Consider the following 71,677-nt stretch of genomic DNA (forward strand, 5'->3'; position numbering starts at 1 on the left):
GGTGTTTCATAAATTTTTTTATCAACAAATTTTGCTAGAATTTAACAAAAATAAATAACTTGATAAAACATAATATAAGAGGAAGTTTGTTCACATTTAGTCATTGAACTTTTTTGGAGGAAAACAAATTTTCGATTTTGATTACATTTAGTCACTATTTTTTTTCATTATCTATTTGCTACTGTACTATTGAAATTGTTCATATTTTACCCTTATGACCGGTAACGGGTATAATGTGAACAGATTAAATTGTTCAGTGACAAATAGATAAAGAAAAAAGGTTTAGTGACTAAATGTTAAAAAAATAGAAAGTTTATTACCCTTTCAAGTCATTATCCCAAAAGTTTTCTTGTTTTTTCTTTAAAAAAAAACTTGAAATAGCATATGGCTAAGGGCCACCTGCGAATTCCTAGATTATACCTATGACTTCCTCTCTTTTTTTATGTCCATTATCGCAACCAAATGCTACAAATTGCACCTAGAAGGTACAAAATCGCAAATGTCATATGCGATTTGAGTTAGGGATGAACAAAGGATCCGAACTGGCTGGAACCGGCCCGGGAACTGAACTTGGTAGAAAATAGGAACCAAACTGGATTGTCGGTTCTCTGGTTCCGACCGATTCTTGTCGTGTCTTCAAATGTTGGAACCGGTCCTCGAAAAATAGCATCATATGGTTCCGGTATTTGCCGGTTCTACTGGTTCCAAAAATCTACAAGAATATCGTCCCGGTCCCGACCCGACCGAGTCCATCGGGTTTCAGTTCCAGTTTGAGTGGTTGATTTCGAAAAAAATGTTAATTTTTTGCTATTTTTTGAAAAACTATTAAAATATGTTGTTACATGTTGAAAATTGACTGAAATATAGTTTTTGTTTCTAGAAGTGAAATGTATACAAAATCGAATTTATACTGATACGTACATAAAAAATAGAGTAAGTTTTTTTTAAATTAAAAAAAATGATGTGTTATTTTTATACCACTAGTTTTAAATTTATAAAAACCTATGGAATCTCAACTAGTTTTAAAACATAAATAGGCAATGTACCTAATCATGGAGTAATATAGTTAAAGGTAGGAAAGTATAAGATAAGAAAGGGTGTCAAACTTTAGGAGAACGAGTATGATTTGATTCAAATAAATAAGCTAATAATTACACTAAAGACATAAAAGTAAATAAAGGGTTTTGTTGTTTAAAATAACTAATTTCTTTAAACACTAAGTTAAGCAAACAATCTCTAGAAGGAAATCATGCTCATCCCTTGAACCTCTATGACACAAATATTTTTTAAATTAGAAATCCTTTAACCATTTAAACAAAGATCTAAACATTTTCAAGAACAACTAGAACAAAAATAGAGCTCCATATTCATAAAAATGATTTCAGATTTGTGTGTGTTTGTGTGCATGTTAGATTAGAAATTGTATATGTGTGTTAGATTTGCATGGATGAACTTGCTTTTTAGATTTGCATGTCTGTACGTATTAGATGAACACGAACCTATATTTCGAAAACCCTATATATGTAATGGATGAACTCCTTTTTACAAATTAATGGGTGTGTGTAAGAGGAACACAAACCCACATCTACTACGGCTGGTGGGTTTCTTAAGATAGCAATGAAGTGAGGCTTTTGCAGGAGAGATAAAGAAATAGAGCATGATGGTTGGTTGCTTTCTTTTAACAACTTTAAAAAAACACAAGAATGATATTTAAAGAAACATAGATGTTGTTCATCATTTTTCCAAAATAGTTGGTTTTCACTTTTCGTTGGAAAAATAATGTTTCGTCAGAGAACCAGAGTCTTGACATAACTAACAAGAACACTGAAAACCAGTTAAACCCACAACAACCAGTCATAAGGATTAATTATGTATAATATAACAAGTTTAATCAAATGTGTACAAAACAAAAATATCTTACCCTTTTAAGTTATTTTCCCTAAGTTTTATAATTAATTTATTTATAAACAACTAATAGTCTGTTTGATTTACCTTTTTTTAGTTCAGTAAGAGGTTACCTCTTACTCGGTCCAATAAGAGTGTTTGATATCAACATATTTGTAACATTCCATTTAAAATAAAATAAGTAAATAAATAAATAAGCCCTAAAACCATGAGGTGTTCTTTTATATTTTTATATTTATATATTTTTATATTTTGTATTTTTATTTATATTTTTTTATGTTGGCCCCAAATCCATAATAAATTATTAGAGTATTAGCGCAAGGAGTAAAATGTTAGTAATTCTGGAAATCATGGGTTAAAGTGTAACATCCAGACTAGTTATATATAGATTTTTGGATGTTGGGGGCTGTTTGGTAATTTTTGGACTTGAATTGAAAGGATATTTAGAATCAGTGGCTATAGAGTAAATTGCGGACTTAATTTGGAAAAGATTGGTAGGGGAGGGACTGAAATTGGAATTTCGGCATAAGTTTGAATGGATACGGGTTAAGACCCGTCACCCTCCTCTTGTTCCTTTATATTAAACGCATCCTCCATACCTTAACCCTAAGTCATTCTTCCAGCCACCACCACTTCCTTAACGCCGCCTTGAATCGCTGAGCAAACCGCTGCTAAACTCGCCACCAAACTAGCCAAGGACGATGTCGTGGTCATTGTTGTTGTCATCCTCGATTACAATTATTCTTTTCCATTTCCTTACGTTGATGCATCATCGTCCGTTAGCGCAACTGTTACCTTTTCGTCGTCCCTCCGGGCAGTTGTTCTCCTCCGACGGTGAGGTTGCTGCTATGTTTGTATGTGTGTGTGTTGCTGTTGTAAAACCCTCCTCTATTCTCTATTTCTTCTCTAAGATGCCAACCCTTCGTCCGACCATTGCCATCATGCGACTGTCGCCCTATCGATCTTCGACCACCGCCTACCACTACGAGGGTGGTTGTGTCGTGTGTGTTTTTTAATGTGGGTGTGTGTATGTGTGCATGTTATAGTGTATGTCATCGTGTGGGTGTTTGTTGGCCGAAAAACAATGGGAAAACCCACCATGGCAGCCGACCATGGTGGTTGTCGCCGTTCTGTCGTCACTGGGCACTACCTTGGGTGGTTGTGTGCATATGTGTGTATAAGATGAATGATTTATGTATATCGGGATGCTTTGATAATATTTTGGTTTAAAAATTATAAACCACTACCATTAAAAATGGTGGCTGCCGCCTCCTGCCACCATGGACCGCTGCCGACCACCATTACACGAGGTGGCAGTGGGTGGTGCCCGACTTAATAAATATTTGGCACGAGTTTGAGGTTAGAAACTATAACTAGGGTTTAAAAAACCCTAATTTCAAGAGAAACCCTTCTTTTGGAGTTTTTTCGGGATCCGTGTTAAAATTGTTAAGTGGACTTTAAATAGTACTAATAATGCCCTACAATTAACTTAATGCAATATTAGATTTAATGTATTAAGTCCTTAAGGGGTTTAGTGTGGAACACTAACCCTAGTTATGATTTTATGTGGAAAACCCTAGAACGGGAAGCTCTATTTGGACAATGATCGGGCGCGTATTTGGCTATTGATTGGATAATTATTATTATACCCGAGAATGATTAAGTCAAACATTAATCAGTCCTACCCTTAGGTGATTAAGTACTTAATGGTTTAAGTGTTCTTACTTAACCCTAATCGTTATTTTATGTGAAACCCAAATCGTCATTTCATGTGAGGTGGTCACTGTTGCAAGTGACTATGACTTGTGATCAGGTATTGACTCAAGTATCTTCCTGTAGGTGATTGGAAGTGAGTTGAAGCTGGAAGAGTTCTTCATGGCTACAGTGGTTACCTATGTGCATATTGAGGTGAGTTTCGCCTCACTGTATCCACGGGTCGAATGCACCAATGTCAGCCCACTAGTTTTGGTTATCTGTTAGTAGAGGGATGCCTTATTGATCTATTAGATCCGAGTTCTGGTGTAACACCCTATTTACTAAATAAATAAATAAAATTAATGGATGAGTAGTAGCCCTAAAATCCATAATATTTATCGGGGTCTTGGTTTCGGGAAGTCGAATGACATGATTTAGAGTTTCGGGGGTTAAAGTGTAAATCCAAGACTTATTGTGTAAACATTTTAGAAGACAGGGGGTATCTGGTATCATTTGGAGCTAAGTTGAAAATGTTTTATAGAGGACGGACTGTTAGGTAAATTTCATATTGGATTTGAAAGGAATTTCCGAGGTCAAGGTAGCAAGGCTAAATTTAGGCCTTGGTTTGAAAGAAAAAGAGAAAGGGAGGACTGAAATTGGCATATGGCGCACAAGTTTAATAAGAATACGAGACTTGAACTCGGTGGCACCTTCCTTCCCATTTAAAGCCATCACTACCCTAACCATACTTGTCTCTCCAGCTACCACCCTCACTTTCGGCGCCGCTAACTCCTCCGTTAATGCCACCGTTGATCGTCACAGCTCCCCTCCGACGAAGGCAAGTCAACTACACGATAACCGGGGGTGTCCGTTGCCACCACAATTCTACTATCATTCTATCTCCCTATCACTGTTGTTGTTCGTAAGTCAGAGATGCGACTTCTTTTCTTCCCCATCTTGCGGCGCTACGTCTCAGCAAACCACCGCCGCTTCGGAGCTCAACCCATACCAGTTGTCCGATGCCACCCATATGGTTGTTGTTATCCGCTCCGGTCAACACTCACCGCTCTGAGGGAGGCTATGGTGTGCATCTCGACGTGTGAATCACATGTATGTGTGCTCTACTCTATTATTGTTCATGTGGGCATGTTTGTTTGGCTTGAAAACCGAGAACAACCACCATGGGCCATGGCAGCCGACCATGATGGTTGTCGCCGTGTATAACCATTCTGCCACCACTAGCCGCCATGTGGTGGTGGGTGTGTGTGATATTTAGTGATTATGTACATGTGTTTTAATGAGTAAGGGGTTTTTTGGCCGGAATTCATGAGAAAAGCTATTGTCACCACCGTGAGGTGGTGGTTGCCACCATCGGCCACCACAAGGGTGGCTGTGTGTGTTTAGCTTAGTATGTGTTTATTTTGGGATTAAAGCTTCGTAAAATTTAATTAGAAAGTAGAATAATGGAAAGAAACCCATAACCACCACCATGAGGTGGTGGTTGCTGCCACCGGCCGCCGTGTTGGGTGGGGGTGTGCTTAGTTTGTGTTTGGATTGCTTTTAGGATGCTTGGACTCGATTGGACTAGAACCCTAACCACCGCTGCCATGAGCCGTTGTTGACCACCACTATGCGAGGTAGTAGTGGGTGGTGCCCGACTAGAGAAACCCTCATGGGCCTAGTGAAACCCTAATGGTCCTAATCAAACCCTAATTAATCCAAAGACTTAGTTTTGGATCTATTGGGTTATGAGTGGGTTGGAAACCCTAATTTTAAAATTATGGGCTTGGACTTAAGCGGGACCCGCACTGGAATTATTTATTAGATTGATAATGTTAATTAATAATCATTTGCAAATTAACCTAAGGCAATATTGGACATAATAGATTAAGTCCTTAATGGGTTAAGTAAGAAACACTTAACCTTAATCGTTATTTTATTTGAAAACCCTAATTTCACTTGGGCCTTAAGTTGGGCCTTTCCATTGGGCATTGGTGATCGGGCCAATAATGGGCCATTCAAGAACAATCATATGGTCTAGAATAATTGGATGGGCTTTAGGGTAAGGCCCATATGAGGGGTTAGGCCAAATCTGGATATTAGGCTATAGGTGGGCCATAATTGGGCCTTCATGATTATGAGATATTGGGCCATTAGAAATTCCAAATGTTTAGACTGGACTGAATGGTTGTGCCTCAAAATAAGACGATGTAAAGGTTTGGGCCCAATTTGGAAAATTGGGCCATATGTTGGGCTTTGATTTATAGTTTAACTTTTGGGCCTTTGGTTTGATCCTTAGGCTTGAATTAAGCTAAGATATGGGTAAAGTAGCCTTTTACCCCAAGCATGGGTTTATGGATGTGTGTTGGAACCCAATTGTTAATTGGTTATTGTTTGATGTTGGCAGTTCGGAAATCTATCAACCAGCAGCTGGTGTTGCATCTGCAGGACTTCAGCAGTGCCAGGTGAGTCTGTAACGCCCGCAGATCCGGGCTAGTCAATTTAGAGGCAATAGGGGTCGAAAATGACTTTTCGACAAAAGATTATAAATAATCTTAACCAAGTTTTAGAATGTGTCACAAGGTTTCCGTACATATAAAGAACGCCGAAATCCGAGTTATAACGAAGAAGTTATGGCCCGCCGAAGTTTTACGGCAAAACCGGCACGACACCGGAAGACGTAAATAGTGAATTTACGATAGAAGACTTTTTAGCCTTAGAAATCTAAACAAAAGTCGTAGAATATGTTAAACTAAGAGCGTCGATAAAAAGAACGCCCAAATCTGACTTCGTATGAGGAAGTTATGATTTTTCTAAGATTCGGCTTAGCAGTGTACAGCCCGAAACTCGAATTTTAGTTCGAGCGGTTTTTGGCTTACGTGAAATAAATGAGAGTTGAAGATCTCATTAATAGGAACTCAACGGTAAAAAGACAGACGAAAACGGAGTCCGTATGAAGGAGTTACGAATTCTTCGCGGTCATTTAACAGTCTAAACGCCTCGTACTATTAAATTTAAGATCGGTCGAGAATTAGCCGACGGAGTCAAAATGAAAGTTGTAGATATTATTTTTACCTACGCGTGGATATAAAGAACGTCAAAAACGGAGGTCGTATGTGAAAGTTACGGATTTTAGAAGTCGGAAGTGTGTTGTGCGAAAATGGGTGATGTGGCACAATCTTGGCCATTGCTTTCTCCCCAAGTCTTGCCACTAGATGGTGACATGTGGCACCAAGTTCAGCCATTTTCACCCTATAAATACCACCTCTCCCACCCTCATTTTCTTCACACCTTTCCCATTCTTTCTTCTCTTTACTCTCTCTCTAGAACCTCTCTCTAGCCCCGAAATCCCCCGAAAAGCCTAGGGAACCTCCCTAGCACGAGGCGGAAGCCCCGGAGTGCTCGACGGCTCCGAGAAGAAGAGCTTTTCGGCTCGGAAACGCTGCTCCAAGCAAAGCCTGGTTTTCTATAAAACCCGCTGTAAGTGAGCTACGTCTACGCTATTTTTAATATAGTTTTTATTTAATTATATTAACGTTATTAAGAACATATAATAAATACTTGGGCTATTATTATGGGTTATATAAGTATTTTTTTAACGCTTATATAATAGTAATAATAGCTAGACTATTAATTAGTCTCGGCGAATAATAGACTAAAATCTATTGGTGATAATACTAGGTTTCGTCGAAGGAAATTATTTTAAAGTAAACGAAGCGTTGTCCGAGTACCGAGTCACCACCTTCTCAGGTGAGTGCATAGTCCCTTTCATGAACATGATTTTAATACAAGTATTGATTGAAGTATTAATTATATGTTTATGTGCGAGTTAATTGATGTTGCTTGAAATTCGTGTTAAAGAACATACCTGATTATATTTGATAATTTAGGATAAAGAGTAGACCTAAATTAAATATGAGGAATATTGGGTAGTATATTCTTACGAGTACAAGTGAGTTAAACTCAGAGAATAGAAGTTAGTATATGTCACTTATCCGGGAGTATGGATTAGACATAGTCATTGTCCCTAGTCCGAGAATATGGATTAGGCATAATCATTCGTCGTTAATCCGAGAGTATGGATTAGTTATTGTCCCTAGTCCGAGAGTATGGATTAGGCATAATCATTCATCTTTAATCCGAGAGTATGGATTAGTCATTCTTCCCTAGTCCGAGAGTATGGATTTGGTAAATTCGTTCATTTCTGATCCGAGAGTATGGATAGCCTCGTTGTGAGGATCGACGGGGTGGGATAAGAGTTGTTTATATATATGTATGGTGAAATTGTATATTTTGTGAATTTTAAACTATATATATGGTATAACATTGTGGGATTGAAATCCCTATGTGCTCACCAGGTTTCCCAACCTGACCCACTCAGTTTATTTACATCACAGGTGGCGATATGAAGTGACATTACACTGAGAGATTTAAAAAGATGTAGATCACTAGTGTAAATAATTGTAAGTTCTGTTTATGCTTATGTTTCTATATTAACGATGACATCCCAAACGTTTTAAGATGAATAAAAATACGTTTCTTCGAAAATGTTTTAATAACGTATTTATCGTGTTTTTCTGGGAATAAATTCCGCAACCTTTTTATAAAATGAAGTACTCTGATTTTTATAAAGCATAAACAAAATCGGTCTTTTCTGGCCGTGATTTTGGGGATGTCACAGAGTCTCCTAACCATACCAATGGGTCGAAGGCACCAAGTCCGACCCATTTTGTATCATGTGGTACACTAGTTGATGCAGTGATACGTGGTATGCTAGTTGGTTATATGCTATATGTTATGTTGTTTGTTTATGACTTTATGTGATATTTGCACGAAAGATAATGTGGGGAGCCCATGGCTTTTCAGGTAAAGAGCATGGGGGAGCCCATGGCTTTCCAACAGGGAGAAACTATTGGGGGGCATGGTACTTATGTGTAAGACCATGTAAGGGAGCCCATGGCATCCTTATACAAGGATATATGGTAGAGATAGCTTTTATAGCTAATGTTATGTGGTATAGATAGCTTGTATAGCTAATATGATATGCGGTATGTGGTAGAGATAGATTTTACAACTAATGTGATATGTGTTATGTGGTAGAGATAGCTTTTATAGCTAATATGATATGTGGATTGTGTGTGGGGTATGCTCTGGGGAACTCACTAAGCTTTGTGCTTACGCATTACAATTTTGGTTTATGGTATCATCGATTTGGAAAAGAAGAGCTTGGATTTATCACAGTGCACACACCTATGATTTTCGCAATGAATGATTTTGGGATAAACTCTGATAAATGTTTACTTAATGATGATTTGAAATGTTTGAAATAAATGATATCAATGTTTTAGCTATATTAAAAATGAAATTTTTACTCCTGATTTTTGGGTCGTTACATCTGGTATCAAGTATGCTTCTACGTTTTAGTGATCTGTTAGATCTGTGTTATGGTATCGAGTATGCTGCTATGTTGTAGTGATCTGTTAGATTTGTCTCCTGGTATTGAGTATGTTGCTTTGCTGTAATAATCTATAGGACTGTATGTATATGTGCTTGTTGGTTATCATCCATGGAGTGCCCTTAGGGATTGTTTGTGGTCATGTAGGATAGCCTGAGAACTCTTGGTCTAGACTATCCTGTCTGTTACTTGTTTGGTTGTGGCTCTATAGTAGGAAAAATGTTCGGGTGGCTATCTCACATCTGGTTACTTATGGTTACGCGTTCTATGGAGGTTAGCTGGTATCAAGGTTGTATCAAGGTTGTATGATGTGAGAGGACCAGTAGGCGGTAGTGAGTTGTATGATTGTTGTTTTGCTTGTATTATGTGCCTACTTGATCCTGTTTGTTTATATGTCGACATATTGTGTTTGGTTTGGGTTGAGGCAGTCATGCTTTGTGCGGTAGGCCAATATACTTGATGTGGACCGACTGTAATTCGTAGGAACGGAGGCTCGGGTGGAGTAGTTTGGGTTGAGGCTGACCAATGTAGACTGAAGGCCAAAAGACATAGGGAGTCCTGGATAGAATGTAGGCCGATGAGGCGTTCCAGTTATGCTGAAGGTTCTGTGAGCGTTCCAAATAGTCTGTAGGCCGGTGCAGCATTCCAGTCAGGCTGAAGGCTCTGTATGCATGTTGTTTGTTATGATGTTTATGTGGTGGTATTTTGGGGGAAAACTCGCTAAACTTTATACTTACCCGGTTGTTTATTGTTTCAGGTATCATTAGTGATTGCGCGAAGGAAAATGAGGGACTGTATACACCCATCAGCAATTTTGAAGATTCCACATTTCCTATAATACTCTGACGTTAATAAATGTAATTATAAATAAATGATTTTCTTAAATAATGGATTAATAAATTGGGAATTTTACCTTAATAAAAATGAAAAATTTTGTTATGAAAATGGGACGTTACAATATGAGGCCTCTTACTCGGTCCTTAAGTCTCATATCGAGTCCATGAAAAAAAAAAATACAATGATTGAGACTTTACCCGCATTCACTCTTCTCCTCCTTCTATCCCTAATCACGATTCCTTCCTTTCTCATTGCACATACATGATTTCTTCCATTACCACTTTTATTATTCTACTCATTTGGTTTGGAATCCTTTTATTCTCATTGCCTTTTGTTCTTCATTACTAGTTTTAGGTTTTATTGTCCATCGTGTTCCTATATTCCTATATCTTCCTATATGATTTTGAATATTGATCGATTCTAATTTTCATATACGATTTCATGTTTCTTGTCCGTGTATAAGGATGGACTGAAACCCATTAGTTTTTTCCTGGATTAAACATGTTTGATAATACCTTTTTATAGGATTATTTTTTCAATAGATGATTGCAATGAACGTAATTTATGATGTTCGGAAGTGTATTTCGATGATATGAAGTTTCCAGACTCATGCTTTGTTGGTTGACTCAAGGTAGATTATGGATTTGTAATGTCAAATTGAAGCTCCAATGAACTATTTCTATCTTAGTCAAATTCATTTCACGATGCTCATGTTTTGATTAGTTGATATTCATTTTAGTTTTGATGATGGTAATCCATGAACTGGGTTTTGGTGTCCATGAACTGTATCTTTTAGCTCAATAGGAGTCTTTATCAGATACATGTTGGCAAGGGTGTGTCTTTATAAATATTAAACCCAAATATAAAATGTATAATCAAATTTCTAGTATCGATCAAATATATCTTATTCACATGAGTTGATTTCAGGGAGCCAATAAACAAGAAGGTGCCCAAGTACAACCTACTTCTACATCCAAGTATTGATTTGTAGACCTGGTTTTATCTCATCATGTATTTAGGATTTCATTTGTATATTATCATAATGAACTAGTAAATGCATTTCTTTCAATCATATTTTTTGTAAAATTTAGATATGTTTTTGGGAAAACCCAAAGTTTATTTGATTATTTTTGCTTTTAGTTGAGTAAAATTTGAATTCGTTTCAAGCAACAAAGTTTATTTTTTTAACGGGAGAAAGAGTATTGGAAAAATAGCAATCAAGTTTCAAAATTTTGGAACATATATCTCTGTTTGTATGTTAATAGTAACATAGTTCCAAACCATTTTACATATTAATTTAAAATAACTATAATATAGTTACATAAAAGAAGGATAAATTTGTCATATTTAACATTTAACAGATTCAGTCAAAGCCCTTACTTCAAACCAAACCAAGTAAGGATCTTGGGCTCTGCGCAAGTGAGATATAACTCAGTCACCTAACAAACAATTTTATAATAAAATACATAAACGTTTAAAACAAAGTAAAATATATTACATTGTAGTTGTAGACTTTCTATTATACAATATAATTACTAAAGTTTTAACAAGAGTGTTTACACTTTAACCTAACAAGATGTTAAGCCCTTTTCATCGCTTCCAATTTCATGTCGTGGCAACAAGTATCGGAATTCATAAACATACGGCTGAATCTCTATCATTTTAGCCGGACTGGATTTTGTTTCACCATTCAAACACTCCATTATCAACCTTTTCAGCGACCCTGTCCCTGACTGCGGCAATTCGCTATAAATCCATTCCAGAAGCGACTCCATATCATCCGCAAAATCCTTTATATGCCATTGCAGAAGCTTCGGTATCATAATCATCTTCTTCTTGCTTACAACCCCCACCGAAGCTTCTAGATACTCCACCCTCGCTCTTGCCAATTCGTTCACTATATCCTCCGCCGTATAAACCCTAAGCTGCAAATTACAGTATCATCACCCTCCTCATCAACACATACTAATTAGTAATTACATACCAACCACTGACTTATGTTCTTAGTTCTTACCGCCGGCGAAGACCAGGTCCCTCTGCAAAGACCGAAGCTCACATTGGGTTCCGGGAACCCCAGTCCGTACGTCTGTCGGAGTAACATTTCCCTCTCGTCTGCTGGACCCTTGTAGGATTATTATTATTATTATTATTATAACAAAGTCATGGCAGATTTATTGTATCTTTCAAGTTGTTAAGCTGTTCAATTCGCTTGTGTTAATTTTTGAATGTGAAACTTACATGACCGGAGCTGGATGGATACCGGAGAATGAAGTGTTCGATTCCCAATGCATTTACCACAATGCCACCGACGTTGATTACTGCCTGAATCATATAATATCAATTTAGGATTTCTATCATGAATCTTCTAATTAACATATTTATCAGATGTACCTTGTTCATAAGAACCAGTAGTTTCTCCTGTGTTGAGGGCAATCCATGTTGAAGAAACGCCTGCAACAAATATATATTACATAGATCTTAAATCATGATCTCCAATTTTATATGCTGTGCATTTCAACTGAATTGTTTTATTGAGTTGTCTTCTTACAGTACATGCATTATGCAGGCGTTATATATGTTGATCCAGAAAGCTAACTTCTGCTTGTATGTCAGCAGATTCAGTTCCACACTGCAGAGTTTCTGCATCAAAACTCTAAAAAAAAAGGTAAGTTAGATATTTCATATTTCATAAGCGTATGTATCTTCAGAAGCCTCTAGAATTAATTACCTGAGTTTTCCGACTTCTATGGAGCATTCAGAAATGCGAGTATGGTCCAAGGTGTTACGTGTGATTTGGGTGAAAGTTTTGTAAGGACCGATGTCTCTGATTGTGTAATCGGAATCAAGTAATGTGGCATAAGGATCGAGATTTGAAGCGTTATTGTTGAAGAAGAAGGTCGGTGGTGTACAAGTACAATTGAAGGTTGTTTTAGAGATGAAGCTTTTTGAATTCATACATGAGATATGCTTTGGTACAATATCCGGTCCTTCTTCACTGTCCATCAATGGCTGATTCAGTTCCAGAAATATCCCTATTAAACACTTGATGAGATCTTCCGACAACTTGTTTGGATTATTAGTGATATCGTCTGTTCGCAAAACCGAAAGTTGAAGTTTAGCATGTTTGATGTCAACAGAAGAACCATGGAAGGATCTTCTCTGTTTAACTAGTGGAAAGTTTTTCTTTGAGTCATAATCTTGTAGTTCATAACTCATGAATTTGGCCCGATTTTGTTGTCTTCGAAGTGTGTGCTTTCGTGGTCGGTGGTGGTGGTTGTGTGATTGTGGATGGAGTTCTCTCAGCTGCCGGAACTCCCATTCCCTGGTTTCTTTTTTCTCCATGTACAAACTCAGGTTCAACTTGTTCACTTTCCTCTCCAGCCACATGATTTCTTCTTCCACTGTAGCAAGTTCAGTCAACAGTTCTTTTATCTGCAACCAAACAGTATTTTTATTATTTTTTTGTGAAAAATTGGTAACATGGTTGAAAAGAGGAATCAAATAAAGTGATTTTTTAATCTACCTTAAAGGGAAGGTGTGTAGAGAAACAAGGGTGAATAGGGCCATCTAATGCATACTGCAATGTTTTGCTCAGTTTCAGTTCATCTTCTAATTCTGCTTCAAGTTGATCAACCTTTTCACCATGGAAACAACCGATAAGTACATATATATGGAGTTTTAAAATTTTAATCTAACATTTGATCTGAATCGATTCAAATTAACCAGAGGAAATAGTGTAATCAAACAACAATCAATTTCGATTTTCATGATCATTACATTTGATCCAATTCAAATTAACTAGGCGAAATACAGAGGAAGGCGATCGTAATCAAACAAATATCAATCCGTTTTATTGTTTTTCATAACCGTTTCATTTGATTCATTTCAAATTAAGTAGATGAAAATATGAAGGAATACAGCTGTAATCAAACACCATTCAGTCTGGTTTTCACAACCATTTCAAACTATGATATTCGACTTGGTCTGTATCAATTAGACGATGACATTTAGAGAAAACAGAAAGAAAAAAAAGTTACCTCTTTCTGAAGTTGCATTGTTTTTTGCTTCTCACGAGTCTCCTGCATGATGAGTTCTTCAAATTTCATTCTATGAAATGTAGGAGATACAGAGAGAGATGATATGGGAGGTGTGATTTCGAGGGGATTGTATGGATCTATAATATAGGTACAGTTGCATGTTGACTACTCAGTGTCGAATATTTTAATAGTTTAATTACGTCAAAGCATCGCTTTCCATCTAATTTTGATTGTTTTCAAGTTACTGAAGTAGAATGGTGAATGGTGAATTGTGAACGTGAACTTAAGGAAGCAGGAGGTGGCGGTGGTTATGGTGGTGGTGGGGAGATGAAACCCGTGAAATGAAAAGGATAAAGTCATAAAACCTTCTTCTTCTCTCACCCACTTGATTTCTGTTATGTGAAAGAACTTTTTGGCATGGGTTTTTGGCCCGTGATACATGTCATATTGTCATTTGAATTTTGCTTTTCGGAAATTTGTCTTTTTCATTTTCTGAAATTATACTTATTACATTTCCAAACTCAATGAGCAAGTTGTTTCCAAACTTTTTAAAAGCCAAGTCACATATATAATAAGGATGTGACACAAGTTGTATCTTTTCCATTAATGGATGTATGGTGTTGGTGTTAATGAAATGTTTTTTTTTCTTTTGAATACAATGTTCAACCTATAATTAACCTTCAATCAACTTGATTGAAGCTGTTCTTGTGACTCGAATCATTCATGGATTGTTGTTGTAAGCAAATGCATCTTTAACCACCTCCTGGGTAGGACTCACTACACACCACTCCATATGTAACCCGAGTTCGACTCCTAACGCTATGTTTGGCGGACTAGCTGAAAAGCTAGCTGATGGCTGAAAAGCTAGCTGTTAAATAAAAAGCTAGCTGATAGCTGAAAAGCTAGCTCATAAAAAATAACGTTTGGTAAAACTAGCTGAAAAGCTAGCTGAAATATATAAAATTACATAAAAGGACATGTAAGAATATATGTTTCTATAATTAATTAAGGGGTATATTTGGAAAATTTTAAAAAAGCTCCTAAAAAGTTAGTCTAAGTAGCTTTCAAAAAGCTAGCTTAAGCTACTTTTTGACTTACCAAACACGACAACATAAAAAAACTCGAAAAATAAGCTAGCTTATCAGCTAGCTGTGGCGCGCCAAACACAGCCTAAGGTTTCAAACATGGGTGACTATGAGTTTGAGTTGTGGCATAGTTTTGAATTGGACTACTTAGCACATCTCATATGCAGAGACCCTTCCCTCATATCCTCTCAAATCATATGTTAGTGTGTGACTTCAAATTTGGTGATCTGAAGTATAACTCGATTACTGTACCTAGAACGAAGTGAAGAAACCATTCGAATGGTGATTTTGAAGGGATAAGTGTTTGTAGTATATGAACTCAACCAAATAGTTTTTAGGGTTTTTATGGTTATCGGTATGTGTAACTTGGTTTTCCAATGTATCACTTTCATAATAGTCGAGTAATAAAAAAGGTTTCATGGTTACTAACTTACTGTCCATGGACGTAGGTCACAGCCACCGAACCACATTAATTTGTTGTGTCATTTTATTATCTTTATTTGATTGCTTGCACCGTAAATGGTTTAAGAGCGAATGTTATTTGAGTAACTTGGACATACATGCTTTATATAATGACAATCATAGTGATTTAAGCTTGACAAAGAATCCAGTCTATCACATGAGAACAGGGCCGGTTCCAACAGATAAGAGGCCCAGGGCAAAAAGAAAGAAATGGCCCCTTCAAATTCCAATAATTTAAAGTAAAATATCAAAATTCATATATAAATTGAGAAAAGAGATGAAAAACTTACAATTGAGGTTCATTAAACTTTGAAAGAAGCTACTTGTTCCAACTTCGGTATTTTTATTCAATTATGCAGCTGATGTTATAAATATGAAACTGCACAAAGTTATAAAAAAAATATTTGTGTGAGTTTTTTCTAGATGTAAAATCACTAATAAAAGTATAAACTAATAATCAACGTTATCCAATATATCTTTCTCAAGAAGTAACATAACCAAACCGTATAATATAAATCAATGATTAAAAAAATTATTATATATTCAAAGGATACAAAAAAAAAAAAAAAAAAAATGAAAACACATGATTGTTGACATTAGACGAATGACGATATTGTTCGGTTTTTTATTCATCCTCGAGCATTTTAAGAAAAAATTTCCTTTAATGTGCTTTTACTTTTCAAAACCACATATAAATATACCAAACAATTTCATTATAATATTGAACAAAGCCTGATGTTTTTCAACTATATTTAAACCTTAAATTTGACAAAGGATGTTGTTAATTTGCTAAATAAATAAAGTATTCTTTTGTTTCTTCAAATATTTGATGCGCAAAGACTAAAGTACAAACTAAAACACATGTTTACAAGCATTCCGTCAACAAAAAAAAAAGTACTTCATTTGGTTTCAACTTTTAAACACAAGCCAACAAAAAAAATGAACATGAAACCCACTGTCATTGCACACTAGACCATTAACATCTAAAAATCAGAAAATCAAATCTAAAAACAATTATTGAATACTTCATTTGGTTTCAGCTTTTAAACACAAAATCAAAATATAAAAATCAATTAAACGTTAATGAATACCTTAATAGATTAGTCATGAATTCCAATAAACTCATATGATTAAATCACTAACATAGACTCGAGAGAGATTAGAGAATCGAGAAGAAAAAGAATTGATTGAGTTAATATTTGAAAAATGGGCTAAAGCGATTGTATAGGAAACAAAATAAGATTTCATGTTTTTTATTGGTGGCTATTTCTAAAGTCTCGTCATCTTCTTATTTATTTGCCTCATTATTCTTTTTCTTAATTTCATTTATGTTTTATTGGTTGAAAAAAAATTATATAATTAGAACTAATCTCAAATTTTGATAATCCCAAAACATAAGAAAATTAAACGTGAAACAGTTTCGAACCCTTGCCACTAAAAAAGGCATCAAATAAAGCACCTCTAATTTGACTACGTGACCAACTAAGCTAAAAGGAACATTTGTAAAACAAAGAGTATTATTTTATATATATTAAATATGTATAAAAACCGTATTACCCGTAAATTTGGGGCCCCAAGCTTTCGTGAGGCCCTGGGCAAATGCCCAGCTTGCCCTTGCTCTAAGCCGGCCCTACATGAGAAGACGAATCATATGATGTTAGGCTGAATTTCAATCTTTTTGTTCTTGCTGAAGATGGGTTCTCTATTGAAAAGATAGGTAGAACTTGACATATATGCTAACAAAGGCATTACCAACGGAGTAGTTCGAACATTGTTTTAGACTAGATGAAAGTTCAGAGAAGATAAATCCCTCCAAGACAAACGACAACAAACCATCTATATCTTTGAGCATAGTCAACAAACCATCTATATCTTTGAGCATAGTCAACAAACCTTCCTTTACAAAATAGTCCAGAAATATGAGCGTTATTATCGTATTTATGTAAAACCTTAATTATATACAAATTATGTTAATATTAATATCTTAAAATATAGTTATTTTGGACATATAATTTGCTTATTAGATAAAATCTTTAGATATTGTAAGAAAATATTTATTTGTTTGTTCGATGGAGAGAAGATTGGTTATGTATGTATGTGGAGGGCAGCATTTGGTGATCACGAGGTAAAACGCAAAGGAAAAGACGACAGGAATGATAGTCTCCGGTTGGCCTAAAATATATACTATAAAAGAAAAGAAAAATCACGTCTGAGTAAAAATCGCCATCCGTGGGACTCGAACCCACGACCACGTGGTTAAAAGCCACGCGCTCTACCAACTGAGCTAGAACGGCTGATGTTTAGTATGATCATATAGTATTTAAATCATAATCGGAACGTCAAGGCGTCAAAATCAAAATTGAGTAGGTTTCTAGTTGATTATAAAGTATTAAACTTGTAATATATACTTTAAAAAGGGAATATGACTTATCGAGGTAATTAACTTTTCGGTATGTTCACATCTGGGTAACTATCTTTTTTTTGTACATATCTAGGTAACAAACTTTTTGGAAGTGTTCACATATGACCATTATGACCTGCTATAGCAGGTTAAATCCTAGATGTGAACGCTTTTAATAAGTTTGTTACCTAGATGTGTACAAATTAAATAGTTACCCAAATATGAACAAAACGAAAAGTAAAAATTAAATTACATGAATGGTCCCTGTGGTTTGGGGGAATTTGTGGTTTTGGTCGCTAACTTATTTTTTTTAACTTAAATGGGCCTTACTGTTTATTTTTGTTGCGCGTTTGGTCCCCGTCTTACCTAAAAATGCTATTGTGCCCTTATTAATTTATTTTTTTTAATTAATTTTCTTATCTATGTATTTATTTTTTACATATTTAAAAAAATTAATATACCACACATATTTGTATCTCTTCGGATGATCCCTACCATTTATTTTTTAATTAATTTAATTTTTTAACTCGGATAGTCTCTACTATTTATTTTTATTACGAACTTACTTCTCTATCTTACTTAAAAAGACTATTGTGTATTTATTATTATTTTTTTAATTAATTTTCTTGTTTATGTACTTATGCTTTATATGTTTAAGAAAAATTAGTAGACCCCACATATCTGTATCTCTTCTAGTGATATCGACGTCTTCATCATCACTTCTTTTTCGGTCCTTCAACTCCGTCGAATCAACACCACAACCCACTAAAGATGAAGAGACAGTAGGTTATGGTGTTGGTTCGCCAGAGTTGAAGTACCAAAAAAAAAAGGACGGTGAAAACGTCGATGTTACTAAAGATGGAAAAGAAATAGAAGATGGGGAGGATCAGAGATGAGATGGTGAATGGTAAGATTCAAATTAAATTTCTCAAATGTGGTTTCAGGTTTACGGTGATGAGATACATATATGTGGGGTATATTAAGTTTTTATAAAAAATAAATACATAAATAAGAAAATTAATTAAAAAAATTAATAAGGAAAAAATAGTATTTTTAGATAAGACAGAGACCAAACGCGTAACAAAAATAAATAGTAGTGATCATCCGAGTTAAAAAAAATAAATTAATTAAAAATAAACAGTAGGGATCATCCAAGGAGATACAAATATGTGTGGTTTATTGATTTTTTTAAATATGTAAAAAATAAATACATAGATAAGAAAATTAATTAAAAAAATAAATTAATAAGGGTACAATAGTATTTTTAGGTAAGATGGGGACCAAACGCGCAACAAAAATAAACAATAGGGACCATTTAAGTTAAAAAAATAAGTTAGCGACCAAAACCACAAATTCCCCCAAACCACAGGGACCATTCATGTAATTTAATTTTTAATTTTCGTTTTGTTCATATTTGGGTAATTATTTTTTTTTGTTCACATCTAGGATTTAACCTGCTATAGCAGGTCATAATGGTCATATGTGAACACTTCCAAAAAGTTTGTTACCTAGATATGTACAAGAAAAAGATAGTTACCCAGATGTGAACATACCGAAAAGTTAATTACCTTGATAAGTCATATTCCCCTTTAAAAACTAAAGTATGTTTCACAATGTAATATTTACTTTACATATAATTGTAATATAATGTATCGTGGTGAGATATGTATATTATACAAGTTGATTAAAACAAAATGTTAAATACGAAGAAGTATACGAGAAGTTAATTTGATTTTGAAATTTGAAATAAGTGAAAATTATGAGGAAAAAATTTTAAAAATTAAAAATTAACATTGCAAAAAATGAATAAATCGAATTTGAAATATGAATGTTTAAACTGTTAAATACGAATGTTTAAACTGTAATATATATATATATATATATATATATATATATATATATATATATATATATATATATATATAATTTAGGAAAACTAACTTAATGATATATTGGAAAATAAAAAATGAATTAATTGACAAATGAAAAATAAATATCTTAAAATTATAACAAAATGATATGTGGTTAATTCAATGGAAAAAGAAAATGTACCGAAATGTATATTTATTTATTAGTAAAGATTTTTCTTTATCAAATAGAAAAAACCAATTTGTTCTTAATGAAACTCATATGAAGTTTCTTGCTACATAAACCAATAAGTTTTAAGCTTGTAATATAAAGTGGTCCCTTTTTAAAAAAATAGAAAGTCTAGTGTTAAATCAAATTTCAAATATGATGTGTATAATGTATGGCTATACTATATCAATCCTTGACCTTTAGGCTATTTTGAAATAAAAATGTACACATGTGTACATACTTAATATTCCAATGTGTTGTCTTTTTCACAAGCTTATTTTCATTTGGTGGATATTGTTGTAAGATTAAAATCATTATTTTAAAAAATTATATTAAATGTTATAAATATTTCACTCTTAAAGCAACCAAATACAACTTACATTTCAAGCATCGGATATGTTGTAAGATTAAAATCAATTTCATAAAATGGATTTCAAAATATGTTTGATTTTGTGCCAATTTAGTATTCACCATTGTAAAACAATTTCACATTTTATTTTATTTTCGCAAAACAATTTCTCAAAATAGTAATATTTTTTTAAAAGCGGATTTGATGAAGTTTAATGGCTTCTACTATGTGCGGCACTACATTCAAAAGGTTATCCTAAACATGCAATTCCGATGACCCCGCTAGTTAAACATGACAAACCCAAAAGAATGACATTCAAAAATTAGGTTTCGATAAAGTCGGTTACTATATCCAAGTTTAGTATTTAAGTTTAAGTTTTTAGAGACTTTTCACATAACATATTTTCCGATTTTTCTAAAGTATTCAATGTTGGTTTTGCTAAGGTTTTTGCTTTTGTGGAGTTTGTTGAAGATGCTCTAAAACCTAAATTTTGCATGACAATGATGCAACTTTGTTGAATGTATTGAATTTGTCTGTGTTGCTTCAAGCATATATACTACATTCCATTTATATGCAACATTTTTGTACTACTATAGCATTATTATTATTTTATGTGAATTTCGAAATTACCATCTATTGGAGAATTATCAGATGGTTATAAGGACTCTTATTTAGACAGAAATATTTCCTAACTATTAGGGGATTTAGAATTTGATTAAGACATTTTGTAGGTTTTATATGAAGACATTTTGTACCATATGGTTTTTATGTTTCGGGTTTCCATTCAAATCGTCTTGTGTTCTTCGTGAGTTGATTATTTGTGTTCCAACATTCTTAGTTTATAACAATTTTGTGAATTGATTATTTGTTTTACAAACATTCTTTGTTTATAACAATTTCGTTGATAATTCTGAAAAAAATAGTTATTCGATAACATCTTTAGTTTTGTTATTTTAGAGCACCCACATCAGTGCTTTCAAGTGAATTGCAAATGGCTACATAAACCATATATGATAGACAAAACTGCACAAATGGTCTCCGTGGTATGTCGAAAATTGTCACTTTGATCCAAAACGGTTTGGACTAGCACCAGAGGTCCAAAGTTTTCATTTTGTTGTTTGTTTGGTCCAATTTGTTTTGATATTTTTCAAAATGACTGATTTGCCCCTGTTAATATGATTTTTTTTCTTATCTGTTTTTCTGATTTAAAAAAATAAAAAATAAAAATAAAAATTAAACAAATCTCTCTCTCTCTCTCTCTCTCTCTCTCTCTCTCTCTCTCTCTCTCTCTCTCTCTCTCTCTCTCTCTCTCTCTCTCTCTCTCTCTCCACCCAACATTCTTCCCCTTTAATCTATCATCATTTCCCTTTAATCTGCAGTCCAACATCACCACTCTTGAAACAAACTCTGACCGTCGGCCAACAACATCACCAATAATCACCGATACCAAATCTAATAACACTAAATCAAAAGGAAACCTTAAACTTGGAATTAAAAGCAAACCAAAATCAAACTTGAATCAAACATAGAAAATAAAAATAGATCGAATGAAATTCAGATTCCAACCATCACTTAACACCACAAAAAATAACAATCTAAACCGGAAAAAGAAACCTAAACCATTTTTCTAAGAAATTGCATCAATTCTCAAATAAAAAACTTGATTTCAGTCCTCAATTTCAACCTGTATCAAACCGGGAAAAGAAATCAATACCTTGTATATAAAAAACCTTCATAAAACCCAAAAGTCCTGATTTCAAATGAAAAAAAAAAACCCTGAAAAGGCCTACATGAAATAAAAAAAATCACATTACTAACTGGAGATTAGGGTGACGGTAGTGTATCACAGAGAATGTTGGAATCGTTTTTTGCAAGAGAGAAATACATGGGTTGTGCAATCATGAACAAATGTTGGATTGTCGGTGGATTTGCACATGGTGGGAAACATATACGAACAACCACCACCACTCGAAAAAGACGGTGGTTGAGGGAGAAGGAGACATGACAAACAAATCCGCTCCAAATCGACCCCGTTCCCCGTCGATCTTGTACATGGCAAACTCCAAATGTTGTCTGAAACCGGAATCTACCACCGCCATCGTCTTCTTCGCCACTGGAAACAGGAATCCACCACCGCCACTGGCGATGCTAAATGATCTGCTGAAAACCTAGATCATTGGCGGCTCGCTGGATAACGAGAAAGACGAAGGAAATGGAGAGAAGGCAGCGATTTGAAAGAGATGAGAGAATGGTAGCGGTTCGAGATGGTGAAGTTGGGTAGATGGGTTGTTGGTGCACTGAAGTCGTAGTCATCGGTTTGTGGGGGAAGGAAGGTGACGTTGGGTGTGCGTGTGAGTGTGAGAGAAGTCGGTGCCGAAAAAAATGAGGATGGGGTTCATATTTTTCTGACATTAGATAAATAAGGAGTTGGTGGAGGGAGTATGGGTGGGGTAGGTTTATATTTGTTTTCTTTTTTATTTAATTGTTAATCAGAAAAAATCAAAATTAATAAAAAGAAAAAGGAAAATCAAATAGAGAGAGCAAAAGGGTCATTTCATATACTTCCAGTTATGAAATAGATCAAACAAGCAACAAAATGAAAACATTAGATCTTTGATACTAATCCAAACATTTTTAAATCAAAGTGACAATTATCGACATACAACATCGACAATTTGTGCACATTTATCTATGATACCATGTCACACTTTCCTTCCAACCGCAAGCATTGCAAATGAAATTGGTGGGGCCACTCATTAATACCAAACATATATAAATATATAATATTGTTTAGATAATTGTTTAACCTCCTTTTTAAAACGAAACGTATATAAATAAATTGTATAGTTAACATTAATGACTATATTTCTATAATAATATATTAAGGATATATAAAATATATTTATATTAAGCTCCATAGTTAACCTTAATGGCTATATTAATATCTATAATAATATATTAACGGTGTATATAAAATATATTTACATTGAAACTAAAAGAATATGTATCATAACTTTATGTTTTCACGATGTAATAAAAATAAGCAATTTAAATGTAATTTTTTCTGTTAGTGAAATAACAAATTAATAAATTAAACATTAATGTTTAACACTTAAGCTATTTTTATTTATTAAATAATGGAAAATATGTTTGAAATAGTTGATGATGTGTCAATGGGACCGGTTAGACTGGAGGGAGCGGTGCCACCGAAATCGCACTCCCTCCCCCGCCACATAAGCGTTATTTCACTTTGTACCACTTAAGTGTGGTTTCTTACCACACCAAGGGTGTGGTGCCACACTTTTTATTTCTTTTATTTTTTTGTTTTTTTTAAGTATTTTAATTTAATAAAACTTCCTTTTTTTTAAATATTTTAATTTTATATAACTTCTATTTTAATAAAAAAAAACATAATTTTTCATTACTTGAAAATTAAAAAAAAAAAAAAACAGTACATTGTGTTACTAAAAAAAAACCCCACACTCATGACATTTAAATAATCCTATAAACTTAAAAAACATAAATAAAATAACTAAAGCAAACTATGTAAAAAAAATTTGAGAGAGGTGATTTAAAAAAAAAAAAAAAAAAAAAAAAAAAATTGAGAGAGAGAGGAGATTGTATTGTGAAAAAAAATTAATTTGGTATGTATATATATAAGAAAAAAAAAGTTTAAATGCTCAACAGATCAATCCTTCCTCAACCAATCAAAACACACAGTTTTGGAGGACCGCACCAGACCGCGGTCTGGGGGCGGTGTTCCCGTCCTATGTGGCACGAAGTGCGGTCTTGGACTGCACCCACAACATGCAGTCTTATGAATGAGTGTATATTGTATTGATATAAATGTTTAGAGTAAATTGCAAAAATGGTCCCTGTGGTATGCAAAATTTTAGGGTTTTAGTTCAAACCACAAGTTTGTTGGAACCATAGTCCTTTTGGAGTGGTTTCTATGTGGTTTTGGTCCCTGGACTTAACTCCCGTTAAGTTGGAACTGTTAAGCCCCCTCACGTGCCTCACACGTGAGGGTAATTTCGTCATTTCATATGTCAGAGACCATTTTTGCATAAACGTTTTTTTAGATTAATTCCTTTTAAATACCCCCATTTCCTGCGATCTTCTTCCCCAACGTCTCTTTTCTTCTACCCTTCTTCTTCTTGAGCTCTGCTACAACAAAAATGGTGCTATGTTTTTGTGGAGAAGTTGCTGTGGTGAAAACGTCTTGGACCCCTTTGAATCCAGGAAGGAGATTTTTTGCATGCCCTATGAATGATTCCGTTTGTGGGTTTATTGGGTGGCTTGATCCCCCAATGTGTGCTAGGTCTAAAGCCATCATACCTGGTCTGCTAAGAAATTTGAATTCAGTGCAGGAACGGTGCAATGAGTTGGTTAGAGGTATGAACATGCTACAGGATCAATGCAATGGACTGATATGCAAGAACAACATTTTGGTGGCAAATGTCAGAGCATTGAAGGATGATAATTTGAAGCTGAAAATGTACATGTTTGGAAGTTGGTTTTTCTTTGTGATTGTATTCTTTTATATTTGGTTTGTGTAGGGGTATACTCTGAAGGGTGTTTTGGTCATTTTGTTGTAATTTTATGTGATCAAGTTTGTAGTGACTTATGATGATAATGATATATGTACAATTTTATGATGCAAGTGTAATGAATGTTTTACCAAAATGGTATGAATGTATAAGAATTAACATATGAATAGAAATGGTATGAATGTGTTACAAAAATATATATATATTAGAACCAATTGTACATAACCAAAATGCACATTTCATTAAGATTTGTAATATAACAACCAAAGTTTCTAAACATAACAACCAAAGATTCTAAACATTACCAAAAGGGACACATTACCATACCTAAGATAACAACCAAGTTTTCATAACAACCAACCAAAAAATTTCAACAAAATAATGTAAACATAACAACCAAGTTTTCATAACCAACCAAAATCACAAAAAACTCCATGCATGCATGACACATTACTTCTTGGATTGATTCCCACTTTGCCCTTTACAGGTCCTAGAGTTGTGTCCCTTGTTCTTGCATTTGCTACAAGTAACACTGATATGCTTCCTTGATAGCTTCTGCACTCCATCATTCGTTGGTTTTTGGGAACCTCCTTCTTGTGCAACATTCACTCCATCACCTTGACTTGCCTTCTGCTTTTTGCTTAACCTTTCACCCTCACTTTGTCTTCTCTTTTTCTTAGGCCTTCCCACCTGAGTGCGATGTGGAGGAGGGATTAGCTTTGTGGGACATTCACTTTTGGGCCACATGGATCTACCCTTAATTGGCTCCACCTTAAAAGAATAAGCCTTTTTCCATGTCTCTAGAAAATACACCTTGTGAACCCATTTGTAAATGTCAAGCTCAACCTCTGGGTCTTTACTCATCTCATTCAGAGTTGCAATTGCATGTCTGCATGGAATTCCAATTAATTCTCATTTCTGCAAGTGCATGTTTTGTTCCTAACATCAACCACATGTTGATCCTGCAAAGCTCCTGTGACTTGATACTTGTCTCCCCCATTCCACCTAGCAATGTATTATGAAGCAACTGTTTTTCTTGCAGCTAGGATGTCTGTTGCTGTGGGTGTTAGTGGACCTTTAGCCTTTTTCATTTCCTTCATGACATTGCATATCCTCTTTATTAGATACTCCCTTATGAATTCTAAACATCCAATGACAGGTTTATCCCTTCCTTTCTCTATCTTCCCATTAAACACTTCACACATGTTTGATATCAACACATCAGAAACTGCTCTTCCTGTGTGTAAATTACAATTAAAAAACATTTAATACAATTCACATACAAGTAAAACAGTTCACTAAGTGAAAGACACAAGGACCAAATTGAAATATATAGATTTACCTGAAAAATGACTCCTTGCCCAATGTTTAGGAGGAATTTGCTTCAACCATTCACATGCCTCCTTATCATACTGACTAAACTCCTTCATCAAATGTTCAAACTTAGGAATGGTGGTAGCTGATGCACACCTCCATAAGTGGTCCCTGTACTCTGTTTGCCTCCATCTTTTCCTCATATTGTCATGAATATGTCTGTTACAATATCTATGCTCAGCATTGGGAAAAATTTGCTCAACTGCAGTATGTAAACCCTGCAAAAAATTAATTTTCAATCATTAGAATTAACTTACAACCACACTTTAAATGACCAAATGTATAAAAACTACTTCCAACTTTACCTTTTTCCTGTCACTTATGAAAGTAAAATTTGAGTTTCTTCCAAGGTCCAAGTCATCCCCAAGGTTATCTAAAAACCATTTCCAGCTTTCTGTGTTTTCAGACTCAACAATCCCATATGCTAATGGGTAAATTCCATTATTGGAATCAAGACCAACTGCTGAAAGGACTTGCCCAGGGAATGGTCCTTTCATGAAGGCACCATCAAAACCTAATAAGTCCCTAAGGCATGCCTTGAACCCTTTTTTCAGTGGACCCAAGCACACATAAATTCTTCTAAACTGCCTAGTTGGGGAATCAGGGTTAGGCTCAGAACATACATCTATTTTCACTGTGGTGTCTGGGTTGGTGGCTTGAAGTTCGAGAACATAGTCCCTCAACAGTTCATACTGCTTTGTGTAGTCACCAGTTATATGCTTTCTTGCCTTATCCTTTGCCCTGAACACCTTGTCCATTCTAACACCCACTTGGTAGGTCTTTTGAAAGTGATCTTGTATAGCTCTCAAAGGTATATCTGGATTCGCCTCAACTTGATCAAAGATTTTCTTGCTGATTAAAGAAGCAGTACAAGCCCTAAGTTTCCTTGTTTGCAAACATGTGTGAGTTTGGTTTAAGGTCCCTATAAACCAGTCGGATTCAGGATTTGACCTAGATGCATGAATGTACCAACCACATGTTACTTTTTGTGTCTTTAATTCTTTACCCTTTCTTTTTGAAGTGGTAGCTTGACTACCCACTTGGCCTTTATTGGTGACAGGTACAACACCTCTACACTGTGCCCTAAGCCTTACATTGTCATTTTTTTTAAAGAAAAGATTCCTTCTTGATTCTAGTGCATGCAGATCAATTGCCTCCTTTAATTCTTTTTTACTATTAAATTTATCTCCAACTGAAAAAGATTGTTTATGTACTACCCCAAGACTGCACCTTTTTTCTTTTCTCAAATTCTTGATAAGAGCTCTTCTCTCTCTGTCTTGGTCGGATCCTTCATCCAAAGATTCAAATTCCTCATTGTTAATCACTTCCATATCTTCAGGTTCATGCCCATGAACAACATTTATACAAGAACCTTCCACATCACTTTCAACATTGAGAGTGAAGTCTCCCATGTCCACATCCACATCCTGTATATTGTTGTCAACATCCATTATGTCATCCATATGATCTTCATCTTCTATTTGTCTCTCATCTTCTTCATACTCTGGATCACTATTTTCAGATTCATCATACTCTTCAAAATTTGGATCACTTTCTTGAGATTCATCATCCTCTTCATACTCTTGATTACCCTCTTCAGATTCTCCATCCCCTTCATACTCTGCATTATCATCATCACTCCCAATCAAATTTCCATAAGGTTATCAAATAACTCATTCAATTGTTCATCAGCATTATTAACAGGGGGGTGTTGTAGCCTTCTTCATCAAAAGTTGATGCCTCTTGAATAACATTTGCAGCCTCCCTAACACCATCCATCTCATCAATATGAACACAAGTTGCTGCCTCTTGAACATTAGTTGAACCATCCAGATCATCATTCTTTTCCTTTGAAATGTGAACAACCTCATCAATATAATCTAAATTAAGCCTCTTGCTATAAGAACTTTCACCTATTTTGGAATTCCCAACCCTACCCCTTCTATACTCTGGTGAGAAACTATCATTCTTACTCCCAAAAAGAATCAGAGACATGAACTCACCAATAGGCTCACCATTACCATGGTTCACATTTTTCATTGGAGAATCTGCATGAACTTGACCCTCAACTTCAGCCCCTTGATCATCATTTTCTGGTAATTCCTCAATGACAACTTTACCCTTTGCATTTGGTGACATGAAGTAAGTCAATAAATTTGTCTTTCCATGCTCTGTGTACAACTCAATCAGCTTGTTATGTGCAATGTATTTAGAAAGGTTGATCACATCCTGATCATTCCCTAAAGCTCTAAGACCAAATTGAAAGTCACCATTGGGTATCCTAAAATGGTAGTATATAACTGGGGATTCATCAGCGAATTCAGAATTCCGTGGGTCTGGGTAACCTAGGTCAAGCATTATGGCATCAAGTTCATGCACAGAAAACTCATCAATGTCCAGATAATCAACATAACGCACTTCACCTCCAATGTACTTTATATCAGGTAATTTAGTAAATTTCCCACCTTGATGAAGCTTAATACTAAACCATGTGGGTGCACCAGCTAAAAATCAAAATTATACATATTAACAAAGTTAAAATTTTGCATTTTTTGTTCTAAATCAATAAGAAAATGCAAAGTATAAAAGTTAAAGAAAACAGAGCAGCTTACCATATACAGTTGATACATCAACAACTTCGCGTTTTGGTCTGATATGCCACATTACGAACACCATTTCGTATTAAACGTATGCCCTTATATGTGTAGTGTCGATTATCTTGTTTGGATAAGCAACGAGGGTTTTTTGCAGGTTCAATGGAGCAGAAGCAAGAAGGAGGGAGTTGGGGAGTCGACGAGTGTTGGGGAAAGTAAATGAGGGGTAAATGTCAATTAATCCAAAAAAACGTTTATGCAAAAATGGTCCCTGACATATGAAATGACGAAATTACCCTCACGTGTGAGGCACGTGAGGGGACTTAACAGTTCCAACTTAACGGGAGTTAAGTCAGGGACCAAAACCACATATAAACCACTCCAAAAGGACTATGGTTCCAAAAAACTCGTGGTTTGGACTAAAACCCCAAAATTTTGCATACCACAGGGACCATTTTTGCAATTTACTCAAATGTTTATTTTAAAGCTCACACATATTTGAAAGAGTAGTTGGTATTTCACTGAATGGTCTTAACTATTGAGTAATATTGGAATATTGTCCCTTCCTTAGACAAAATTGCAAAAATGGTCCCTGTGGTATGCAAATTTTTTGGGTTTTAGTCCAAACCTCGAGTTTTTTGGATTCATGGTCCTTTTTGAGTGGTTTGTATGTGAAAATAGTCCCTCTGAAAATTGAAATGACTATAATACCCTTGGGGTATTTATTTTTCATTTTTCTTTCATTTTTTTTTAAATTTATTATTTATTTATTCATTTTAACAATTAAAAAATAACAGATGACCCACCTCCCTCCCCCCCTCTCTCTCTCTTTCTCTCTCTCTCTCTCTATCTCTCTCTCTCTCTCTCTCTCTCTCTCTCTCTCGACACATGGTAATACACTCACACACACCTATTCTCAATCTCTCTAGATTTTTTTGGTTTTTAAATCTAAACACACATTGCTAAGAACAAGTGCTCAAGAACACACAGTGCTCAAGTATAAACACAATGCTCAAAAATCGATTTGTACGTGTATGTTTTCATTTTCAAATCGATATATGTGTGTTTGAATCTGAAATCCACCATCGTCTCTTTCCTCCTCTCTATCTACTCCAATTACTTAACATCCGCCCACCGCCTCAGGTGGATTACATTCTCAGAGATAACCCTATATGGGAGGCTGCATTAGGGTTTTTGCAAAGAATGTCGTCGGAGAAGGAAGGAGAGGAAGTCGTCGTGGGTGTTATGTGGTGTTATGTGGTGGTTCAATGATGACGATTTTGCTCACGGAGGTTCCATATGCTCCCACTACCCCAACACAAACAACATCGACCCTCCTCTACCGCTGCCATCTTCATTGTGGTCTTCAGCCTCCTCTACTGCTACCATCTTCAATGTCTAAAAAGCCCCTTCGATACCCCCCAAGCATCTTCCATTGATAGAGATTTAGATTAAGTGAATGCTGAAAGTGATCGATCTTAAAATTGGGCCTACTTCAGCGGGTTTTGTAAGTTGAATCAAATCGATTCAGCCAGCTGGAGGATAACTGTAAACCTATGGTGATTACTTACACACTTTTGATCGAGGCCACCATTTTAACAGTGGGATTACTGAAGCAATGAATGTGATTTAGGGATTTTTTATATGAATGTGATTTTGGGATTTTTTTGAATGTGATTTAGGAATTTTGATCGAGGTCACGATCTTCAACCCGATATAAATGTGATTTAGGGATTTTTGAAGTGATTTGGCTATGAAGGCGATAGGATTCTTGGTCGTAAATGAAGAAGGATGAGGGGGTGGAGTTTAGAGAGAGAGAGAGAGAGAGAGAGGTGGGCCCTCTTATTTTTTTAATAATTAAAATGAATAAATAATTATTAAATTAGAAAAAAATGAATTTAAAAATGGAAAATAAATACCCCAAGGGTATTATAGTCATTTCACTATTCACAGGGACTAAAAACGCAACGAAACTAGCTCAAAGGGACCACCAATCCAAAAAAATCGTGGTTTGAACTAAAACCTCAAAAAAATGCATACACAGGGACGATTTTTGCAGTTTTGTCTTTTTGAGTGATTAAAAAAAAACAAGGACATAATACCACTGTCAGCCTAGTCGTACGATATAAAGAACAAAATAGTTTTTCAAAGTTTTCATAATAACTCTGCACAGCACAGTGCTACCTACCAACAAGTATTCCTCATAGACTAAACTGTTGCCTTTTTATATTTTCTTGTAGCAATCATGTTTTTCTTGAATGCTACACATCTCTTTTTACATTATTTGAATGAAAATTTATGAGGTTTACACCAAAATTAAACTACTTTCTTGTCATATCAGACATCAATACTTTCTTGTTATATGAATATTACTTATTATTTTATTTGATGTAATCTTTGGTGAGGAACACACGATAAAAAAACAAAACAAAATTATGAACCTCGAGAAACCATTTCAAGTTCCATGAACATTTTGAGTCTTTGACCACTAAAACAAGCAAATGCAATTTACATTTGGAACATCTAAAATTCACATACTCAAAACTTCAACATTTTCCAAACAGAAAAACCAAAGGATTACCCACAAACTAACTACCATTGGCTCTCTTTCCATCCTCCAAACTCTTGTGCATAACTTTCATTTTCCACCTGTACGTATCCATCAAATCAAAGACACAGATTATATATATAAGCCAAATTAATTATCAAAAATACCTGTCATTCTTGTTTGTTTTTTGTATAAATTGTGTATATAGCAGGTTTAATTAAAAGAGTATGTACCCTTGGGGTGAAGGAGACACCCACTCGAATATCTCCACGATAGCTTTGGCTACTATCCACAATACTATACTTTTGAGCACGTAGCTCATATCTTCCATTCTCCACTCCTAGTTCTAGTACTTCTTTCAAGTATATTCTGCATGCATACACGAACTTGTGATTTTTTGTGAAACTCTAATCAAAATGTTATCATGATTTGATAAATTAGTCTTTTACATACGTTGTTTGTCCAATGTAGTCATCTGATGAGAATGTATCATGGTCCATTATCTTGAGAACAAGCTTAGGTTGTTCATCTGATCCTGGAAATTCCACCCTGAATTTGAATGTTTCATTCCAGCTTGGCTTGCTTCCCTGCCCTGCATCATTTAAAGATGGTAATTAAGTTTACAATGGAAAAAAAAAAAAAACCATTTGATTTTAACTAAGTAAGGAAAATGGTTTACCTTTGGCAATAGTGCTCTTGTGTTCTTGACTCTTGTACTGAATCAACACATATGGATCTATTTTGTCTGTGTAAAGTGAACCAATAGTAGTATAAAGTTATTTTAGGAAACATAGATTTATCGTTTTTTATTGATCAAGATTCGTGTACGCTTTAAGTTCAGCTATTACCCCACAATCATAGTGACAAAAAATTGGTAAGTGGAGCCCAAAAATCACTAACATGATAGTATTAATTAGATCAACAATAGATCTTAACTAATAAATCGTGTGATCAGGTGAGAAATTAACACACGATGAACGGAGTGCTAACAATCAATGGTTGACTACAACAAAATATCATAAATACTAATTTTTAATGAAAATAACCAAAATATCTAGAATGGAGTGTGGTAGGTCCACCAAATCAATTAATGTGTTAATGCGAAGAACGTTTGTAGGACTTTCTAGTGCAGGAATGAATCTTCGTCGGCTGATCATGTCGAATTCCAGCCGAAGATTTACGAGAAACAGATGCGATAGACATATAAAATGAACAATCGCGTCTGATCGAACAAAATCGGTGTACAAAAGGTATAAGAAGAATTGCAATTGAGAAAAATAAGAAACATACTGAGGAAATCGAAATTGCTGAGACCACGAGCATCCACCAGATTCACCTCCATTATTCCGATCGTCATCTCTCTTAATTTCAGATTTTTCTCTCCCTATGAATCTATCTGGTTTGCTAAATCACACAGAAGAATGAAGTGAAAATGAAATTGAAAATCACACGCACACGGCAGCGTACATAGATGGAACTATAAAGACTGAGAGATGAGAGTATCTATACTATTACAAGTTAAACCCTCAACTTTTGTATTCTTGCCAATCAACCTACCTACGCCTTTAATGGTTATTTAAAGAGTCAGTTGTTTGGTTGGTTGTGGTGTTATTGATCAAGACTTCAAGATTCCTACAATGGCTGGCGTCTTTGACTTGTTCAGCATGGAGTGAAATTTTCAAATCTAGTTGAAGTTTTCTTTCCCTCATGAGAAGAGTAGCTTCTTTATTATAAATCTTTTACAAGTTATATAAGAAATGTAATATTGTTTTTATTTCTCATAATTATTAGTTCATGGTCTACAAATTATAGATTTCGTTTGAGGAAATTAAAACAAAGGCATTTTGATACTTGAAAAATGTTATTCTGTTAGGTTATAACCCGTGGAAACCACGGTTATCAAAGTAAAAGAATATTGATATTTAAAAAATATAAAAAATAATCAGTGATTTTAAAATAGTTGTTAATTTACAAAGTTTGATGATTTGTCCTGATTCAAATTAATATACTTTATGATGATTGATTGAAATTAATAACATGGTTGTAGAACTAAACATTACAAAGAAATAAGTCACTACAAACGATAAGATGTAATAGTTTTCACTGATAAAAAGTTCAAAAAAACTAACAATAACTATCTTAAATGTATCATTTTTTGGCTTGTCACCATCAGCATCAATCCACAAATTTTTTTGCTATTGATCTCCAACTCACCATCAACAACAACTTCCAATCCTGCAAAAAAAGAATACTTTGTAATGCCACACTAAAAACACTACTTAATAACAAAAAATAATGATAATATGCGTACACCTTGACTCCGGTCAACAACAAACACAACAGTTAAAAAAGAAAGATAATAATGTTTTAAGTCATCAACAAAAAAAGCATAAAACCATTTCTAATAAAACATAATTTATCATTAATGCTTCAGAGATTTGATTGCCTTACATTTGATTACAAGAAGATGCCTTACTTATTTTTTGTAATCCAACAAAAGCAAAGCCTTATTTGCATTGGTGGTCATAATGCAATAAACATCGTTAGTCCAGTATCAACTGCAATAAAAAAACAAAACATTAATTCTACACCAAATAGCATGAACATGTCAGAAAGTAATCACATCCATCTAAATTTATCTTTAAGAGAAATTTTATAAAACAACAAAATATCTGCAGATAAATTCAGAAAAAATCATCTAAAATCGTTCCATTTTATTCCTGATGAACCACACATAGTAATAAAAAATATAACATGCTAACTTTTTACAAGTCATAACCTTGTCTGTACTTCCACTTCATCTCCAAAGATACCTCTTCGTTGGTGATAACTGAACTCTAAAAAGAGATGAAATACAATAATAGGTTTTTCAATTCCTTGAACACGCTTTGCGTGCCAAATAAACTTAAAATAAACAATAATAAATATTAGACAAAATTGCAAACATGGTCCCTGTGGTATGCAAATTTTTGGGATTTTAGTCCAAACAGTGACTTTTTTGGACTGGTGGTCCTTTTAAGGTAGTTTGCTTGTGATTTTGGTCCTTCGCTAAATTGAAAAGACTAAAATACCCTTCTGATATATTTTATATGTTTATTTCTATTTAATTTAAGGTTTTATTAATAAAAAATATGGGACCCACCTCTCTCTCTCTCTCTCTTTCTCTCACTCTCTCTCTCTCTCTCTCTCTCTCTCTCTCTCTCTCTCTCTCTCTCTCTCTCTCTCCAAACACACACAACCCAAAAATACCGTTGGATTCATGCTTTGCCTTCTCCACTGCTATGCCGTCGATCATTGGAACCAAAATGCTATTTCTTCACCTGCTTCCCCTTCTTTTTGTATTCGGTCTTTAGAACCTCACCACCACTAACATCCCTCCACAACCTCCACCGTTGCACCGTCCTGATGTGGGTGGGGAACTCATCAACTCTGTAGCAGGAACAACAACGGAGCACCATCCTCCTACGTATTTCTCCTTTGACGTGGCTCATCCATCTATAAGAATAGGAGATGTTTCTGAAGTAGCTTATTTTCCAATCTACACGGTGGAACCCGATAATAACTCCATTGATATTGAATCTGTACAGGAGTGTGACTGGATGAACAAGAAATCAGATACAAGACCTACATCACATAAAAAGAAAAAACCTCTGTGAAAACCTAGAAGATGAAAACTCGGAATGATCGAGAAATCTGAAACCGATTCCAAACTCAACTTTTTTAAACGGGATGATTTGGAGACAATCTACACACATATAATGGAAAACATGTTAAGAACTTAGGAAATCTGATTTCAATTGAAAAATTCCACCGGAGCAATTGTGCCTTTGCTCTACGTACCGCCGACCACGGTGGCGTGTGGTAATTGTTCTTGGTCGTTTTGGCTTGATTTCGACAAAAAAACGGGAATGATAACTTGTGGATCTCAAATTAAAGTAGATGGATCAATGAGGGATCTTGTTGGAGGTTGAAAACAGTCGTGAAATGGGGGAAACTTCCGGTGGGTTTTTCACGAGATTCACTTAGTGATTAGGGGTGTCGACGAGTTGTTTTCGACCCATAGTGGGTGCAGCTAGAAATGATGCTCTCCAGGGGTATTTAGGTTTGTCTGTTGTCGAGAAAGAAGGAAGAAGTAGGACTGCAACGGTTGCTGCTTTGTTTTTTAAGAGAGAGAGAGAGAGAGGTGGAACCTTTTTTATTTTTTTAATTGTTAAAATAAGTAAATAAATATTAAATTTTAAGAATAATGAAAGAAAAATGAAAAATAAATACCCCAAGGGTATTATAGTCATTTCAATTTTCGGAGAGACCATTTTCACATACAAACCACTCCAAAAGGACTACGAAACCAAAAAAATCACTGTTTTGACTAAAACCCCCAAAATTTGCATACCACAGGGACCATTTTTGCAATTTTGTCTAAATATTAACACAAAGGTCTTGAATCGAGCCTGATAATCCTATTAGACATAAAACCTAAGAAAGAATACCTCTTAGGTATTGCTTTCTAAATAGCTCTGAAGATCAAAGCATCATGTGATAATGTCCACGATGCAAAAAGGTAGTTTTTACTAATCATATTTTTAAACATTTTTATTCAAACTTAACTTTAAGATATGTATTAGAGACTCTCACATGTCCTCGATAAGGTATGTTCAGGATAATATACCCATTAATCTAAGTTGCAATACATCTATAGTAAAATCTTGAAGTTCCACATTTATTCCCAATCCCTTAATCCATTATTCTATGAATAAAGAACTTCAAAACACACTGTTAAGGTCAAAGCTTTTTTCTAGCAAGAAGATATTAGCATTACATTAGTCTGAAGGAAAAAAAGAAAAATGCTATTTTTATAGTAATTATTTATGAAGGTGGAGTGAGAAATTCATGCTTGGAGTGGCTAAAACACGCCTTTAATAGTTTAAATTGTATTTTTTCCGAAAAATTGAATTTTATTGTACAATGCATTTGGTCGAACAGTTAGTGGGCAAGAATTATGCACCGTTAGAAACAAAGATACATTACCTTCAACCCCATTCATTTGTTGCTTTTGTTTTGTCTTTTTCAGTAGTCGTACGATGGTTGAGAAGGAAAGCAAATTAGAAGTAAGAAAGAGCGAGAAGGACATGACACAGACGGGAAAAGAAGGACATGTGACGGTGGTAGAGATGTGGTGGTATTGGCTGTTGTGTTTTAGGTAATGGCTTAGATTCGCAGAGGCAGTAGTTGGCATGTAGCCATGTAGGTAAGGTGGTGGTTCCGTCAAATTTATAGGGTTTTCATTAAGATGGGATAGAGTAAATTGATGGGTGTAGAAGGGAAGTTGGCGGGCGTAGTGAAGACAAAAACAAAGATTATAGGCAGATGGTTGTTGATAACTTGATTTCAATCGTGATTTATTGACATTGGATTGAATTCGTTGAAGATAAATCATTCCTGATTTTGTGGGATAGATTGAAGATATCCAATTTTAGAGATTGGAAAATAAGCAAAAATAGGAATGATTGCTGATTATTTGGGATTCTGACTCATCTGATTTTGAGTAAAGTGAGCGGGAAATCAATAAACATAAGGTTTAAAAAGATGACACGTGGCAATTTTAGGATTCATTTATTAGAGATTAGGTGTGAGTTCCATGTATTATATGGGTGTATTTAAAACAATTAAATATGTATAAACATTTGGGAAAGTTAAATTTATAAGAAAAATATTGCATTACTAAAAATTAAAGTGTTTTTTTTTCTCTTTCAAATTTAAACAAATCATTTATATAAAATAATCAAAGCAAATTAATGAGATTTTATTTTAAAATTTTGAAATTATAAGGAAAGTCAATTAATGAAATTGATATGCATTTATTATTAAATTTAAATACCATATGGAATTTAATAAAATAGGAAAACCACAAAATTACATATGGAATAAAAATTAATTCAAAATAACCACAAAATGACATGTGGCAAAATGAATGAAAGTGTGATAAGTGGCAAAAAAAACCTTCATTTATTAGAGAAGATAGATTACATTTTAGACAAAATATCCAAATCTATTCACTTGCTTTGAAAAATGTCATAGGTAAAACAATTGCACTAGTATAGAAAGCATTTATTATTGCGGTTAAAATCATTAATTGGTGTGGGCATTGAACCGCACCAACTAATATCGCATCAACAAATATCGTTACTTAATTGTGTGGTAATAAGATCATCCTATTGGCAATCAAATGTTTAGTTGGTTGCCATATTTCAATTAAAAAAAAATAAAAAATCCTTTGAGGTTGCTCCATCAAACCTTAGTTGTCAATTTCATTTTTTTTTTTTTATTTATTTGTTATAACTCTTTTGCATTTTAAGCATTATATTGTAATTAGTTTATTTTTAGTTTTACTAAAAAATAAACAAAACACACTAAAATACGTAAAATAATATTGTCTACAAATAAAGACCAATATTGATATATGTTAAGAAATTTTTTCTTGATTTTTTTTATGTTGTCTATATAATCTTAAAAACAGTAGAAAATTTTTTGTTATAATTTAAAAAATGTTTAATATTTAGATTTTATAATATAATAATAAATAATTATAAATAATATAAAAGTTTGGTTTGGTTTGGGTTGCTAATGGGTGTGAAAAATTGGTTTAGTTTGATTGTGTAGGTGGAAGAGAGATAAATTGTTTTTTTAATTGATAGTTGGGTTGGTTTTGGTTGTGAATGAGAGTAGTTTAATAAGAATGCACCAAAGACACCTAACCGCACCAAAAAACAAGAAGCCACACCACTAACTATAGAACCACATTATTTAATAGCAAACACACAATTATAAAACGGCACCCAAAGACAACCAAAAATATTGACATGATTAAGGGGGTGTTTGGATAGGGAAAAAATAGATTGTTTATTGCTTATTGTTTAATCCCACCGCAATAAGCAAATTTAAGTGTTTGAATAGTAGTCTTTAAAAATCAGTTTATTGGGGTAGGAATAAACCAAATAAGTTGGTTTTAATAAGTAATGGTTGATTTTAATAAACAATTGGGGAATGCTTATTGCTTATTAGTCATTTTACTAATATAAGTTGTTTTGTTTGCTAAACACTTACAATGTTTATTGCTTATTGTTTATTCTCACCGCAATAAGCTAATCCAAGCACATTTAAAAAAAAATATGATTATTCACACCGCAATAAGCAAATAAACAATAAGCTAATAAGCTAAAAACTATTTATCCAACACCCCCTAATAATTTTCTTAATGAAAATTTTCGATGAGTATGTGAATTCAAAGTTTTTCGATCATTCCTAAAGACCAAATATTACATATGCATCAACCATGATGTTAGATGATGTTGTATTTGGTTAACAACTCATCTGCGACGATTTATGTGTTTGTCTTGGAAAGCTAGAGTACGCGATTGCTTCTACCTTTAACTCAAATTACTAATCCTTGGCTTTGCCTAAACCATAAACTCATAATATAAATATAACAAAGAAATTATAATTTGGTTAGTTAAAAAGAAAATAAAAAAGAAATAGAAGAATACCTTTTGCATATAAAAATTTCGATTCTCCTAATTGTTGGATAACGAAATAAGATGGATATACTTAGAAAACAAGCAACAAGAAAACAATATTGGTAAGTTAAAACAACTTATTTGCCATTACGATATGTAGACCTAAATGGTTAATGTTACTTCAAGAAATTTGAACACTGTATTAACTAAAGAAAAGAAACCACATACCAAGAAACTTATAATGGTGAAGTGTCACCGGACGGAAGGGGTCGTCATAGGTTGTGGCTAGGGTTTCTGCCTATTGGAATATTGGGAACAAGAAGATGACTATTTTTGGAATTAAGCGATATAACCTAAATGGTTTTATGTTTTTTTGACTTTGGAATCACATAGTGTATTCAGGACAAGTCGATTTGCAAGGAGAAGTGAAGGAGTCGATATGAGAGATAAAGGTGCGGATTTGGGAGGGAAGAATGGGGGAGACATAATAAGTGGGAGGGAAACAAAAAATCGAACCAAATAAATGGGAGGGGTCTCTGCAAATTTAGAGGAATTTAATGCGAAATGAAATTTTTGAACGAAATAATGCATTTATTGGTATGTTTAGATAAATTAGCTTATTTTTTTTAGAGAAAACAAATATCATTAAAAGGGGCACTCTCATATAGACCTGGTAATGGGGCGGGTTTGGAGCGAATCGATCTTGATCCAAACCCCTTTAATAAATTTCAAAATCCGATCCAAACCCGCTCCGTAACCCGCAGGGTTTTGAATAATCAAACACATACCCTTATCCACCGAATCAGCAGATATCCAAACCTACCCCGTAACCTGCAGGTTTTTTTAATAATAAAACACATTTTACTTAAATCATAAAATCACATTTATTAAATAAAACGAAGTTTTGATTTAGAAAACACATTATGTACTCAAGGAATTTCTAATCCTTATTTTAGTTACTTCAGATTGGTTTTTGAGCGTCGATTGCATTAATAGAGAATAGAAATTACAAACTTTCTTCCGGTTGATAAATAACCTTATTAATTTATAAATGAAATTCGTGATTACATGATGAAATATAAAGGAAATGAAATCATGAATCATGTGAGAAGAGTAGAAGATTGGAAGTCTAGAAGAAGTTGAGTCCTTGACTCCTATGTAAAAACAATTTAATCATTAGCCTTTTCTCTTTGGATTTCTGATTGGAATTTAATGTAACTCTAGGTAATATAAAATATAAATTTATATTTCTAAAATTTATATGGGGCGGGTTATAAACGGAGCGGATCGGTGCTGATCCATACCCGACCCTTTTAATAAAAGGGTTAGCGGGTATGGGCCGTTAACGGGTAAACGGATCAAAAACTATGCTCCAAACCTATATAATTGTTAAGGGTTTGGATCGGATTAGGGTCAAAACCCGCTCCATTGTCAGGCCTACTCTCATAGCAAGAAGCTACAAAGAGTCCAAGTACAAACATGAAAAGGAAATATGAACAACAGAGCAAACATGAAATTAAGATGAAAAATGAGTGAAAGGCGAAACGCTCCATTCAAACCAATTACCACAACTAGTGCCACCTCGATGCTTACACCATATGTACGAGAGCGAAATTATATTATCAGCGATTTTTGTAGGATTTGCACCAATATGTTTGAAAATCTTGTCATTCATGGATAGCAAAATGTTCTAGGATAATTTCCCCAAGTAGCCGCGAAGTCAATGAATTCTTGAATATTTGAGAACATAATGTCTTCCAATCCACACCATTTGAATATCCAATGTTGCACCACTCTAGAATAGCCACAAGTAATGAGCAAATGATCAGCTGTTTCAGTTTCTGTGTTACAGAGAGAGCATAGGGTACTAGAGGTATTTATCCCCCTAACAGCCAAGGTTTCAGCCACCGGTATTCTACCTAACACCGACCTCCACATGAAACATCGCACATTCAGAGGAATTATCTTTGACCGCCAAATTGTCGCCCCTTTAAAAGTATTTAGTTTAGACTCCAATAATTTCCTCATTGAATTCACATTATATTCACCACTAGGATTAAGAGGAAACCTGAACCCAAATTTGGATTTTTGCTCGATATTCAGGTTACCAATATCCGTATATAGCTATAGCAGTTCGTTTAATTCTTCTTAACCAGTTAGTTCAAATCTCCACATCCATGGAAAGCCATTGCTAGAAATTTTATCTCTCAATAAACAATTTTTAACTGTTTCAATTGAATATAAGTGAGGGAATTTGAGGTGAAATGGAATGTTACTGCACCAAGAATCTTTCCATAATAAGATGTTGACATCCGAACCTGGGATAAGGGCAAAAATATCCTTGCAATCAATATGCAAACTATCAAGAGCTCTAACAGCCTTGGAAATATTACACCAAACTCCATTTGATGTTTTTCTCGCGATATACGATGCCGGTTTGTTGTACAAATTATGGATGCTCACGATAACACATTTCCATAAACTTCCTTTGTCATTCATAATTCTCCACCACCATTTGATTAATAGGGAAATGTTTTGAGCGAATAACGAACCAACACCTAAACCACCTTCTGATTTTGGCACAATAACTTTGTACCACTCGCAGTGTGAGTAAGCAGTTTTTGCAAAAGTATTTGGATTAGAAATAAACTATAACATATAAGCAAGGGGGGATGCTTTTTAAAATTAGTTTATTTAGCTTATCCTCACCATAATATGTTGATTTTTAATATTTTCTCTGCAAACACTTAAACTTAATTTATGGTCATAGGGATAAACAATAAGTTATAAGCACTTTTTTTCCCTAACCCTCGAAATCACAAAAACAAATGCTTTTATTGGTGTTGTTACTTGATTTATTTGATATGAAAGTGTTTAAATGGTTCATTCTGGTTTACTACCACACCAACAAAATAAACCATCGTACCAACAAATATGTTTGGTACTACTCCTATTAAAACAATTATGAATACGTTTGGTACTACTCCTATTAAAACAACTATGAATTTGATATTTATGGTTTGGTCCTTTACACATATAAAATGACATTTATACAATTTTATTTTATTTTACATTTCTTAAGTAATTTTAAATAAAAAAGCAAAATAAATAAGCCTCCGCTCCATTTTTTTCAATAATATGTATGTACAAGTAAAAATGAAAAATCTACAAGCCTACTAAATCAATATAAGCCCTCATCTTCTACACCATTTCATCATTTGCTTAAACTCTATACCATAAATTAGTTTCTCTCACGAAGTGGGTCACAATATAGGCAACCATTCAGGGCCCCTATCGACAAGTACATGTTCAACTATGTTGTGAACACAGAAAGAAATCATTCGAAGTCTAAATAAAAAAGAAGGTGGAAACAAACACCAAAATAGGAGAATAAAAGAGAAATATGAAATCAAATCTATGCGACCCACACACCAATTCCTGATCTTTTACTAGGTAAACTTTTTATGTCACCGGATTCTTTTAATCACCCTATAAAATGTTACATGAAAATTATAATGTTAAATATAACTTAAAAGAAGAATATGATGTTTACGAAAAAAAAATGTTTTATAAACATTTCCACAACAATATTAAATTAAAAAAACAAGATACAATTTACATGATTTCGGTCATCTAAAATACAAATATTGAGAACCTAGAAAATCTAAATAGTAATTACAAAAACAAGGCAAAATCCACAAACTACCGTTGGCTCTCTTTCCATCCTCCGAATTCTTGTGAATAAAATTCTGTTTCAACCTGTAACCATGAAACACAACACCAAAAGGGTCATATAAGCAAAAGTATAATACATTTCATCATTCTTCTATTCTTGCTGTATACACTTATTAAATAGTTAAAGATAAATATATACCCTTGGGGTAAAAGTGACACCCACTCGAATGTCTCCAGAGAAGCTATGGCTACTACTATCCACAACACGATACTTTTGAAGACGTAGTTCAGAAGTTCCACTCTCCACTCCAGATTCGAACAGTTCTTTCAAGTATATCCTGCATGCATCATGATCAATAAGTAACCAAAATCAAACAGTTGCAGTCTTTTGTGAAATCATAATAAAAAAAATCATCAAGTTAAGGTCTTACGTTGTTTGTCCGAGGTAGTCATCAGATGAGAAGGTGTCATGGTCCATAATCTTGAGAAAAAGCTTAGGGTGATCGTCTGTTCCTGGATATTCGACCCTGAATGTGAATTTTTGGTTCCATTTTGGGTTGCTGCCACTCCCTGTATCATTTAGTTAATTAAGGTCGATAAGTATTTCAAATGGTCACGTGTATGACGTATTCCAAAAATAGTGTGAAAAAAGGTTTTAATTACCTTTGGCTATTAAGCTCTTGTGCTCTTGACTCCTGTATTGCACCAACACATATGGATCTATGTTGTCTGCAAGAAAACGAATAAGGAGGATATAAAAAATGGTGCTTGTAAATCTTTTTAAAAGAACATATCTGTATATGACGTTTTATTAATCATCAAGATTGGAATTCAATTGAGAGAAGTACGTACTTAGGAAATCGGATTTTTTGAGACCATGAGCATCCACCAGGTTCACCTCCATTACTCCGATCGTCATCTCTCTTTACTTCAGATTTCTCTCTCTCTCTTAATCTCTCTTTCTCTGTCTAGTCAGATCATACAGCAGAATGAACTGAAAATCATACGTAAATGATAACAGCGTAGAGGTGAGAGTATTTATAAGTTAAGCCCTCAAATTTTGAAGTCACAATCAAGCATTCAAGCTACTAGTAGTTTTTTTTTTTTTGTAATTATTCCAAGGTTGGTACTTCTTTGGTAGGCCATGAAAAGGTCGTTTTTTTATTTTGAACAAGACTTTTAAAGATTCTTTCAATGGCTTCTTAATTTTGACTCCTTCAAAGTCAACCCCCTTCCATGTATCGAGTAGTGAATTAAGGAATCAACGGTTGTGTAGGTTAGAGATTGGAGTCGCTTTCTTTCAGTTTTGTAATCAAAGTAAATAATCCGAAGCAGTTGGAATCAAAAAATTAGATCATTTTTGTTATACAAATTGCAAAATTCCGCATAATGCAAACTCGACCCATTTTTTTCTCATAATGCAAAAACTTCAAGAAGGGTTGCTTTTCGATGAACATATAGTGAGCGTTTCCATCGTTTTGAAGAAAAGTATATGTAATATAAAATGATCAAAATCAAATAATAAGTTACAAAAATTACAAATTATAGAAAATAGTGTCTGAATTTTTTTAAATAACTTTTATCTCAAACTCCAAAATGTTGAATCCCAACAAACTCAACTAGTGCACACAGTAATTTAGTATTTAGTGTTCAATAAATTCTAATATTAAGAAAGTATATATTGAATAACAAAATAGTCTTCTTATATATCAGTGAATTACTTTAAATATAAGATATAAACATTTATTTGCTGTCCATTATTAACAATATCTTTTACATATTGCCTGTTGATTGATCTTCAAAAAATATTACATATATACATCTAACATTTTTTTTCTTCCTAATAAGCTGGGTAAATTACACCAGTCGTCCCTCGTGCACATGCCAGAAAACATGTTTAGTCCCTATTTTTAAAAATTAACTTTCACCGTTCCTAGGTTTCTTCTTTCATGCATGTTTGGTCCCTATTGATATGAAATGACTACTTTACCCTTAGTAATTTCTTTTTCATTTTCTTTTATTTATTTATCAGTTTTAAATTTAAAAAATAAAAAAAAAAATATAAACCAAATATCCCCTCTTGCCTTCCATTTCCCCATCTTTGCAACAAGGTTCTCCATAAATAACCCACCACCACCTATCACCGCCTACTCATTCGACACCACCACCTGTCACCGTCATCTCCTTCGGCACCACCACATATCGTCGTCATCTCCTTCGGCACAACCATCGATCACCTCCAATACTTCCTCCAACTAAAACATAATCTGAAAACTTACACCTATCGAAAATCAATATGAACACAAGTGAAGAAGGAGATCGGTCTTAACATCGTCGATTTCGAAACCCTAGCCAATGGAGATCGATGGTGGCGCATAAGTGAATGAGATCCATGGCTTCATGTGTCAATTTGAAATCCTAAGAGGAGGTGGTGATGGTGTTACTGAATGCTAATATGCAACTACCTTTCATCTGCACTTCCAGCGACGCCTAAAGCACCACCCTTCATCTGCACTCCGGCTAAACCCTTCTTCTCCGCACCACCGTCACTGTGTTCTCCCTCACCCTCACCGACTGAAAAGGAAGAACAATTCTACTATTTTCTACCTTCATCTTCGATTGTAAACCCTAGTTCCACCTCCACCTCAGTTCCAAACCCTAGATTTGATGTACATTCCGCCGGAGTATTACCTGACGTTTTTGTGTCGAATTTGTTAGGGAGGAGCAAATTTACAAAGGGGTTTTGAAGGACAGATCAGTTATGGAAGTGTGCAAGTGTGAAGAGTTGCAAGGCTGAGGAAGGTAAGTTTCTGGTGGTGTTGCGATCTCTTTGTGGTGATTCAGGCCATGGTGGTGTTGATTTTCATTGATGATGGTGATTAAGTGTTCTTCAAACAATATATATATATATATATATATATATATATATATATATATATATATATATATATATATATATATATATATATAGAGAGAGAGAGAGAAGGTTCATCAGAGATGGTGATGGACGCAGAGAGGGTTCATCGGGGAGATTATCCACCTACGGTGGCTTTAGGATGAATGGTTATAGGGTTTTTTGAAAACTTTAGAGAAGAAAGACAGTAACGGAATGGTATGTTGGGTGGGGAGGTTGGGTTGGATTTGAAGTAGGACCATATTTTTTTATTTTTTTTATTTTTTAATTAACAGTAATAACTATCACGTAAAATCAATTAGAAAAGAAATACATAAAGGGCATTATGGTCATTTTAAATATGGAACGGACTAAAATCGCAATAAAATCGCATATTAGGGCCGAAGCATGCAAATTTAAAACAATTGAGGAAAGGTCCAAATTAATTTTTGAAAATAAAGACTAAACATGACTTTCGGTACTTAGGTGAGGGACGATTGGTGTAATTTACCCTAATAAGTTATATAGTAAAGAATGATAATATCAACATGTTATTCAGTCACATTAATTGGGCTTCGGTTTAATAGGTTTTTTAACAATTCTATATTAACTGTTCGATTTAACTGTTATTGGGTCATTCTGCTCAGTTTACGGCTAAACTGAATTCTGTATATTTAGGACATATTTTCCATGCACAGTAGAAAACTAAAATAGTTTTTTGTTCAACTAATACGAAACTATAAGATTAATTATTATACTATCCACAAGTCATTAAAGTAATTAATGTTAATACATTACACATGAAAGTTTTTCTTAACTGCAAAATGTAATGAAAATCATACAAAGAAGCTACTGTAGTTGCAACAATAAGGGACAAATTATACATAAATGTAACATATATTAAATCATATATCAACATTAAAAAAAAAAAAAAAAAAGGGTACTCATCAAGTGAAATAAATTTTCAAGATTAAGCTCTTGTCAAACACCTGAGTATTCCATACATCAATTAAGAAAAAAACAGGATTTCATAGCAGTGTATTACGCTTCATACAAATCAACAAACACAATATAAATGAAAATTAGGATAAGCTAAGAAACTCAGCTTACATGATTAATCAAGCAAAATAACAAGTAATAAACAATACATAGATTTCAAGCATTCACAATCCATGAAATACAACAGAGTGTAGAAATAATACACAACAAGTTTTTCAAGTGTTGTTCTCAGCTTAGTAAGCAAATATGAAGCATACATGTACAAATACCAAACATACCCCCATAACATAACACGAGGGGTCTCCACTCTTCAGGTCCGGGGTGGTGGTGACATGTCATCACCAGATCTAGATCTAGACCTAGACCTAGACCTAGATCCAGATGGCGACCTTGCTGCTCTCCCAGATGACTTGTATGGTGACCTCCTACACAATCACATCATAACCACCTTAAGAAATTACAAAAACATAAAGAAATTAAAAACCAAGTGCTTAACACATACAGACATACCTATCAACATTATGATCATTAGCAGCTGCATCATAGCCTGGAGAATAAGATCTACGGCCACGATCATCATCAACCTGAGGCTCTCTTCTTACAGGTGGCGGTGATTCAGAGTAGTCGCCACCTCGTCTTTTCGGAGCAGGCGAGTAGGACCTACATGGTCAAATAATAATTCAACCTTTTTTTTAATTTTTGGAAATAAAGTTATGAAAAATAGAAATTAGTCAACTACCTTGACCTTTGACGGCTTCTAGAACCTGAAGGACGTCGTGGGGACCGCGAACGTGACCGAGATCGCCCTCCTAAATAATTACAAATGAACAAATTAAAATCCAAACACAAAAACAAAAACAAAGCATCATGTTATGATGTTATGATGTCATGATGTTAACTTACCATGATGAGATCGCCTTCCTTCATACCCCGAAGATTCCCTAAATTAGTTTCCAACAACATAAATATCAGAAACCTTTATAGAAATTAGAATGTTAAGAATAAAAATAAAAATAAAAAAACATGTGTTAATTAATGTTAACCTAGGCCTAGTTCTTCGGCGCATTTCCTCGGGTCTTTTTCTTGATTCAGAAGCAAGAACAACAGAAATCTCTCTACCAGCAAACATTCGTCCATTCATATGGTATTGGGCCTCTCCAGCTTCATAAGCATCCACAAATTGCACAAATGCAAATCCACGTGGCTCCCTGCATAAAATTAAAAAACAATATTTTAAAGAAAATGCCAAGTATGTTTAATGTTTTGCTAATAATAAGAAACACCAACCAGTATGTGACACATACTAAGCGACCAAAGATTCTTCTAATTATGTATACCTTTTCTTCTATAATCAAGTACGAATGGCAAATTGGCAACTTCAAAAGATGAAAGTGACTTCAAAAGTCTTCAGGTTTCTTGTAAATAAGTGTGATGAACTTGAAATCAACCTTGTCCACAAGTTAAAATTTGCCTCAACTTCTCTTCACAATCTTTTTTCCACATCAAAACTTGTAATGATTGTGTGATTGATTATATAATGAAACATTCTTCTTTTGGTGAAAAAGTTAAGCAATGATAAACAACAGAAGAGCCTTCATCAATTGTGGGGCTTGGGCTTGTTTTAACTTCAAACCAACATACCCCCTGACAAACCAGGTCAAAACGTAACTCCCCATCAACACAAATTAAGGAAAAAAAAAATGACACGTAAAACAATTTTTTTTTTTAAAAACCAAGAAAACTCACTCTTCTCCCAGCTACTATATTCTTAATCACACGTGACATGCCTAGCTAGCGTGAATCCATATCAACAAACATAATCCAATTCACTTTGAGATTATAATTTAACATCGTGATTTATGACATTTGATTTAAAATGGAGGTCAGATGCGCAAACCTACCCAGTGTAATAGTTCTTTGGGAGATAGACATCTCTGACGACTCCAAACCTTTCAAAGGGGACACGAAGCTCTTCTGGCCTATAAATTCAATTGGAAAATCACAATTAGATAATCACAGGGAATCCCAAAAGGCTGAGGTTAAACAGCAATGGAAAAAGTTTTGAAGATTTAAGATGGAAAGAGAAAGGTTTACCTGCAATTTAATGGAATATTACGAACCAAAAGACTGCCATGATTCTGATCCTTGTGCCTTCCTCGCTCACCACCATATGCCCTTCGGGGAGGGCTTCTTGGTCGACCTCCGTGTCCTCTATCTCTCCGTGGAGGACTGTGATATGGTGGACTATATCTTCGCATGGTTCAACCTCGGCAACTAAACTGTAGTAGAATACCTACTGTCAAGTTTCAGTCACTATACAATTAGGCAACTTGAGGATATACCCTTTCAAGGAACATATAGTTCACATATAATTTTCAAATATAGAAACGAAACTGAATCCAAGTTTCCAGAAATCTGAATATGAAAATAACCAACGTTATAACTTCACATCAATACAGAATTTTGTATTTTCTTAAGGACTTATCACAGCTTTGCCTCGGAACAAACGAAATCGAATCTTATAGATGTGTCCGGTTCACAATAAAATTAGTATCAGCAAAGTCTCCAAATTTTGAGGAATCATGTTACAAAATTAAAAGAAAAAAAAAAAATCATATTCTTAGATTTGATTCGAATCGATAACCGAAAGTGCGAGAAGTTCAAACGTTTTAACCCTTTAATATATATCAAGATTATTCTGAAATGATAAGGAAATCAAGATGATAAATTTACCTGAGAGATGACAAGAACGGGTCAGGAGATCGACAAGAAAAGAGATTGGTAGATCCAGATGCTCGATTTGAAAATTTTACAGCCTTACACTGTTTAGCCGTGCCCTAGAAGCTACAACCAGAAAGTGAAGTGGGCTTTAACTTTATTGTCCCGTTAGAATATCCATGATGCGTACAAAACCCGGAATTCTTATCCGACCTTAATAAAACCGGTTATAAAGGGAACCGGGATAATCATCGAATTTATCCGGATTTTTAGATGGCTTTTTTTGGATTTTAGATAACCCGGTGGACTATATTTACCCGAGCAAATTACAAAATAGTGTTTGTGGTTTAGAGCACAATGTGCGGGTAACTAGATGCATTTTGGTGTCATATCACATACCACATTATCAATGATGTTATAACACCAAGTGAGGAAATGGACAATATATTATATCTTGTTATGACATTATTTTTTTTTTTTATTTCGATTTTTTTTAAATTGAGACAAATATTTTTTAAATTAAAAAATAAATAAAACATAATGTTTAAAAAGTATAAAAAACAATTAAAATTTTCTAAAAATTAAAATTAACATAAAGACTAAATTACACATAATATCCAAAAACAAAAAGAAAAAAGAAATAATATCCAAATTCAAAAAAAAAAAAATACAACGCTATTCGTTATCGTTATTGTTACCATAGAAAATATAATCCGCCAAGTCCTCTCGAAGTTGTCTGTGTTTATTTGCGTCCTGAATGTCAACAACGCGATGCAAATAATCTGTTGTTTCTGGTTGAAACTGAACGTGTCTGGGCTCCGTTGGAATATAGTGTGCAATATTTCTTCATTTATCTTCTACTACCATGTTATGCATTATGATACATGCATACATGATATATCGTAAAGTTTCGAAATCCAATGGTCGTGCTGCATGTTCGACTATATGCCACTTCGCCTTCAGCACTACAAAAGCACGTTCCACATTCTTACGTGTTCCTTCTTGTCTTCTCTTAAAAAATTTGTCTCGTTCTTCAACCGGGTGGCCGAATGCCTTCACGAATGTGGAATACTGGGGATATATTCCATCTGTAAGGTAATACTCATATTTGTATTCGTTTCCATTCACTGTGAAAGGAGCATCCGGGGCTTTCCATTCAAAAGATCGTCGAATATTGGCGACTGATCAAGAACGTTGACGTCGTTGTTGGAACCCGCAACCCCAAAAAATGCATGCCAAATCCATAAATCATGAGAAGCGACAGCCTCTAACACCAAAGAAGGTGATCCGTGATGACCACTTGCATATTGCCCTTTCCATGCTACCGGACAATTTTTCCATTTCCAGTGTGTGCAATCAATGCTTCCGATCATTCCGGGAAACCCATGGCGTTCTTCATGCACCGCATACAATTCTTGCAAATCATGCAACGAAGGTTTCTGCAAATACACGTCACGAAAAGTTTCAACAACACCCCTTGACAATGTATACAAACTCTTTCTTGCGGTTCTTTCGGACATTCTCATATAGTCGTCCATGGTGTCGGGTGACTCCCCCATAGCCATCAAACGAATGGCCGCAACACATTTCTGCAACGTTGTAAACCCCCGTCTACCTCTAACATCATATCTTAATTGAAAAAATTTGTACCTAAACATAAATTAACTACAGTTTAAAAATATAGTGCATATGTTGTAAAATTAAAGAAACATGTAGTACATTTTTATTTATTTTGTATAAAAATATAGTAAAGAAATGATACCGGCTTTCCAAGGCGTTGGCGATTCGTAAGAACACATCCCTACTCAAACGAAATCTTCTTTTGAAGTCCTTCGCCCCGTATACACAATTATCCGCAAAGTAATCGCGATATAGATGTTCGTGTCCTTCCTCGCGATTTCTGTTTAACATCGCACGTATTGTTAGTAGCAAGGCTAGGTCTGGTTGTTGCAGGTCGATAGTGTAAAAATGATACATCATCCTAAAGAAAATATCGTCATCTGAATCATCGGACGAGTCGAAAGGATCCATATTTTTTTGAAGATAATTGAAAGTATGTAGAGAGGAGAAGAGAAAGTGTGAAAATTTTAAAATAAAATAAGAGGTATTTATAGGATAATAAATTGTTTTTTTTTAATAATTTTTTTTTTTTTTTAACCATTGCACTCAAACGGTCAAAATTCATCCGTTTCTTCCCGTCACCACGCCAACGAGATGCGCCTTCGACGAGTTGCAACGAGCAGGGGGGGTGGTGTTCCCCCCGTTACGCAGCCGTTGCGGAATGTCAAGTCAGCCGCGTTGCTTCTCGTTGGTCCCATACCGAACACTCTTAGGTAATTTGTGTATTTGGTTTTAATTTTTTATTTTAATTCGGCCCATTTTTATTGTAAGTTTTGGGTGTGCGTTTTGGCCTCGGTCATATACATACATAAAGTTACTATGTTAAATATGTATACTCTTTTTAATTAGTTTGATTATTATTGATTATCTGTTTATTGAAGAAATTGTTTAAAAAGCAAGTGAGTCCCACACCCCAAACCTAGACTCGTTATCGTCACTAACAATCTTTCGTCTCCTTCCTCTCTTTGTCACCAACAACCCCTAGCACGTGATTATGACTAACTCTAAGGCCAAACGATATACCTTCGACGGGCAGCTTCGTGGTCGAGCTGACCACGAACAACGGGCGTGCACACCACCCTGTTGTCTCGTGGTGGCTCGTTTTCGTGGTGGGTTGTGATCGGGACAACGAACTCGCACGGCCAATGGGATTCAAGATCGATAAATGGACCGTTATCTAGCTGTTTTGTAAAAATAAATAAATAAATAAATAAAATAATTTATTTATCTATAAATGCCACATTTTTACTCCTTATTTTTTACACAATTCTTTTCTTTCTCTATACACAAACTACACACTACATCTTCACAACCAAAAATTATGGATCCCAACCAAAATACTCCTCCAAACTACAGAAATCGCAAACCCGATAACGCTTTTGCGTTAGATAAAACACATCGATAATTCCCGAATATGGAGTCACCTCAAGGCGGTTTTCTCAATCTGCTTCAAACCGGTTCCCCTATCCAACAAACACTATTTTTCCAACAACAATATCAATATTTTCCGTCTTTCCAGCAACAACAAATGTCACAACAATACCAATAATTTCAACAATTCCAACAACTACAACAACTCCAACAACAATCATTACAACAACAACAACCACCAATTTCACTAGAGTTGTCTACTATTCGGATAAAACCGAATTATCCAATTTGATAATTTGGGTTGGACTATTTGGATCGGATATTCGGATTTTTGGATTGGTTTTCAACAAAAGTGAATTATAATTTTAGATTTCGTATTGGTTTTGGTTTATAAAATAAGAACCGAATTGTCCAAAAAACCAAATAAACATTTATTATTTATCTATTTATAATATATATATATATATATATATATATATATATATATATATATATATATATATATATATATTAATCTATTAGTTTTGTGATTTATTTTTTCAAATAGGTTCAAAACGTTTCAGTCAATAAAAAAAACATTAATATGCATTTTCTCTCGAAATTTTTGTATCTATAAAATATTTAACTATAATATATCTTATTATTAGTTGTTTATAAATTTCAAATCGCAACTGAATTATTTGTTTTTGCTTCTTGTGTGAAGTTGGATAATATTATAATTATATGTCATTTTAAAATGATTCGGTTTTTGAAAATCGAATTATAAAAACCGATCCAACCGAATTGTAATTGGATCGGATCGGATCGGATTTGAATTTAATGTGGACAATTCGGATCCATGTTTTGAAAACCGAAATCAATTTGGATTTACTTGATTGGATCGGATCAAACCGATCCATCCAAACGAACACCCCTAAATTGTTGGATTAGGTGTCTAAGCCCATAACTATAATTGGTATGTACTTGAATTGATAGCAGCACAGTCCTTTTGGGTTGCCCTCAAACCTAGCAACCGGACAAGGAAATTATGAAAGGAGAGATATTAATTTATTATAAGATTAATAAATTAATATAAATGAATTTATTAATATGTTAAAAGATTAATATATTAATAAGAAATCATTTTGTTTAATTGATTGTTAGCCAGAAATTAATTAGAATTAATTTTGGGGTTAAAAGAATTAATTATAAAGTGCAGGGACTACTTTGCAATTATCTAATAGTTGAGTGGAAGGCTCCAGAACCTCCTTGGAAGGAGGTGGGCGAAATCTACAGGGGAAACCCTAAGGATTTCGTCCAAGGGGGCTTGGATAAGGCCTTTGGCTTTGCTTAGGCCCTAAGCAAGGAGCATTAGGGTTTTTCCTAAACCCTAGATCCCTCAACTATATAAGGAGCCTCCCGGTTCATATTTTGGTCACTCTTTCTTTGGAAGAAACCCTTAGGGCCGAAAATTGCATACTCCCTCTCTCTCCTTATACTTTCCTTCTTGCTAGTTTGGGTGTGATTCCATTAGAGGCGTTACACTTGTGGTGCTAAGCTTCCAAGAAGATCAAGATCAAGATCAAGGGAATTATCAATTGTTTACTATAACAATTGAAAGGTATGTAATTACTAAACCCTAGGTTGTAAATTTCGATTATAGCCTCTCTCCTCTAGGGTTCTTGTTTTGCAATTCAAAGTTGTATGTTCAATAGATAAAACATAGATCCAAAGTAGGTTGCATGTGAACTTAGGAATTGTTTTTCTAGTTTATTTGTTTAACCTAAAACCCATCATAAATTTCACAACCACCACTTTCGCCGGATTTTGTTGCAGAAACACAACCTTCACCACCACCTCAACCAAAAAAGAAAAAAAAGGGAAAAAACCGACCCGACCCACTACCGCCCAAGAAAGGGTTCCACGGTCAAAAGAAGAAGAAGAAAAGTTAGCGGATGCATGGGTGGCGGCTTCCCAAGATCCAATTGTAGGCAATAGTCAGCCTTGCGGAAGTTTTTGGGAAAAAGTCCGAGTCATTTTCTACGAGTTAATGGAAAGTGAAACTCGAAACGCCTTCGAAATGACGATATATTCGACTAAAATGCACCGAGTTTGGAGGAATCTACAAAAACCTCCTAAACATACGCAAAAGTGGTTCGAACGATTTTGATGTTTTCAAGGCCGCCATTGAGCAATTTGAAAAAACAACGCCAACACGCAAAACTTTTCTATATATGAGACTGTGGCTAAAATTAAAAGACGCCCCAAAATGGAAAGAGCAAACGGAAGGAACTTCGTAATCTTCCGGTTCAAAGCGTTCGAGAAACCCTGATGCAACTTCCCAACAATCGGACGGCCGAACACACATTGACATCAACGACGATTCGCTAGATCTTGAAAACAACCAATCTCTTCGTCGGCTCGTTGGAAGAAATAATATTAAAAAAAAAACGGCTTCAACATCTTCAAATTCTAGTGTGATGGATATGTTTTGCGATAAATTTGATCGATATGTGCAACTTTAAGAAACGAAGGCCGAGGTGATAATTCGGATGAAACAAAAAATGATCGAAGCACAATCATCATTTCAAGAGGCACAAGAGACGCTCCAAATAAAAACCGATATGGAAATTTTGAAATTGAAAGCGGACGACCTCGAGGGTGAAGACTTGGAACTTTTCCAAGCGATGAAAGAGTCGGTTCGAGCCCGATGTAGGTAGGGGTGTTCACGGGACAGTTTGGCTCGGATAATAATAAAATTGTGAACCGTGACTACGGGGCGGATACATGACATGCACTAACCGAAACTGAACCGAATTATGCAAAAAACCGAACTGAACCGTATGACGGCGGATATCCACGGTTCGGTTCACGGGTACCCATTAAATAGAGAAAAAATGCAAACCACTAATTTCAATACTAATAAAAGAGTAGCTCTTTTGCCATGTGTCATCATATTAGACATTTTAATTAATATCTTACCACTTGTCAATGTATTAGTTTTCCATTTTAAATTTATTAGGTCTCCTCATTAATGTGATTCCATTTTAAATTTTAAATTATAAATTATTGTTTTCATTAATTCACAAATAAAAAATATGTAATATTTATTAAAAATTAATTTTATATATTTATTTGATTCATTGATTATAATTTCACATAACTAATAAAAATATCTGTTAAATTAAAAGTTTATTTAAAATAAATTATTAATAATTTTAAGTTTTTACTATAAAAATTTGATTTATTTTATAACCACGGGTTATAAGCTAAATCATCACAAAAGTCAGAAGATCAAATATGATACAGTTTACAAGAAGATATACATAGAAACAATTTCCTTGACAACAATTTATAAAATAAATCACGGACATGTTATCTTTGTTGACAACATTTTATGTGTTTAATTTATGTCGGTGTAATATACATATAAAACATTTATTTTGCTTTTAATAATATTTTTAATCGCATAATGAAACCGATTCTTTGATGAATGTAAAATCAATTTCTCAATTTTAGCCATAACAGTTTGAACACACAGAAAACATATATAGAAAGTTTATAAAGCTGATAAGGGATAATATTCTGGAGTTTAAATCGACAAATAGCTAACATAGAAATAAAGCAAGCATTGGAGATGTGAAAACATATATCATACAGTATATTACGTTATTAAGTATATATATATATATATATATATATATATATATATATATATATATATATATATATATATATATATATATATATATATATATATATATATAAAAGCTTAAATAAGCTTAGGTACCTAACTCCATAAAACTACATCGGTTTGTATCATATTTACATTGTAATTATCTAAGGTTCTTAAACTTCAACCCCATAACTTTATTACTTCCAAAATCTTTGGATTTTCACCAATATCTTTCTTTCACATCACGTATTTGTATTGAATACCGTCTGATAGGTTTCATATCCTACCGCTACAAATGAAATGATGTAGAAGAAATATAATGACGAATTTCCAATTTTTTTTTTGAATTAAATCAAGTTTATGGATAAAGTTTAAGAACCTTGCATGATTGCAATGAAAATTTAATGCAAAATGACCTACTTTGATGAGGTTAGGTACCTAAGCTTATATAAAGTTGTTAGGTATATTCACTTTACCTATATATATATATATATATATATATATATATATATATATATATATATATATATATATATATATATATATATATATATATATATATATGACGGTTCGGTTCAGGTATCTGCGGATATCAAAATATCCAAATCGAATCCAACCCGTAGATAGTCGGTATTTTCGGTTTCGTTTTTTTTTCGGTATCGGTTTATTTCGGTTCTGGTTTTTTTGGTTTCGGATTGGCTGGATCGGCTCGGTTTTTCGGTTTTGCGGTTTTTTTGCTAACCCCTAGATGTAGGCGTAGGGGATAGTTTATTTATTTATGGTTGGAATTTTTAGTTTTTTTTTTTTTTAATTTTTTTTAACTAATGTAATTTTTATTTTTATTGTTATTTTTATTTATTTTTTATTTCAATTAATGTAGTTTTTATTTAATGTAATTTGGTATTTTAAATTAATGGAAAAACTAGTACTAAAAAAATGATTTTAATGTATTTTTAAATTAAATTTAAATTAAAAAAAACAAGTGGAGTTTTGTATTAGTGATAGGTATCTTATATTAGTGGTAGGAGAATGTGGTGCTGACGTGACACCCACCTCATATGTGGTATCCGGTGGATTGACGGTCTAACTGAGAAATATCATCACCACCATGAAACCTCCTCACGCTTAAAAGCTTCATTGGAAAAATTGTAAACCATTAGCAAAAAATTATCGCTGCCTCTTTTCAATATGTAACCCATCGACACTTCTCTTTTTAAAGAGTACAAAAAGCCACTACCATCCCTTCTCTTTTTCTTTCTATTTTTTTTTTTTTTTTTACTTTCTCTTTTTCTTTCCCTTCCTTTCCTTTGGTATACTTTCTTTGTAACCCAAACCTAGTAAAAAATTGATGTAGTTACATACATATGTTTGGAGTAAATGAGCATACTCAGATAAGGTGATTATGTATGATGTTGTTGATTGCATAGCAATGAGGGAAGTTGGGCACTATTTACATTCTAATTATTTGAAGTACAACAAGAAGATTTAGATGAAGCGTGATTTTCCTGTGTTTATGTGGGTTTAGATACACAATGGCCGGTGGTGGTCATTTTATGTTAATGAAGCTTCGAACTTTTAGTTTGGGAGGAATGGATAAAGGGGTATAGGTTGACCCACCGGTTTATCAAGCAAATATTTTAATAAGTAAATAACCAATAAACATTAATTTAATTAAAAAAAACTATATATAAAGACAATATAGTCTTTTTACATCTAGTATGACCAATCGTAAAATAAAAACATACAATACGAACAATAAAAGCATACAATACGAACGATTAAGTTAAGGAAAAAAAAAAGTTAGAAACCATTAGTGTAATTTACTCTATTTATTCGGATTTCAGATAGAAATTATGACTTTTTCGGATTAAAATTAATTGGAAGTAAATCCAGTATCAAATATCATATCCATATATTATTCTATAACCGGTTATGAAAATTTATGTTCAAGTTTACTTTTGACATTTAAAATTTTGGATCTAATTAGATCGGTTTTATAGTTGATTTGTAAAACAATGTAACCACATCGAATGTTTATATTCTTCCTATTAGATTTCAGAAAATAATCTGATTGTATACGTTTCACGAGGAAAAAAACAATATTCTACACAATATACAAGTACTTTTTTGCTTTTAGTCAGTTTTTTTATTTTTAAATTGATATCAAAAACTAATTTCAAACACTATTTATCTTTTTATCGAATATATATTTGCATTATATTTGATTTCAAATAAAAATAGAGAAATTCGAAACCAAATACAAGTTTTATTTGTTGTCTAATTAATCGCACTTCGATTGACTGATTGTGCAATGGGCACCCAATACTAGTGTAATTGTGTAAACTGTGACACTTATATATGCAAACTTTGAAATTTTAATTTAATAACTTTGATCAAAGATATATATTTGATAATTGATACTAAAAATATTTGAGCACAATAGAAACCCTCGTTCTCAATGGCATCATGCCCGAAAGCACATTCTGAGTCCAGTGGCAGTACTATGGTGGCGGACGGTGGTGGCGGTGGCAACAGTGACAATCAAATTTAAGATCTGCAAGACGATAATGGATGCCTTTACCCCCCATTTCCAGAGCTAAAAACATTCAAATTATTTACATCATTTGTTCTTCTTTGTTACACTTTCCAAGTTATACGTTAACGACGACTATACAAGGATTCTGCAGTTTGCACTCCCTTTTCTAAACCCTACCTCCATTAGAACCCACCGGTCGCCGGCAACCTGAATTTTTGTTGCCGGTCTGTTTCCGAACCGATTCTTTTCTACAATTCTCCGACGCTTTCTGCAATTCCTGAAGGTGTTCCAACGCTTTCACCAACTCCGCAGCACTCGGCCTGTACTTCGGTTCTCTCGCAAGACACTTCATTGCAAGAATTGCAGCTCTCATGGCCACATCGGAAGAATACTGACCGTCGATCCGCTGATCAATGATTTGAAGAATCCTTCGTTTGCTGATCAAATAAGGCTTAACAAAATCCACGAGTATTTGTTCATTAGATGGACGATTCTTGTCTATGCATCGTCTTCCCGTCAAAATTTCAAGAAGAACCACCCCAAAACTGTAGATATCGCTTCTCTCAGTCAAGTGACCTTCATCCAAATACACAATTTACATCAGATCAATACAAACAAGATCGATTCACGACAAAATATTTTAAAAAATTAGGTCAAAAATAGATTACCTGTAGCCATGTACTCTGGAGCTGCGTACCCGTAAGTCCCCATGACTCTTGTAGATACATGACTTTTCCCATCGATTGGCCCATCTTTTGCCAACCCGAAATCCGAAAGTTTTGCGTTGTAGTTCTGGAAAATCGTATAAAAGTCAAACTTGTAAGAAATATACATATGACAAAGGGTGTTAACAGGAATGAATTTGAGATACATACAGAATCAATCAAGATATTGGAGCATTTGAAATCGCGATATATAACTTTTGCATCTGGACTATGAAGGTATGCAAGCCCTTTCGCAGCACCAAGAGCTACCTTCAATCGGAGGTTCCATGAGAGAGGTTGAAAGTAAGAACTCCCTGTTTCAATGGCGAATCGAAATTAGATTTTTTACCAAACTTTGGGCGGATGGATGAATAATAGAAACTGAAACTGAAACTTACTTCTGAAAAGATGGTTTTCCAAGCTGCCTCGAGACATGAACTCGTATACAAGAAGTCTTTGGTCATCCTCTAAGCAGTAACCGATTAGTTGTACAAGATTTGGATGATGTAGCTGCCCCAAATAGTTGATTTCCGCCTATTATTACAAAATTTCATGGAATATTAGATTTTGATCCAAATCACCCAATATAAATGAAGTAAAGAAGATGGGTGAGTTTTTACAGTTTATACTTACCAACCATTCTTGGTGACCTTGAACGCCTTCTTGATTTAATCGTTTGACAGCGATAACAGTGCCAGTTCCAGGTTTAGCAGCTGAAAGCGAGTGTTCATCTATCCAACCCTTGAAAACTAAACCGAAGCCACCTTCTCCCAATACACTATCGGGACGGAAGTTTCTGGTGGATGTTCTAAGTACATTGAAACTAAACGATTTCAAATTCGGTGACTTTAATATCTCAGCTTGACTCCGAGGGCTATGTAGGACTGTTGCAGCGGATACAACCTTGTTACAGTCAAGTTCAGAGCTTTCTGTTTTCGACCAAACACAGAAACAAGAACTCATTTCAATCTCCTCGTTTTCCCTTTTGATATAAGTCGCTGGCTTGCCTGTAAAAGAGAAGACAAGGAGGGAGACTGTGTGGGGTTTAATTTGTTTGTAGAAGAATCGGTTATGAGATTGTGAAAAGAACTCAGTGTGGAATTATATCAAACAGGTGGTGGGTGTGAACGGGTTGGCTTCACGAGAACCTTTCCAGAAGAAAGAAAGCCAATGACAAAGAGAGTTGACTTGTCTCCATTAAATTTTCTCTGCAACTTGCTTTGTCCATGAAAGACATATCAATAGTCAATACCATCCCCAGCCTTGAATTAAACAAGTCTATAAATTTTCAAATGTAACAGAAAGTTGATTATTTAATTTGGTAATCCAAGTAGGCGGATCTTAATTAATACTGGGAAATTGAGGAATCGAACACAGAATTTAATAATCGGATTATAAAAGTGACACTAGGTTCTTTAGTTTAAATGAAAATCAGGAAAAGACAGAGCAACCTTTTCAGGATCCATTGAGCCGAGTCGTTTGCTTGATTCGAGTTTAACTGTTTCAGACATCATTATCATCTCGATCAGCTTCAGGGCATACTTGATTAACTATAATTGTTAATTTTCGATTAAATAAACAGTATTTTCATACAACGTGATAGAGTAAACCATATTGTTAATTTAAAACATCTTCACTTTATTCTATAATTATAATTTTTCTTTTTGATGTCATATTTAGTTAATGTATTATGTATATTTAGTTAGCGTTTTAGTTATATTATTATACCAAGAAAAACGTTGCTAAGACAAAATGTTTAAATAGCAGAAATATGAAAATATATGATTTTTATAATATTAACTCTATTTTTAATAACATACATTTGTCAACATTAAACAATATCTAAAATAAAGAGCAAAAACTACTGGTCAAACAAAGTTTTACCAAAGATTACAATATAACAGAATCAAAGTTAATCCAAAAACATATCAAAAGAGTTCATCATAGATTCATAAAACATACCAAAAGAGTTCAAGTAGATTCTTCATGCACGAACTATTGTGGGCAAGTACAAAGGGCAAGGTACTTTAAATTGAAAGCCATGACATCACCAAAACACAACACCATATACATTTCAATTTTAATAGATAAAACATATGAGGCAACGAGATACCGAGGGCAAGATACAAATGGCAAAGTGCTTTAGTCTAATTCCAACATAAAGCTACATCGGTGAACATCCTTCTACCGTAAAAATGACCCATCCCATCCCATCCCCTTTTGTGAAGGGGAAAATTGTCAAATACGAAGGATTGGACCTGTGCATATGTAATTATGTGAAAAAATAAATAAATAAATTCACAAATATAGAAAAACTCACACCAAGCTCTCCCGATCAAACTATACACCCAGATTTCACCATATGAAAAAAATACCCAATATGAACATCTGGATCGGACTGGGCTGGTTTTATAAAAATTGGTCGACCTTGGACTAAACTTCTTAAGGCTTACCCGGTTTAGGACCGGTTCCCACTTCTTGGACGTAAAAGTGAGCATTTGGATTGGACCGAACCGGTCTGCTCTTGGATCGGGCCTATTTTGCAGAAATTTATGGACTTTGGACTAGGTCTGTTAAAGCTTATCAGGTCCAGGTTTATGCCCGGTTCTCGATCCAAAAATCCAAATACTCACCCATACATCAAACATAGTTATAACCTAAACTGATTTACACTTCAAAGTTCATTAACCCCAAAAAAAACATATTGAATAGTGAATGGATAGGATTAATAATTGGTGTTTTTTGGTTTTGTTTGCATTTTAAATATAAAATTTCATACATACAAAATTCGTGTAATTTATAATAAAAATATAAAACTACATACAAAAAATTATAATGAAAAATCAACCAAGTGTATAGTTTTAGTATCTAGATTTCTATATAGAATAAAATTAAATGAAGTTAAAGACATGTATTTGATTTATTCATATCACTTATGTAACGACCCAAAATTCAAGACCAAAAATTTCTTTTAATAATACATTACTTTAAGCAAAGTCATCATTCCAAAACATAATCAGAGTATCAATTTTCAAAAACGCATGTTCATTATTAGAGTAAACATTCCCAGACTGTCTAATCAATGGTGTGTGTCATGCGATCACCCTGAGTTCTTCCCTCCGCTACCCGGAAGTACCTGAAACCAAAACTGAAAACAGTAAGCACACGAAGCTTAGTGAGTTCCCCACCCGCCCGCTGGTCTCTCTCGCAACGTCACCATACTGAAACATATAACATACCCACTATCAAAATACTCCTCACTGCTGCGAGACCAAACATACTCACTACCAGGTTCCCGGTCTTGTCTCGGCCTTTCCCGAATCGAGTATGGATCCTCTGCTTTCAGTAGTACGGGATCATATTACCTTCCACATATATCCGTACTTTCCTCAAGAACTGCTTCGACTCCACCAGGTCCCTTTTCTACCGCCACTGCTCCCAGCACTACCTCATCCTAGGCTTACCCTAGGGAAACCTCTGACTCAACTCAAACCAATCCTCAACTGCTGAAGGTCTCCTTGTGATGCCAATTAGCCATCACCTGGATACCATCACATGTGACGAGGCCAAAAATTTCTTTTAATAATACATTACTTTAAGCAAAGTCATCATTCCAAAACATAATCAGAGTATTAATTTTCAAAAACACATGTTCATTATTAGAGTAAACATTCCCATACTGTCTAATCAATGGTGTGTATCATGCGATCACCCCGAGTTCTTCCCTCCGCTACCGGAAGTACCTGAAATCAAAACTGAAAACGGTAAGCACACGAAGCTTAGTGAGTTCCCCACCCTACCACATACCATGCATAACCACATACTGCACATACTGGGTCACGCCCATTATCTTCGGCCTCGCCCCCTGCCTCGGGCCTCACCCGTTATAACGGCTCTGCCGCTCCAGGCCCCGCCTGGCTTCGAGCCGTGCTCAGATACAGATCTATTTCACTTAGGCCTCGCCTGTCACAGAGCCTCGCCCTCCAACAAATAATAACACATAAACATATCACAACACATAAGCTAAACTCATACGACTGATCCTGTCCTAAGGCCTCGCCTATCCTGGGCCTCGCCCCTGTCCTGCTACTGATGAGCCATGGAACCCCGTCCACTCTCCTACTGGTAGTGAGATACGTGCCCAACCCACTCTCACTCTTCCCGTAACTTAGGCCTCTCCCCTGTTCTGCTACTAATGAGATATGGAACCCCATCCACACTCTGCTATTGGTGAGATACGGGACCTCGCCCACACTCACCTCCCTACCAGGCACATACATGTATCACACAGACAACAAGTATAAACTATCATATAAACAAATCCTTGGGCAAGTAGAGTCAGTCAGGAGGTTGACTTTGACTTTGACTTTGACCAAGGGTTGACCAGTTGGCTTCCAGGGGTATTTTGGTAATTGTTGGCTTTTGTTTTGAGTTCAGTGTTGGTGTTGGCCAGTGGTGGAGATCGTGTCAGTGGTCGGAGCATCTCGGTCTTATCTTTCAGTCGACAGTTGCGAGGTGAGTTATCCTCACTATATCAACAGGGTCTAAGGCACCAAGGCCGGGCCTTTATCGGATTGTAATCCGGGTATTGTTGTTATGTTGTTGTTTTACTATGTTTGCATCCTGGTAGTTAGGATGATATATGTTAGAGACCTGGTTAAGGTTGGTATCCTGGTATATAGGGTGATGCTATGCTAGTGACCGGTTAGGTCGGTATCCTGCTTAGAGTATGCCATGTTACGTGATTTGCTAGATCGCTTTGATTGAATGTGAATTGTTATATGATTGTATGTTTATGTGCACATGGTTGTTGACTAGGGTTGGGTTGAGGCGGTACCTGCTTTGTGCTGTAGGCCAACATACCCAGGGCGGATCGGTTATTTCGAAGGCCCAACGAGCGGTCCGGATAGGCTGTAGGCCCCACGAGGGCGGACCAGACGTGTCGAGGCTCGAAGAGTGGACCAGGCCGACTGAAGGCCCGATGCAGGTGGCCCTGTCATACTATAGACTCAGAGAGTGGACCAGGTGGGTTGAAGGCCCGGTGCGGGAGGACCAACCACACTGCAGACTCAAAGGACATGACTAGACTCGGAGGGTGGACCTGGTGGACTGAAGGCCCGACACGGCGGACCAGTCACACAGTAGACCCGATATGCATGGTTGTTCTGTGAATTGTTATGATATAGCATGTTATGTGTGTATGGTATATGTGTCTTTCGAAATCGCTATTTACACCTGTTTATTTTTTTTACATTCTAAATTAAAACCGAATAACATTGATACTTCCGTGAAAACAAGCCTTGAGCAAGCTATATTTACAGACTTCAAAAACATATTACAACCTTATTCTCCAATGGAGAAAGAAAAACATCCCTACATGGCGTGTTTATTAACAGACCATTCACAAATGCCATACAAATCAATCATATGCAACTCCATTCACAACATTCTATGTAGAAAAAGAATCAATGAATAATAACAAAGACTTACATGTGCATTAGCAAAAGATATGTCACCATCTTCCCATTGTCGGATGCATTCGTGGGTTTAGTTCAAGTTTTCTCTACTCCTTTCACAAAAAGGTATAAAAGTCTGCATATTTCTCCAATTCAAACTTTTACTGAGTCAACTTTCTTTTTGCTCAGATTTACTCATGCCTCAAAGCTCCTGATAATGCTGCTTTGTAAATGCCTCATATTCACATGAATGTTCTCCTTGATAAAATCCCTCAACTTTACAAGATTTCCACTTGGGTCTTTTGGGAAGTCCTGATTTGATTGAAATGATTCATCAAAAATGGAAGCTAGCAAGTAAAGATTAGCAAAAAGTGAGAAAAATCATATAATGTACCTTTTTCAAGTTCGGATTCAAGATTACATCCATGGTGATTGTACATTCCAGGATTAAAATCAAGAAGATGAAGATAAGGTGGAGGCATGAGGGCCTTTGATAGAGCAGCGATGGGGGGGGGGGGGGGGGGAAAGGATGTAGATGAAAACAAGCCCTAGGTTGAAACAGAGTGGTTCGATGCAAACGAAAAATAAGGTGATATCAAGGGTTCTAAACTGATTTCCATTATTTAACGGAGGCACTAAATGATTTATTAGTTTCTGGATTCTCATTGGTGCATACATGCACACAATAGTTGCTAGAAACATTTGAACCTAGCTCTCTCTGTCTCTATCTCACACACACACACACACTCTCTTTCTCTCTCTCTCTCTCTCTCTCTCTCTCTCTCTCTCTCTCTTTATATATATATATATATATATATATATATATATATATATATATATATTTAAAATCCAAAATAATTGAAAATTTTCGAAAAAAAAAATTAAAATATTATTTTCATCATTTATATTTCCCATTTTAAAAAAATACCAGCAAAAATAAAAAATACATTTTTTTACATATTCTAATAAAATATTATAATATTTTACATATCTGACAAATCTAATATAATATTCTAACATTGAAAAAATCACATTAGAATATTTACAGTATAATATTCTATTAGAACATTTCACGTATTTAAAAAAAAAAAAAAAAACGATAATTTTTTTAGGTAAATAAAGTGACGAAAATAATTATTAATTTTTTTTTTCAGATTTTTCCTTTTATTTTGCATTTTAAAAATATTTTAAAATTTGATTTCACAGTCTCTGAAAATTAATATGGTCTCAAATGAACCTGAATATATATATATATATATATATATATATATATATATATATATATATATATATATATATATATATATATATATATATATATTTACTATCTTATAAAAGAAATCTAACTATTTCTAAAAATAGATTGATTATAATAATATTATTTTTTTTAAGACGTCCAAATGATGAAGCTGATAGTACAAGTAACCATTAATAAAATAATATTAAATTTTAACCACATTTTGAATTCAAATATTTATCATCAAATCTCCTTATATTTCTCAACAATTTGATATGGTTCCCTCAAATCCCGGATTCATTCAAATTTTGAACCCTTTTAGATATCCTTAAATTTAGCATGTTGATTCAAATATCCCTCAAATCGCATATACCTCTTTGTTCCCTCCTCTGCTATAAAGCTCACCGTCCAGGAACAAAAAATGAATTCATCTCCCAAATAACACCATAGTTTGATTATTTTGTCTTCGACATGTACTTTCTTTTGTAAAATAACATTTTTGTAGAGGAAACATATCACCGAAAGAATTTACACGCACCGCCGCTTTGCGCGGGTACACTGCTAGTATATATATATATATATATATATATATATATATATATATATATATGTGTGTGTGTGTGTGTAATTTTATATGGTAAAAAAAGATATAACGTTATAATTATAATATATTATCAAAAAATAAAAAATAATCACACGAATAGTCACTTGTTAGGTTCAATACGCGGGTTTCGTTCTCACTCCTTTTTTTATTGCACTTTTCGTTCATAAAAAAAGGTAAAAGGACTTATGTTTTTTTAATTTTTTATTAATGATTTTAAATAATTTATTTATAATATTGAGAATGGATCCCATCAACCACCATTCCTACGTACAGACATACTTTTAGTGCCTTTAATTTATATCAATATTATTTTATTTATATATTGTGAGTGATAACGAAATGTTATATGTGAAATTGTGTAGTAATGATTAAACATATATATATATATATATATATATATATATATATATATATATATATATATATATATATATATATAATATTAAAAATTATACGGAATGGTTTTGAGGAAAAAAGACCTTATTAAAATAACACTAGTTAAAAATTTGTCGAATATATTAATCAGAAGATAAATTAAATAATGATGATGGTTATAAGGTTATATGATTAAAATAAATAATTTATTTTCAACCACATAAAAAAATAAAAATATATATAGGTATATGGATAGATTCATAGTAATTTGCCGGTAAAAACAAAAAATCGCGGCCCATAAAACTTCGGACAACAACGTTTTGTTGACTTTTTTCTACAACTTATTTGACTACAACTCAACATGGCTCGGGTACACCATTGAATGAATTTTCCTTTAAATCAATGTTTTCGGTCAAATAGAGTGATTAATATTAGAGCTATGCAGTTATCGCGGTTTAAAATCTTATAGCGGTCACTTGCCGTGATTTAAAATAGCGGTTATCGCGGTGAGATAGCGGTGGGATTGCGGTTTTTAAAAATTATATATATATATATATATATATATATATATATATATAAAATCATAAAAACGAACCTGTTTACAAATTAAAACTTTAACTTGCTGCACAAAAAGAGTAAAAAATGAAATGCATAAATGAGGTTTGATAACAATTACAAATTACATGCATTAATCGAGGTTTAATTACAAATTAACTGAGTCTTTATATTTATATCTGTTCCAATTTGCTTCCATCTAGTTTTTCCGAGTTCTGATTAGGTCACATCGTTACCGAAAGGTGATTGGGAATATAATATTATAAGTTGTGTGCTTAAATCCATATCAAAGTACTTTTTTTTATAAATCTGTATAAAAATCCCAAAAAAATCAAATAGCGGGAAAAAACTAGGATACCGGTATTGAAATATCGGTGAAATAGTGGCCAATATCGGCTGATATCAGCGATAATCTCGCCTCCGATATTTCCGAACGCTATTTGAAACCGGGATTTTGCAAACACCCGAGAAACATTATCCCACCGAGATCTCGACGCTATTAACTGCCCAGTATTAGAGTGAGTTGCAGTTTTGGTCCCTATTGGCATCGTTTTGAAAATTTGATTCAAGATTTAAAATTTTGACATATTTGATCGTCATAGTTGGAAAATAAAGTAAATCAAGTCCCAGGAACCCAAATCTATTAATGGCATGGACTAGTTTCAAGCAGAATCAAGTGTATAGTATTTGCATGCATACGACTCGATGAGTCGTTCTTCTGACTCGGCGAGTCGAGTCGCGAGTCCCCTGTGTTTCCTTTTTCGAGTTATGCCGAGTGGAACCAGTGAGTGAGAGGTGGACTCGGTGAGCTAGAGGGTTAGACTCATTCGTGGAAGAACTTGGCGAGTCAATGCCCTGACTCGGCGAGTCCAAGGCCATTTTCATACTTCAAGAACAGACTCGACGAGTTGTTCATACAACTCGACAAGTCACGGCTAGAATGATCATATGATAAAGGAGAACTCGACGAGTTGTTCATACAACTCGACGAGTCGGATGCAGATTGTCGGAGTGTTAGTAGCGAAGAGGAACTCGCCGAGTTTGGGCCAAAACTCGACGAGTAGCAACGAGTGGAATCAAGGAAGTAAGAGTAAGGACTCGACGACTTGATGACCCAACTCGACGAGTCAGGTAAACTGAATGTTGACTTCGACAGTTAGGTTGACTTGGACCAGGGGTAGGAGAGTCATTTTACCCTCAATATTATTAATATCATTATTTGATTTATGGTGCTCATGGATGTTGTAGCTGGGGTGAAACCGGAGACGCAGCAGACAGATTCCGGAGCAGTCCTTTCAGTAACTAGGCTATGAGGTCAGTTTCCTTCCAGTAGGAACGGGTCTAAGGCCACAATGTCGGTCCGTTTAGTTAGTAGTGGTTTGCGGACTTCGGTCCGATGTAGTTGTTAGTGTGTTTGATGCCTTCGTGGTTCAGACAGGATTTATGTGTCATGTGTTCTGGGCTACGACCTGGCGTAGTATGCAGTACATGAGTTTATGGTGATGAGTGTTATGCTAGTTGATATGTGTTTATGCTATGTTATGATCAGTTAGTTCCGGACTTCGGTCCGATGCAGTCAGTTTCGGACTTCGGTCTGATGCAGTCAGTTCCGGATTTCGGTCCGATGCAGCTAGTTCCAGACATCGGTCCGATGCAGGGGACAAGGTCCTAATCAGTTCCGGACTACGGTCTAATGCAATTTCTGAGCTTCGACCTGATGCAGTGGGCAAGGCCCAGTACGTGTTTATATGTTATTGTATGGTATGTGGTAGTTTGGGGGAGCTCACTAAGCTTCGTGCTTACAGTTTCAATTTTGGTTTCAGGTACTTCCGCAAGTAAGGGGAAGAGCTTGGGATGATGGCATCGCACACACCACAACTTCAGTCTTTATCCTGGGAGTTTGTTTTGATTCATAGTTTGATTTTATACAGTTGTTCCACGATATTTTATTATGAGTTGAGATATTTGATGTATGGTTTTTATGATATGACGATCAGTATATGATTTTATTACTATTTAAACAAAAAAAAAATTTTGGTCGTATTTTGGGATGTTACAATCTTCATTCTTCTACCATTTGTAATTGTGCAAGTGGTAGATTCCATGTGGAGCTCAGAAGAAGATTCACAGAGGACACAATATGCACACTTTTAGCTATATCATCTAAAATATGTGGTGTAACATGCAATATTTTATATCCCGGTGTAGTTACAAGAAAACACGATGAAGACACCAAGTTTTCATTAATAAATCTTAAACTTTTGGTTCTGATAAGTGCATTCTTAGGTTGTTTTATTTTCTCATGCTCTTAGTATGTGTATGTCTGAAATATGATATCAAATTCTGATTGTTTAAATTTTAAAAACTATTATAATGATTTGTTAAAATACTCATGTAATTTCAATTTTTGTTGGAAAAAATTTATATTAAATGTTTTGTTATGTCAAAATATACAGTAGCATGAGTATATTATTGAAAATAATAAAAAGGAAAAATATAAATTAGACAATTTCAAAAAGGCTAGACAATTAAAAATTTAATAAAAATGTTTTTCTAAGTAAAATGTTACTTTAAGAAGAAAAAAAAAAATTGTATTGTAGGCTATGTTGGGTAGTACGTTTTATGGATAGATGTATGGTAGGCTAACTAAACCGCACACATAACAGATAAACAAGAGTACAAAACTATGGTCCTAACTAAACACCGCGGAGCAGGGTTTCTCCACTAGTTCATGTTAAAGCAGTGAGACAATGAAATAACAAACTTATTTAATAAATATAAATAATTAGAAGATAATAATATTTTATATTATTTATTAAATATAAATAATTAAAAGATAATAATATTTTATAATAAGACCCACAACCAATAACGTATTAATAGCCGGCAATGACACAATCGGGTGACGTCCACTTGTTACTCATGGCCTTTCACAAACACCAACTCCTAACCTTTGACTATTGCTTCATTCATTTTTATTCACAATCTCTTTCCTTTAGTTTTTTCTTTGCACAACTTGGTTGTCTAATTTTTGATATCTTATCCATTTTAAAATAAATTTGATACCATTAAAATATATTATACGACTTCAAATTCTATTATTTGAAAAAATTTCTTCATATACCATTTTTTTCTTATCCATTAATGATTATCTAAACATATTAACAATATTATGTATGGTGTCACAAAATTATATTCTTGTCATTGAATTACAATACATACATAATTCTTATCAATAATGGAACGATTCTCCAAACTTCGTTTGTTGAGTTTACAAATCATGAGTTTGAAAATTATTTTTATCATTGTGTCAAAGTATCTGATTTTTTTTCTTTAATGATACTTTTACTATTTCCAACATACATTTGTGAAACTTATATAGGATAACCCAAAAATTACAAGTTTAAATATTATACATATAAGCAAATGCATTTTTTTTAAAATTTAAATATATGTAATAACCAACAGATCAAATTTCCTTTTATATCAACAAACTTGTCCACCAGAACCACCAGCCACCTCGTATTATACCTTTACCAAAATTGTTAGTCTCCAGTTTTGCCACTTGTGGAGTGGAGAACATAAAATGCATAAATTAAAGTTTCTCACAATTTATGACAAGACAATATAAAATTTATGGGTCTTTGTAGCAAAATCATATATATATATATATATATATATATATATATATATATATATATATATATATATATATATATATATATAAAGGTTCAAATGAGAACCAAAAAAGGTTAAGAACCATAAAAACCTCTAATTTTAGATGTTTATAAAGGGTTTAGGGTTTACGGTTTACAGTTTAGGGTGTTTATAAAGGGTTTAGGGTTTATGGTTTAGAGGTTAGGGTTAAGAGCTTAGGGTTTAGGGTTTAGGGTGTTTATAAAGGATTTAGGGTTTAGGGGTTAGGGGTTAGGGTTTAGGATTTAAGGTTTAGAGTTTAGGGTTACCCTAAACCCTTTATAAACATCTAAAGTTAAAAGTTCTTACGGTTCTTAACATTTTTTGGTTCTCATTTGAACCACTCCCCCCCCCCTCTCTCTCTCTCTCTCTATATATATATATATATATATATATATATATATATATATATATATATATATATATTTGTTAGTCTCCAGTTTTGCCACTTGTGGAGTGGAGAACATAAAATGCATAAATCAAAGTTTCTCACAATGTATGACAAGACAATATAAAATTTATGGGTCTTTGTAGCAAAATCATATATATATATATATATATATATATATATATATATATATATATATATATATATATATATATATATGTTCAGGTTCATTTGAGACCATGCTAATTTTTTGAAACCGTGATACCAAATCTAAAAATAATTTTAAAATGCAAAATACAAGGAAAAATCCGAA

At 34.3% G+C, this 71,677-nt stretch overlaps 6 protein-coding genes, 1 long non-coding RNA gene and 1 other non-coding gene across 12 annotated transcripts; all 8 read right to left on the reverse strand.

Annotated features, from left to right (window-relative positions):
- Positions 1-11,319: 11,319 nt before the first annotated feature.
- LOC145032931 (uncharacterized) lies at positions 11,320-14,306 on the reverse strand. 2 transcript variants are annotated; one of them, XM_078981896.1, is made up of 8 exons: positions 13,930-14,303; positions 13,416-13,526; positions 12,621-13,324; positions 12,446-12,545; positions 12,284-12,343; positions 12,131-12,214; positions 11,907-12,014; positions 11,320-11,817 (listed from the first exon to the last, which is right to left on the reverse strand). In XM_078981896.1, the coding sequence occupies exons 1-8, from the start codon at positions 13,996-13,998 to the stop codon at positions 11,461-11,463; spliced, it is 1,593 nt and encodes a 530-aa protein (XP_078838022.1). In that variant the 5' UTR covers positions 13,999-14,303; the 3' UTR covers positions 11,320-11,460. The 2 variants fall into 2 exon arrangements, with proteins under 2 accessions (XP_078838022.1, XP_078838023.1); XM_078981897.1 differs by having other exon boundaries at positions 11,669-11,812; positions 13,930-14,306.
- A 3,391-nt stretch (positions 14,307-17,697) lies between these two features.
- TRNAK-UUU (transfer RNA lysine (anticodon UUU)) lies at positions 17,698-17,770 on the reverse strand. Its single transcript has one exon. It is a non-coding gene; the product is annotated as a tRNA-Lys (tRNA).
- A 13,483-nt stretch (positions 17,771-31,253) lies between these two features.
- On the reverse strand, positions 31,254-32,891 carry LOC145029369 (Calcium-dependent lipid-binding (CaLB domain) family protein). The gene is made up of 5 exons (XM_078977922.1): positions 32,659-32,891; positions 32,048-32,113; positions 31,822-31,960; positions 31,602-31,737; positions 31,254-31,469 (listed from the first exon to the last, which is right to left on the reverse strand). The coding sequence occupies exons 1-5, from the start codon at positions 32,723-32,725 to the stop codon at positions 31,413-31,415; spliced, it is 465 nt and encodes a 154-aa protein (XP_078834048.1). The 5' UTR covers positions 32,726-32,891; the 3' UTR covers positions 31,254-31,412.
- A 522-nt stretch (positions 32,892-33,413) lies between these two features.
- On the reverse strand, positions 33,414-36,899 carry LOC145029370 (uncharacterized). Of its 2 annotated transcripts, XR_013676496.1 has the most exons (5): positions 36,397-36,899; positions 34,618-34,992; positions 34,148-34,205; positions 33,820-33,926; positions 33,414-33,603 (listed from the first exon to the last, which is right to left on the reverse strand). It is a non-coding gene; the product is annotated as an uncharacterized LOC145029370 (long non-coding RNA). The 2 variants fall into 2 exon arrangements; XR_013676497.1 differs by lacking the exon at positions 34,618-34,992.
- Positions 36,900-42,411: 5,512 nt separating this feature from the next.
- LOC145029371 (16 kDa phloem protein 1-like) lies at positions 42,412-43,602 on the reverse strand. Its single transcript, XM_078977923.1, has 5 exons — positions 43,410-43,602; positions 43,221-43,286; positions 42,989-43,127; positions 42,757-42,895; positions 42,412-42,641 (listed from the first exon to the last, which is right to left on the reverse strand). Exons 1-5 carry the CDS (start codon positions 43,474-43,476, stop codon positions 42,585-42,587), a joined length of 468 nt encoding a protein of 155 aa, XP_078834049.1. The 5' UTR covers positions 43,477-43,602; the 3' UTR covers positions 42,412-42,584.
- Positions 43,603-46,578: 2,976 nt separating this feature from the next.
- Positions 46,579-49,341, reverse strand: SCL30 (SC35-like splicing factor 30). Of its 3 annotated transcripts, none has more exons than XM_078981899.1 (8): positions 49,183-49,341; positions 48,544-48,745; positions 48,351-48,428; positions 47,493-47,657; positions 47,353-47,390; positions 47,189-47,258; positions 46,960-47,109; positions 46,579-46,874 (listed from the first exon to the last, which is right to left on the reverse strand). In XM_078981899.1, the coding sequence occupies exons 2-8, from the start codon at positions 48,705-48,707 to the stop codon at positions 46,760-46,762; spliced, it is 780 nt and encodes a 259-aa protein (XP_078838025.1). In that variant the 5' UTR covers positions 48,708-48,745; positions 49,183-49,341; the 3' UTR covers positions 46,579-46,759. The 3 variants fall into 3 exon arrangements, with proteins under 3 accessions (XP_078838025.1, XP_078838026.1, XP_078838024.1); XM_078981900.1 differs by having other exon boundaries at positions 48,544-48,728; positions 49,183-49,325; XM_078981898.1 differs by having other exon boundaries at positions 48,544-48,742; positions 49,183-49,323.
- Positions 49,342-50,291: 950 nt separating this feature from the next.
- On the reverse strand, positions 50,292-51,078 carry LOC145030419 (uncharacterized). Its single transcript, XM_078978793.1, has 2 exons — positions 50,930-51,078; positions 50,292-50,817 (listed from the first exon to the last, which is right to left on the reverse strand). Exons 1-2 carry the CDS (start codon positions 51,076-51,078, stop codon positions 50,292-50,294), a joined length of 675 nt encoding a protein of 224 aa, XP_078834919.1.
- Positions 51,079-58,201: 7,123 nt separating this feature from the next.
- On the reverse strand, positions 58,202-60,277 carry LOC145032934 (receptor-like cytoplasmic kinase 176). The gene is made up of 5 exons (XM_078981901.1): positions 59,687-60,277; positions 59,452-59,587; positions 59,225-59,367; positions 59,018-59,141; positions 58,202-58,925 (listed from the first exon to the last, which is right to left on the reverse strand). The coding sequence occupies exons 1-5, from the start codon at positions 60,014-60,016 to the stop codon at positions 58,516-58,518; spliced, it is 1,143 nt and encodes a 380-aa protein (XP_078838027.1). The 5' UTR covers positions 60,017-60,277; the 3' UTR covers positions 58,202-58,515.
- Between the last annotated feature and the right edge of the window lie 11,400 nt (positions 60,278-71,677).

This window comes from Lactuca saligna, chromosome 2, assembly GCF_052625555.1.
Source record: "Lactuca saligna cultivar CGN05327 chromosome 2, ASM5262555v1, whole genome shotgun sequence".
In the NCBI taxonomy this organism is placed as follows: domain Eukaryota; kingdom Viridiplantae; phylum Streptophyta; class Magnoliopsida; order Asterales; family Asteraceae; genus Lactuca; species Lactuca saligna.

Coding starts and splice junctions, on each gene's coding strand:
- LOC145032931 (XM_078981896.1), bottom strand. CDS start 13,998: ATGAAATTTGAAGAACTCATCATGCAGGAGACTCGTGAGAAGCAAAAA. Junction 12,546..12,620: donor ATAGAAGTCGGAAAACTCAG/GTAATTAATTCT, acceptor CTTTTTTTTTAG/AGTTTTGATGCAGAAACTCT. Junction 12,344..12,445: donor ATAACGCCTGCATAATGCAT/GTACTGTAAGAA, acceptor TATTTGTTGCAG/GCGTTTCTTCAACATGGATT.
- LOC145029369 (XM_078977922.1), bottom strand. CDS start 32,725: ATGACGATCGGAATAATGGAGGTGAATCTGGTGGATGCTCGTGGTCTC. Junction 32,114..32,658: donor CAGCAATTTCGATTTCCTCA/GTATGTTTCTTA, acceptor CACTTTACACAG/ACAAAATAGATCCATATGTG. Junction 31,738..31,821: donor GACTACATTGGACAAACAAC/GTATGTAAAAGA, acceptor GTATGCATGCAG/AATATACTTGAAAGAAGTAC.
- LOC145029371 (XM_078977923.1), bottom strand. CDS start 43,476: ATGACGATCGGAGTAATGGAGGTGAACCTGGTGGATGCTCATGGTCTC. Junction 42,896..42,988: donor GACTACCTCGGACAAACAAC/GTAAGACCTTAA, acceptor TGATGCATGCAG/GATATACTTGAAAGAACTGT. Junction 42,642..42,756: donor GTGTCACTTTTACCCCAAGG/GTATATATTTAT, acceptor TCATGGTTACAG/GTTGAAACAGAATTTTATTC.
- SCL30 (XM_078981899.1), bottom strand. CDS start 48,707: ATGCGAAGATATAGTCCACCATATCACAGTCCTCCACGGAGAGATAGA. Junction 48,429..48,543: donor AATATTCCATTAAATTGCAG/GTAAACCTTTCT, acceptor TTGAATTTATAG/GCCAGAAGAGCTTCGTGTCC. Junction 47,658..48,350: donor CCAAAGAACTATTACACTGG/GTAGGTTTGCGC, acceptor AATTTTATGCAG/GGAGCCACGTGGATTTGCAT.
- LOC145030419 (XM_078978793.1), bottom strand. CDS start 51,078: ATGTTAAACAGAAATCGCGAGGAAGGACACGAACATCTATATCGCGAT. Junction 50,818..50,929: donor GCCAACGCCTTGGAAAGCCG/GTATCATTTCTT, acceptor ATTTATGTTTAG/GTACAAATTTTTTCAATTAA.
- LOC145032934 (XM_078981901.1), bottom strand. CDS start 60,016: ATGAGTTCTTGTTTCTGTGTTTGGTCGAAAACAGAAAGCTCTGAACTT. Junction 59,588..59,686: donor AAGGTCACCAAGAATGGTTG/GTAAGTATAAAC, acceptor TTGTAATAATAG/GCGGAAATCAACTATTTGGG. Junction 59,368..59,451: donor GGAAAACCATCTTTTCAGAA/GTAAGTTTCAGT, acceptor CCATTGAAACAG/GGAGTTCTTACTTTCAACCT.